The 51,140-nt window shown below is 32.0% G+C and overlaps 2 protein-coding genes across 3 annotated transcripts; one reads left to right on the forward strand and one right to left on the reverse strand.

Moving 5' to 3' along the window:
• Window positions 1-1,380: 1,380 nt before the first annotated feature.
• LOC111409488 (protein SRC2-like) lies at window positions 1,381-1,842 on the forward strand. The gene has a single exon (XM_023039535.1). It carries the CDS (start codon window positions 1,381-1,383, stop codon window positions 1,840-1,842), a length of 462 nt encoding a protein of 153 aa, XP_022895303.1.
• A 20,680-nt stretch (window positions 1,843-22,522) lies between these two features.
• On the reverse strand, window positions 22,523-26,024 carry LOC111409094. 2 transcript variants are annotated; one of them, XM_023039014.1, is made up of 4 exons: window positions 25,830-26,024; window positions 24,676-25,527; window positions 23,160-23,537; window positions 22,523-22,874 (listed from the first exon to the last, which is right to left on the reverse strand). In XM_023039014.1, exons 1-4 carry the CDS (start codon window positions 25,909-25,911, stop codon window positions 22,627-22,629), a joined length of 1,560 nt encoding a protein of 519 aa, XP_022894782.1. In that variant the 5' UTR covers window positions 25,912-26,024; the 3' UTR covers window positions 22,523-22,626. The 2 variants fall into 2 exon arrangements, with proteins under 2 accessions (XP_022894782.1, XP_022894781.1); XM_023039013.1 differs by lacking the exon at window positions 25,830-26,024 and having other exon boundaries at window positions 24,676-25,716.
• Window positions 26,025-51,140: the final 25,116 nt, after the last annotated feature.

Consider the following 51,140-nt stretch of genomic DNA (forward strand, 5'->3'; position numbering starts at 1 on the left):
CCAAGAACATGAAGTAACAATACCAGAAAAAAAAAATCTTTATTTTTTTTAAAAAAAAAAAAAAAAAAAAAAAAAAAGAAAAAAAAAAAAAAAAAAAAAAAATGGCTTCATCAATCAAAGGTTTAGCGACCAATTAAAAATATTTGCTATTAGACACTATTACTGACCCAAAATTGGTTGGTGAAAGTTTTGGTCTTTTAAAATTAGACTAATTTTACTCTTTTGCGATCAAAACTTGGTCGTCGATTCAGAGTATCAGGGACCATGTATTCAGTTGATCACTAAAAGATTATGGTGAAAAAAAAGAGCCACATTTTTTGGCATAAGAGTGAACTACAACGACCTATGTATGGTCGCTGTAAGTATTTTTCAGCAACAAACCTTCAATTGGTTGCTGAAATGCATGGTTTGATAAATTCTGCATATTTCTTCACGTCATTTTGGATGTTTCAGTGACCAAGGGAATTTGTTTCTATATAAGAGGCCTCACCAACGACAATCAACCTTTCAGTTGGTCGCTATATAGGAAGCTCCGACCATCGCGTGGTCATTGTAAGTACTTTTTAGCGATCGCTGTACGTATTTTTCAGCTACCAAACTTTAGTTGGTCACTCAACGACCAATGGAACTTGGTCAATGTATAGAATGCACCACTGTGGAGACCATTGTATGGTGGTTGTAGGCACCAGCAACAACCATTAATGTGTCAGCGACCAAACGAGAACACTTGTCTCGGTGATAAGGATTTCTCATGGAATTTTTTATTCTGGTATATTTTTTTAAGTATTAATGAGTGACCAAGAATTGTTCCTTGATGTTACATTTTAGCAACCAACTTTGACTTGGTTGCTGTCCAATTTGACCCACAAATTAGCATACAAATAGACAAAATTTAATTAGAAAAAGTTGAATACATATTAGGTAAGACTACCCCACATCAACGAAAATGATATTTAGTCACCTGGGTGGCGAACGGGGAGGGAGGAAGATCGCTACTTCTTAGAATTATTCGGACAAAATTCAAACTCCTGAGTCACAAAAAAAAATTATATTTAGTCACTAATTAAATTTCTATCCTTCCATACCCACTAGTAGATAAGTACTCTTCGAGAAGATGTTGACAAATGAATTGTTCATAATTTATGACCAAGTAGGAGTGACGAAAACTTGAAAAAGAATCTTATGTCCTAGATTGGTCATCCCAACTATTCTAGTACACATGTAATTGTCACATTAGTTTTTCTAACGAAATTCCTCTCTTTCTTGTCTCTAACTAGTAAATTACCTAGAACTTAAAAAGTCAAGCTGTGTTTTTCTTCTATAATAAGTTGCTTATTCACTCAACTAAGCTAAATTTGAAGAAACTTCTGCTTGATAAATATGGAGTGCAGAAAGTTTGAAATAACCCTTATCTCAGCTAATAATCTTGAAGATGTCAGGAGAATATGCAAGATGAAAGTTCATGCTAGGGTTTCAATCGGAAGCAAACCGGAAACCGAGAAACGAACTCCAACAGACACACACGGGAAGACGAATCCTGCGTGGAATTTCACATTAAATTACACGATAAGCGAGTCGATGGTGCAAAACTACAATACAATGCTTGTTATAAAATTGTACTGCAAAAGGAAACTGGGAGACAGGTATATTGGTGAATTTCATACTCCCATGAAAGAGCTTTTTGACTGTGCATACTCTAATGGTGGAAGTGCCGTAATGACTTTTCCTGTGCAAAAGGGCTGTGTGAACTCACAAGGAGAAATGAGAATTTCATACAGGTTTGGAGAAAAAGTTATGATTGATAAATTATTGTTGGCAGAGAGTGTTTCAAAATGGATTTAATGGTATTTTCGGGCCTATTTTTTTTTAGTCAGTAAGCAGTATTAGACATCTACCTTTCGATTTCCCCCTTCTTGTTGTATTTATCATGTTTTGATGTGGGAAATTCTATGTTTCTAGTTTTGTAGTATAGTTTCTAATTTGATCTTTTCTAGATGGTGAAGTTTCCATCTTTTGTTTAATTATGTGTTTACGATCAGTTTTCTATTAGAAAATGTAAATTATTTCTCCTAAATGAGGAAATAAATTATAAATACAAATAATGGATTCTCTTTTACTCGAGGGATTGACAAAATTCAAACGAAGTCATTGGCTTTAGAATTTCTATTTCATTTTTGGTAACGATTCAATCATTTCAACTTCTACATAACACACTTTAAAGGACTTCTACTTTTACGTCTACTTCTTATAGAAGAACTTTGTAAATGGTAACTTGTCGTTAAAAGTTCTTGTAATTACACAAAGTACTTTTCGAAAATCTTCTAAACATATTTAAAAGCAATTTCTTAATCTCGGAAACTACTTTTAACTTTTAAAAGTCCTAACAAACAGGTCATTTACATGGTTTAGAAGCGCACATGCCTCGAGTCAAGTTTCTTCGTCGCTCATAGACTTTTCTAGAATTGCATGCATAACACACGTTTGATGAAACAATTAATCCAGTTTGTGCTTGTGAGATCTGGTTCCTAGTAAAATTATAATGATAATAATTTAAACTTATAAATGAAATTATTCAATCTGAATATACATAAACAATGTGATTACAAGTTTTATTGACCCCAACTACCCATTTTTTGCACACTTTACTACTCGATTGACACAACTACCTATTTTATACACCAAGCAAGTATTAAATGTTCACATGAAAAGATAGTATTTAATTTTTTTATTTTATTTTATGAAAATTTGAATCCATTCACATTCATGTTACGTGGCTTATGCTGAAAGGAACTTAGGGCCTGTTTGAACCACATTATTTCAAAAAAATGTATTTTTAAACAGTGATTTAACATCATTTCAACCACATATTTTTCAATAAAATAATATTACATGCAAATCAAAAACTTCTCCTTATTTTTTAACCACACATTTTCCATCAATACACTATTCAAGAGTACATTATTACCTAAATAATGTGGCTCAAACACCCCCTTAATCCTATTTTCAGCTAACATGTTTGAAATTGCAGTTTTTAATTAATTGTTGACATTGTTATTCAAGGTCATCTTTCTTAAAATAATTTATTTGGACTATATTTTATGAAATTGTAGTTTTCAATTAATTGTTGACATTACTGTTCATTGTCATCTTTTTTCCTTTTTTGTAAATAAATTGTGTGGACTATATTTTATTGTCATGTAATATGATAAATATAATAATTAAACGAAAATTCTTTGGTGTCTTAAGCTTGCAAAATTTCTTCATTTTCCCGATTAATACGTAATTTGACTATTCTCAAGTAGAAATATCAAAGCAAGTTCGGTGATGAAAAATGTCCAATAAATAACAAATTTAACTCAAACTAAGACTTGTCGTAATTAATCATGAGGTTCATTCATTTTTTATGAAGTTTTTGTACTAATCATCTTGACGAATATATACAAGATATTTTTAAGGGATATTTGCAGAGTGGCCCCAAACTTTTTACCTTTTAGCATATTTTACTTGAACCTTCACTTCGTGTCACTCACGATCCCTAACTTTCTAAAAATTAGCACCCGAAGTCCAAATAGATTATTTTTATTAGTTTGACTGTTAGTTAACCCAATAAATTGAATTTGACCAATTTTAAAGGGGTAAAATAGTAACTTTGATCTTTCCTTATTAAATAATTAAACAAAAAAGATGGAAAAAGTCTAATACAAAAATAACTAAAAACAAAAAATCAATTCCCTGTTCATCTCCTCCTTCCCATACCCCACCTCCCCCTGAACCAAACCAAGAAACCCACCACTACAGTCCCATCGTTGCTGTCGTCGGCATCCATCAACCGCCACCCATTCCACCCTGGTACCGACGATCGCCACCCACCACATCCAAATTAGTGTGTCGCGTCGACCATCATCACCTACGACACCCAACCAAAATCCAACCCATCTACAACTCCACGACGCTGGAAACTATCACTCACCTACTCACACATCAAGCCAGTCATTACTACCAATGCCATCGAGTGTCCATTCTGTCTATCACCACTCCGTCATTTTCCTATTGCATTCATTGTTTCAAACAAATCCACCCCACCCTTACACAATGCTGTGAATTTGGTTGTTCAAAACCAACAACAATAAATAAATAAATAAATAAATAAATGAGATTGGCCATGCGATCGCATGGTTATATGCCGAGACCAAATGGTCTCGTCATGTTTGAACCATGCGACCACATGGCTTGTATGGTACAAATTTTTTATCGTTTTTGGTCGTTGCAAATTTGAAATTGGTAGTGTTTCACTTGATTTTTTAGCACCATTCCAAATGTCTAGTCTAAAGCTATATATAGATGAGTCATGTTCAAGGGAAATATGTAAAGAAAAAATCTTGCAATCCATACTTTGTTCCAAAAACATCAATTTACATTCATATTCATTTTATCTTCATATTCTTCAAGTTTTGGAGGATTTCACTTTGGTGAAATTCTTTACAATGGTTGTTACAGTCCTTCAAATCATTTGTTGAAATACCTTTAAGCATCTCATAAACACCGGAGAGGGGGCAAATAACGTTTGAGGACAGCGATTCCGTGTTCGAGCCTTCACATTTGTTGTTACAATTTTCTGATTTTGTTTATCTTGTTGCCATATTTCTCGTGATTTTCTTTTTGTTTCTTCTTTATCCTTCTAATATTTCCAACAATCTCAAATGTTAGTTCCTGTGGTGGAGAGCGAAACAACAATGGCAACCATAAAAGTCATGAACCAAGATTTGGTACGGTTAGATCGGTTCAGTGGCACTAACTTCACGAAATGGCAAGACAAGTTGAAATTTCTCTTACTACGTTTAAGATCTTCTATATTTTGGATCCAGATTTGACATCGTTACCGTAACCCACAAGTGGAGAGACCGAAGCAATCAAGGCTGAAAGGCAGAAACGCCAAGAAGATGAATTAATATGCCGCAATCACATACTCAACATGTTGTTAGATCGTTTTTATGATTTATACATAAACACAACACCAGCAAAGGAGATTTGCAATGCATTGGAGAGTAAATACAAAGCAGAAGAGGAAGGTACCAAGAAATTTTTGATTTCTAAATGCTTTGACTTTAAATTTCTTGATAATATCCCTTTACTTCCCCAAGTGCATGAATTACAAGTAATTGTCAACAAACTAAAGTTAGTGAAGATTGAAATTCCAGAGGCCTTTCAAGTGGGGGCTATAATTGTTAAACTCCTGTGGGCTTGGAAAGGACACCGTAAGAAAATAATGCATAGTTCTAAAGACTATTCTTCAGAATAATTGCAAAAAAATCTTCGAATTGAGGAGGAATCCAGATTGCATAATAGAAGTGAAAACTCTTTGGAAGGAACTTCTAAGGCCAATACCGTTCAAAAATCTGAACTGCCTGTAAATCCAACAATAAAAAACCTTCAAGGAATTTTAATAAGTCCAAGAAGAATACCAAAGGAGGGTGTTTTGTAAGCGAAAAATCTGGGCACTATCCAAAGGATTGTAGACACTGAAAACGAAACAACTCCGAAGGTAAAGTAAATTACATCCAAGAGGACAAAATTGTGGTCACGGTAAGTGAAATAAATGCGATCAAGGAAAAGGTTCTTGGATGATGGTATGATACTTGTGTTACCATACATATATCATATGATAAATCTTTATTCAAAACATATCATGAAGTGGATGGAGACCAAGAAATTCAAATGGGCAACGAAGTTCGATCCAAGGTTATTGAAAAGGGAAATGTCGATATCATCTTCACTTCTGGGAAAATCGTTACCCTTACAAATGTACTACATGTTCCGGATATGAATAGGAACTTAGTGAGTGGTTATCTGTTAGGAAAATCGGATATCAAATGTGTGTACGAATCCGATAAACTTGTATTATCTCTTAAAGGGAAATTTGATGGAGAAGACTATTATTGTGAAGAAATAGTCAAATTATGTACGGTAGACAATGTAATAAATAAAGTTGATTTTGCTTATTCCCTTGATTTATTTTCATTATGACATGCTAGATTATGTCATAGAGGTAGAAGTACTATGAAACGATTGAAAAATATAACTTGATTTCATATATTGAAAATAATGAATACAAATGCAAAACATGTGTGGAATCTAAGATAGTTAAAAGACCCTATCAAAATGTGAAAAGAACGCTAGCATCTTAGAATTTATTCATACTGATATATGTAAAATAAATGGCATGTTAATTAGAGGAAAAAATAGGTATTTTATTACTTTCATTGACGAATTTTTTAGATATACATATGTGTACTTGATGAAACATAAAAACAAGGCGTTTAATATGTTTAAAATATATAAAAATGAAATTGAAAACCATCTAGGAAAGAAAATAAAGACCTTAAGAAGTGATAAAGGTGATGAATACTTTTCTAGTGATTTTAACTTGTTTTGTGAATAACATGGCATAATTCACCAATGTTCTGACCTAGGACACACAAAATGGTTTGGCTGAAAGAAAAAATAGAACCTTAGTAGAAATGATTAATGTCATGCTTATATATGCTAAATTACCGTTTAATTTATGGGGTGAAGTTTTATTAATTGCATGTAGGATACTCAATAGTATTCCTTCAAAACATACAAAGGTTCTTCCTTACTAATTGTAGAAAAGAAGAAAATTGAACATTGGATACTTCAAAGTATAGGGGTGTCTTGCTAACACGAGAACACGAACCCTAATATGACCAAATTAGGTCCAAAAGGCATTAAATATGCCTTCGTTGGATATGCTAACAATAGCAAATCTTAAAGATTGCTAAACTTGGAGACCAATGTGATTATCGAATCAAGTGATGTAGAGTTTTTTAAAGATTCGTTATCTTCGGATAATGAATTGAGGGATAATCTTGAAAATATCCCTAATTCAAGTGGAGCACGTGATGAAATGTCTTCCAAAGATACTGATGAGTCTTGTGAACCACAAAGAAACAAGAGGCCTTGAGTTGAGAAGTCTTTAGAATTGGATAAAATTGATTCTCAACTTATCTCATTTTACTTAGTAGAAGGAAATGAGTTGAGTGTTGTAAGAACAATTCCTTTTGTTTTACAAGTGGAAGCCGACCCTAAAACGTATAAAGAAGATATGGCTTCTCGTGATAGAATTTTCTAGAAAGATGCAATTAAAGATAAAATGGATTTGATAATGTCTAACAATACTTAGAAACTTGTCAATTTGCCACAGGATCCAAACCTATTGGATATAAAGAGATATTTAGGAGGAAATATAATATTGATGGCTCTCTAAATACTTTCGAGGCTAGATTAGTGGCCAAAGGATATCGACAAAAGGAAGGAATCGACTATTTTGACACTTATGTACCGGTAGCTAGAATAACATCAATTAGGATATTATTCACATTGGCTTCAATATATAACTTGTATGTTCATAAAATGGATGTCAAGATGGCATTCTTAAATGGGGATTTCGATGAGGAGGTCTATATGGAGCAATCCAAAGGGTTCCTTCTACCTGAAAATGAACATAAGGTATGCAAGTTAGTAAAATCATTATATGATTTGAAGCAGACGCCTAAGTAATGGCATGAGAAATTTGACTTAGCAATAATATCATTCGGGTTTAAACATAATAGTATAGATAGATGTTTATATTTTAAAGTGTGTAATGATTACATGGCATTTATATGCTTGTATCTTAACAACATGTTGACTATAAGTAATCACATGGATGGTATAAAAAAATGAAGAGGTTTTTATCTTCCTCATGCAAGATGAAGGATCTTGGACAGGTGAATACCATTTTAGGTATCAAAGTTACAAAGACTAGTAGGGGTTATCACCTAAGTCAATCACATTATATATAGAATGTGATGAGCAAGTTCAAACACTTGAATGTAAAAGAATATACTACCCAATTGATCCAAGTTCAAAACTCATAAAGAATGATGGGAGGACGATTGCTCAATTGAAATATGCAAGTGCTATTGGAAGTCTTATATATACAGTTCAATGCACAAGACCAGATATAGCATATGCAGTTAGTAAACTTAGTAGATTTACTAGCAATCCAAGTAATGATTATTGGAAGGCCATTGTGAGAGTTCATGGATATTTAAAAAAAATCAAAAACTTAGATCTACTATATACTAAATTCTCGACGGTATTGAAAGGATTTACTGTTACTAGTTGGATATCTAGCACGGGTGAAAGTAAATTCACCTCGGGTTGAGTGTTCACTCTAGGGAGAGGTGCTGTTTCTGGAAAGTCAAAGAAACAAACATGCATGACACATTCGACCATGGAATCAGAATTTGTAGCTCTATCGTATACTAGGAAAGAGGCTGTGTGGCTTAAGGATCACTTCTATGAGATACCTTTAGGATCGAAGAATATTTTTCAATACTTATCATGTGTGGTAGTCAAGCTGTAACTCCTCGACTCACATGGACGGAAACGTCACTCAAACCATTGTACCTTAGCCGTAAAGTTAGTTCAATATATTTTTAGTAGAAGGTATAAAGATTAAATTTTAGAATTTAATTATAGAATTTTATTTTTTTTATTTAAACAATAATCCAATTCTAAAAGAAAACAATTTCAAAAATATTTTTAGAATGGGTTTCATGCATGTAACGACTATTGACGTGAAATTTTGGCAAAACTTAAAAAGTAATGTTGCTGTTCCAGTTTTTGTCTCAAACAATAATTGTAAAAATAAATTTGTTTCCATAGCTATCGTCCTTGAAACTTCATCAAATTTTAATGTAAGGTATTAAACTCCTTATAATATGACATAGTCAAAAACTAGCTTCTTTCGACATCATATGAGGTATTAAAATATTTTTCAAAACTCAGCAGCGATCCGGTTGAAAGGTAAACCGGTGCAGTTCACTTAAAATGGCATATAAAATTCCACCAACGTCAAAACCACATGATTTCAAATTTATCCAATATCTAATCCATGATACTATCAAATCCAATTGGTCTCATCTAAAAATTCTAAGTAACGAGTGAGTTATGAATTTTTGAAAACAAGGGTAGAAGCTGAAATACAGAGACAGCACCCAGCACAGTTTACTTTATGTGACATATAACCTTTTACCGCTATTGGATTGACATGATTCCAATTTTGTTCAGTATCTAACTTATTGGGCTATCCAATCCAATTGGTCTCATATAAAAATACCAAGTAACAAAAGAGTTATGATTTTTTTAAAGATGAGGCAGAAACTGAAATTTCTGAAGAGATATCAAAACTTTAAATCGCTAACTTTTTTTGTATACAGTGATTTGTAAATTTATTCCTATGACGCATATCTACTTTCAAACATAATTTATTCACAATGAGTGTTCATAAAATAGATCCGCACAATATTCATAGGAATCAAATTTAAAGGAAGTGTAAACATCTCAAAATCAACTAAATATGTAAATCACCGGTTTCTCCATGACATGTTGCATCATCCTTTACCATCATCTACGCCCCAAGGAAAATTCATTCAACTTGTAGGAAGGGAATTAACCCATGAGTTTGAAATTCAATAGATATCATCGATGCAATTCGTTATCAAATTAGAAATTCCGAACTATAGATTCATATCGTCGCACATAGATGGATTTCTGACAAAATCCAATTACTATAGCATTATCATAACATGTAGAGCCGAAAAATGATCATTCAAACTGTTGTAGTGTCGAAGCACTGTACCCGAAGGTACCATTTCATTTAAGCATTTATCGAAAAATCAGATTTGAAAACAAATAAACACTTGCATCTCTACCTACCTTGAATTTTCTTGGATAAAAGAACAAAATGTATAGAAAGTCTTCATTCTTCTCACCCTTGTTAGTTCTTAAGGGGAGTGTAGTGAAAAGTTACCTTCAACTTCTATAACGTTTCTTTTTAATGAAAAATTAAGTGGGAGTTGTATTATCATTAAATTTATTAAATTTAGTCTTTACCTAAGAATTTGAAGAGTCTCTAAGCCATAAAAAAATTCATATAAAAGTTTTATAAAAAACATCTACATGTTGATTCGAATCTGGATTGCCTATATGAAATATCATGTAGATGACCATTGGGACAATCCAGTTATTCATTAAATCTTTGTAATCAATTTTACTTAAACTAAATCTCTTAAATTGCTGGACTTTTAATTAACTTATGACTTGGGCTTTCGTAATCTTACATGGGTTGAGCTTCTATAGGTTGTTTCTAAAATGAGTTAGGCTCGTGGTGCTAGATCATCACAAAATAATAGCATAATTCCATTTTATTTTTCTCGGTTACTACAACCCTTACACCTTAAATAAAATTTCGCCCTCGAAATTTACCTTATGGTTGGACAAAGAGTGTTGGGTATTTGTCTTTAACTTCTTCTTCTCTTTTCCAAGTAGCTTCTTCTACTCCATGATTATTCCATTGCACTTTGACTAGTTAAATCTCCTTGTTCCGTAATTTATGTACCTTTCGATCCAGTATTTTGATTGGTAATTCCTCATAAGATAAGTCTTTTTGTACTTCCAAGGATTGGTAGTTGACCACATGATCAGGATCATGCATATACTTTCTGATCATCGATACAAGAAACACATTGTAAACTGTCGATAGTTCAGGTGGCAACGCCAATCGATAAGCCACATTTCCAACCCTATCAAGTATTTTAAAAGGTCCGATATAACGAGGTCGTAGTTTGCATTTCTTGCCGAACCTAAGTACACCCTTTATTGGTTCCACCTTTAGAAAGATTTTCTCTCCAACTTCAAATTTCAAGTCTTTTCCCTTGGTATCTGCATAGCTCTTTTGTCTATCTTGCACGGCCTTTATCTTGGTACGGATCTTATCAATGGCTTCAACTGTTCTTTCAATGATCTCTGGTCCCAAAACTCTCTTTTCTCCAACTTTGTCCCAATGAACAGGTGATCTGTATTTTCTACCATAAAGAGCTTCATACAGTGCCATTCCAATAGTTGTTTGGAAACTGTTATTATATGAAAATTCTACCAGAGGTATATACGATTCCCAACTGCCTCCTAGATCCAAAACACAAGCCCTTAGCATATCTTCTAAAGTTTGAATGGTCCTTTCAGACTAACCATCAAATTGAGGGTGATATGCTGTACTGAAATTCAATTTCGTTCCCATAGCTCCTTGTAAGCTCTTCCAAAACTTTAACGTAAATCTTGGATCTCTATCAGATACAATAGACACGGGGACACCATGCAATCTTACAATCTCTCTAATGTACAACTGCACCAGCTGATCTAGACTGAATGTCATTTTTATTGGAAGAAAATAAGCGGACTTTGTTAGACGATCCATTATTACCCATATAGCATTTTGTCCTCTTGCTGACCTTGGAAATCCTACCGCAAAGTCCATTGCGATATTCTCTCATTTCCATTCAGGTATGTCTAATGGATTTAATAACCCTGCCGGGCTTTGATGTTCCGCTTTAACTTGTTGGCATACTATGCATTTTGCCACAAATGAACATATACTTCTTTTCATATTCCTCCACCAAAATGTATTTCGAAGGTCTCGATACATTTTTATACCACCAAGATGTGCGGCGTACGGGGTGGAATGAGCCTCCTCCAATATCTCCTTCCTCAAAACTTCATCATTTGGTACACAAATTCTTCCTTTGAACATTAGTGCCTGTTCCGAAGCTATTCCAAAATCCTTTCTCTTATCAGTACCAATCTCGTTCTTGATCTTCTGCAAGAATGGGTCTTTATCCTGTGCTTCTATGATCCGATCTCTAAGAGTAGGTCGAACCACCAAAGTTGCTAAATGAGCAATGACTTGTTCTGGTGTGGTAATCACTTCAATCTGCAACTTTTTCAAGTCTTTGATCAACTCCATCGAAATAGTAGGTAATGATGCCAACTGTCCCATTGACTTTCTACTTAGAGCATCAGCAACAACATTAGCCTTACCCGGATGATAATGAATAGTGCAATCATAATCTTTCACTAACTCCAACCATCATCTCTGTCTCATATTCAATTCCTTCTATGTGAAGAAATATTTGAGACTCTTATGATCTATCTAAATATCACACTTCCCTCCATATAAGTAATGGCGTCATATCTTTAATGCATGAACCACTGCCGCAAGTTCTAGATCATGCGTCGGGTAGTTCTGCTCATGTTGCTTCAATTGCCTTGAAGCATAGGCAATTACTTTTCCATACTACATCAGTACACATCCCAAACCTTGCTTGGATGCATCACTATTTATAACAAACCCTTCTGAACTTTCAGGTATGGTTGATACAGGTGCTGTGATCAATCATTGTTTTAGCTCCTGAAAGCTCTGCTCACACTTATCTATCCATTGAAACTTTATTCCTTTCCTTGTCAATTGTGTCATTGGTCCAGCTATTTTGGAGAATCCCTCTATAAATCTTCGATAGTACCCAGCCAATCCTAGAAAACTTCAAACTTCACCAGCATTAGTCAGTGTCTTCCAATTAGTTACTGCTTCCACCTTTACTGGGTCCACTTCAATTCCTTGGGCAATAACTACATGACCGAGAAATCCAACTTGTTCAAGCCAAAATTCGCACTTTTGAAGTTGGCGTATAACTTTTCCTTGCGTAGTATCTCTAACGCTATTCTAAAATGTTCCTCATGTTGATCTTTACTCTTGGAGTATATCAAAATGTCATCAATGAAGACTATAACAAATTGATCCAAATACTGATGAACTACTCGATTCATCAGATCCATGAACACTGCCGGAGCATTTGTCAATCCGAATGGCATAACTATGAACTGGTAATGTCCATAACAAATTCTGAAAGTTGTCTTAGGTATATCATCTGCCTTAACCTTCAATTGATGATATCCAGATCGTAAATCGATCTTAGAAAATGCCTTAGTCCCTTTCAATTGATCAAACAAATCCTTAATTCTAGGGAGAGGATACCTATTCTTGATTGTCAAATGGTTCAACTCCCGGTAGTCGATACACATCCTCATACTTCCATCTTTCTTCTTTACAAACAATACTGGTGCGCCCCATGGTGATACACTTGGTTGAATAAAACCAAGGTCTAACAATTCTTGTAACTGAATTTTTCAACTCTTGAAGTTCCTTTGGGGCCATTCTGTATGGGGTTTTAGATACTGGCGCCGCTCCGGGAACCAGATCTATTGTGAATTCCACTTGTCTACCTGGTGGAATACTAGGTAGATCTTCTAGAAACACATCTATAAATTCTTGTACCACTGGTACATCCTCAATCTTTGTCATTGTCAGTTTTTTTCCAAAGATATTAACTAGAAACCCTTGAGATGTTTCTTTTCTCAACATTTTCTCGGCTTGTAAGGCCAAAACCAGTTGGAGATGGGGTTTGGTCTTTATTCCGGGGAAAGAAAATTGTTCTTCTCCTGGTTTTTGAAAAGACACTTCCCTTTCTCCACAACGAATGGTCACATAATTACATCCTAACCAATCCATGCCTAAAATAACATCAATGTCCTTCATATCTATCGTATACAAATTAGCTTCTAAGGTTTTTCCCTCAATATCGAATTTCACTGACTTAGCTAACTTGTCTGTGTTCAATGTCCTGCCTGAGGGGAGGCTAACTTCTAGTGTACTCTTTGACTTATTAAAAGTAATACTAGATTTAGCAATGAAAGACGTTGATACAAAAGAGTGAGTAGCTCCTGAATCAAACAGTATATAAGCAGGTGTATTGGCTACCGGTAAAATACCTGTTATTACGTTTGAGTTCCCCTCTGCATCTTTTTTAGTCAATATAAAAACTCGTGCTTTTCCCTTCTTGTTCTGATCATTGTTATCATCCTTTTTCTGAACAAATGTGGGACAATCCCTAGCAATATGTCCTGATTTGTCACACCGAAAAAATAGGCATTCTTCCCATACAAGCATTCACCACGATGAGGCTTACCTGCAGCTACCATGGCCTTACTGGCGCTAGATCCGATATTAACTTTCTTATTTTGCCATTTGCCCTTTCCTTTGTCTTGAACATTCCACTTTCTCTTTCCAATTTGCCCTTTATCCTTCTGGTTGTACAATTGACGATGTTGCTCTGTATTAGCCTTTTGATACCAGATAGCGTGAGCTCGTTCCAACATCTCACGGTTCGACGTGAAGCGATCTAACATAAGGATCATACTTAGGTCTGGGTTTAACCCTTGCTCGAACCTTCGAGTTTTCTTAATTTCCGTGTCAACCAGATGTGGAGTATACCTTGAGAGTTGATCAAACTTCTGTTCGTAATCCGTTAGGGACATATTACCCTGCTTGAGTTGAAGGAATTCGTTCTCATTGAAATCCCTTAGAGATTGAGGAAAACATTTGTCCATCACTTCCTCCTTGAATTGTTCCCAAGTTATTGCCAATTGCTGCTCCGGAGTCCTAGTTCGGGACATCGAATCCCACCAGTGACTTACATCACCGGTAAACATAAACTCTGCACATTGAACCCTTTGGGCATCAGTGCAGTCTATGAGCCGAAAAATTCGTTCTAGCTTACGAAGTCATTCTTCAACTACTAGTGGACCAGATGCTCCATCGAAGGTAGAGGGCTTATGCCTTAGAAATAACTCAACTACCGAGGTGTGAGTCGGAAGAGTAATAGGAGCTGGTGGTGTAGGTGGAGCGGGATTTTGATTCAGCCTGCCAAGATCTTAAATCGCTTGCAGGAGATCCCTTGTTCTGGTTTACTCGAAACATTTTCCTAGAGATAAGATATAATATCTCACATTAACTTCGTTTGCCAAAACCAGAATACTTAAAAAAAATAATGTAGTCCTCAAATTGATCATTATTTTCCTTTATTGATAGTACTCATTGCAATCAGGACATACAATTGGTCGAAAAAAAAAATTTTCAAAAACATAAAGGAAAAGATATCACAAGAAAATGGAAATCTAAATTTCTAATCCCTATGAATCTTGTGAATCTTCTTCGGTGGAGCCTCATCTTCGGAGGAGTCTTCTATCTCACGCCCTGACTCTAGGTCCATCTCAACCTGTGGCTCAGGTTCATGCTCATGATCATTCTCTAAGTTCAACCCAAAGTCATCTTCATGCTCCCATTCGGGATCTTCCTCTGGGTCTAATTCAAACTGAGGTTCGGGCTCGAGCTCATTATTAGGCTCAATTACTATCTCCGGTTGGGGTTCTAAACTCTCACTCCATCTGTCTAGAAAGGTCTGACAATATATACCAAATTCAATCATATTTGGGTTCTCTGGATGGTTACCCTCTAGCATCTCATCCCTAACAATGACTCCCATGTTTCCCCACTGAGGTGAAGTGAATGTATAAGGTTATTCACAGCCTCGATATGCGTGATCTCCAGTCCTGCATCTACAGCTGCCATACATCTCTCGTAGATGTCATGTACGTGTTCAACAAGTGGATGAGACGGGTCAGTCAGATAGTTCTCATAGGACTGAATGATGGCCCTACGGTTCAACACTACTATACAAACTGTGGCCTTTCTAGCGGTCTGATAAATTCTAGCCATGTCTGTCACATAAGTGTCCAATTATGTGTTATCTTCATTAGTAATATCAACTTATACACTATGCTCTTGAGGTTCTAATAGGATGGCCAATCATCATTTCTTCACGTATATTTAAACAAAATATAATGTACATGGCATATTTTATTCAAAACATCATAAGCATTTTTTCATAGATTCAAGCTTAAATGATAAAAAGAAAATCAAAATCATGCTCGAAAAAATAATGTGGAACATAATATTTTTATTTCATACCTTGGGTTCGTCGGATGAGGTCCACTGATAGACGCAGGATGCCATGAAGTGCCTTAAATGTTTCATTTTTTTCATCTCACAAATAAAATACATTAAGTCTACAGAATCGACTAAACTCGTGCTCTGATACCACGCTGTAACATCCCGACCCGCATGGACCGAAATTTCACTCAAACCATTGTACCTTAACCGTAAAGTTAGTTCAATATATTTTTAATAGAAGGTATAAAGATTAAATTTTAGAATTTAATTAAAGAATTTTATTTTTTTTATTTAAACAATAATCCAATTCTAAAAGAAAACAATTTCAAAAATGTTTTTAGAATAGGTTCCATGCATGTAACGACTATTGACGTGAAATTTTGGCAAAACTTAAAAAATAATGTTGCTATTCCAGTTTTTGTTTCAAACAGTAATTGTAAAAATAAATTTGTTTTCATAGCTATCAACCTTGAAATTTCATAAAATTTTAATATAAGATAGTAAACTCCTTATAATATGACATATTCAAAAACTAGCTTTCGTCGACATCATATGGGGCATTAAAATATTTTTCAAAACTCAGTAGCGACCCGGTTGAAAGGTAAACCGGTACAGTTCACTTAAAATGGCATATAAAATTCCACCAACGTCAAAACGACATGATTTCAAATTTATACAGTAGCTAATCCATGAGACTATCAAATCCAATTGGTTCCATCCAAAAATTCCCAAGTAACAAGTGAGTTATGAATTTTTGAAAACAAAGGTAGAAGCTGAAAAATAGAAACAGCACCCAGCACAGTTTACTTTATGTGACAAATAACCTTTTACCGATATTGGATTGACATGATTCCAATTTTATTCAGTATGTAACTTATTGGGCTATCCAATCCAATTGATTTCGTATAAAAATACCAAGTAATAAAAGAGTTATGATTTTTTTAAAGATGAGGCAGAAACTGAAATTTTTGAAGAGATATCAAAACTTTAGGTCGCTAACTTTTTTTGTATATGGTGATTTGAAAATTTATTCCTATGACGCATATCTACTTTCAAACATAATTTATTCACAACGAGTGTTCGTAAAATAGATCCGCACAATATTCATAGGAATCAATTTTAAAGGAAGTGTAAACATCTCAAAATCAACTAAAAATATAAATTACCGGCTTCTCTATGACATGTTACATAATCATTTACCATCATCTACGCCCCAAGGAAAATCCATTCAACCTGTAGGAAGGAAATTAATCCATGAGTTTGAAACTCAATAGATATCATCAGTATAATTCGTTATCAAATTAGAAATTCCGAACTATAGATTTATACCGTCGCACGTAGATGGATTTTCAGCAAAATCCAATTACTATAGCATTATCATAACACGTAGAATCGGAGAATGATCATTCAAACTGTTGTAGTGCCAAAGCACCGTACCCGAAGGTACCATTTCATTTAAACATTTATCGAAAAACAGATTTGAAAACGAATGAACACTTGCACCTCTACCTACCTTGAATTTTCTTGGATAAAAGAACAAAATGTATAGAAAGTCTTCCTTCTTCTCACCCTTGTTATTCCTTAAACTTAACTTGATATGAAATATATTTTTTGAGAGAAAATGAGATAAAATTCGGATTTGAAGAGGAGTGTAGTGAAAAAGTGACATTCCACTTCTATAACGTTTCTTTTTAATGAAAAAATAAGTGGGGAAGTTGTATTATCATTAAATTTATTAAATTTAGTCTTTAACTAAGAATTTGAAGAGTCTCTAAGCCATAAAAAAACTCATATAAAAGTTTTATAAAAAGCATCTACATGATGATTCGAACCTGAGTTGCCTATATGAAATACCATGTAGATGACCATCGGGACAATCCAGTTATTGATTAAATCTTTGTAATCAATTTTATTTAAATTAAATCTCTTAAATTGCTGGGCTTTTAATTAGCTTATGACTTGGGCTTTCATAATCTTACATGGGTTGAGCTTCCATAGGTCGTTTCTAAAATGGGTTAGGCTGGTGGTGTTAGATCATCACAAAATAATAGCATAATTCCATTTTATTTTTCTCAGCTACTACACAAGCCACATTAGCAAAACATACAATAAGGTATACAACAAAAAGTATAGACACATGAATCTTAGACATGACTATATAAGAAAATTAATCAAAAATAGAATAATTTCCTTAAATTATATGAGGTCAATTGAGAAGTTAGCGGATCCTTTAACTAAACCTCTAAATAGAGATTTAGTAGTATCTACTTGGAATAAGATAGGGTTGAAACTCCTTAACTGAAAAAGTTCACCAATTATGGCAACCCTACATGTAATTACTCAAAAGATAATCTACGGGTTCAAAGGATAACAACAAGTCGTTCGGTATGTGGATAGTTGTAGCATTATTAAAATCCGATATAATTCTATCCTAATTAAAATAATGCTGGTTGTTATTGAAACAAGGGTTGAGTTTTAAGCTCTTAATGAAGTTCAGTGCTAAAACGCAAATACCTCTAAAAGTAACAAATGTATTGGAAGAACTTCGCCTAAACAATCTTCAAGATGGCGCCGCCTTAATAGAGAGTTGGAGTTTCTTTTTTAAAAGTTAAGCACGAGTCCTTATTAGCGCGAAGCGAGTTATGAGAAATTTGAGAACACGTGGTAGTCGTGTGTGTATTCTTACCGATATTGTCACATAAAATAACTAGTTCAATGCTTCACGCTACCTTTAATTTCGACTTTACTTTGTTTGAATTACACTATGGTTAGATTCAAATTAAAGATATCTAATTTTTACGCATGAGCATCGTTTACTTTGAATATGAGACCTTGTTAATTTTGAACAAGTGGGGGATTGCTGTGAATTTGGTTGTTCAAAAACAACAATGAAAAAAATGAATGAATAAATTGGCCATGCGGTTGCATGATACAAATTTTTTACCGTTTCTGACTATTGCAAACTTGAAATTGGTGGCGTTTCACTTGATTTTTTAGAACCATTTCATACTTTTGTCGAAGGCTATATATAGATAAGTCATGTTCAAGGGAAAGATGTAAGAAAAATATCTTGCAATCCATACTTTGTTCAAAAAACAATCAATTCCCGATTTACATTCATATTCATTCTATCTTCGTGTTCTTCAAGTTTTAGAGAATTTCACTTTGTGTTTTGGTGAAATTCTTTACAAGGCTTGTTACAATCCTTCAAACTATTTGCTGAAATACCCTAAAACATCTCATAAACACCGAAAAGGGGGCAAATAATATTTGAAGACAACAATCCCGCGTTTGAGTCTTCACATTTATTGTTACAATTTTCTGATTTTGTTCATCTTGTTGCTATATTTATTGTGATTTTCTTTTTGTTTCTTCTTCATCCCTCCAATATTTCCAACACACAAACAAAGCCATATATGCACAAACAAATCACTAAAATTTAAGAATTCTTGAAAATGAGTAGCCAATTTAACAGCAGAACTAAACAAAATGCCAGCCTTCGAAACCCATCACCATCGGATCCACCAGATTGAACGACCCAAAATGCAGACCACACAGCTCGATGGTGTGAATGGGTCGAATTTGGCAAGCACAGTGTGAATGGGATGGTGAGTATTGGTCATCGGTGTAATAGAGGTGGTTTTAGACTTGTAATTGATTTGGTTGGGGTTAGGTGAACTTCGAGCGTGGGAGGGAGTGGGGTGGGAATAAGATGACGTAATTTTGTTTCTTTTCCACCTTTTTTGTTTTTTGGTTTTTTGTTTTAATTAGTTGATAAGGAAAGTTAAAAGTTCGCATTTTACCCATTTAAAATTGGTCAAAGTCAATTTATTGGGTCAAACTAACAAAAATAATTCATTAGGACCCCAAAAGTTAATTTTTAAAAGGTTTGAGACCGTGGGTGGCACAAAGTAAAGTTTAAGATAAAGTCTGCAAAAATATAAAAGGTTTGGGATTGCTGCTACAATTTTCCCTATTTTTAATGAAAGTTTATGAAAATCTTTGAAAATGAAAGTGTACAAAAGTTATGAAAGTTTGTAAAAGTCTAAATTAAATCCACATTTGCTAGCATTTTTCGTGGTGAATCTCAATAACATGTTCTATACTTTCATGGTTTCATCGACTTCAATTTTTTATTCGGACCTAAATCTTTTTCTTTATTGTTAGATAACTTTGTACATCATGGATATTGTTGTAAACACATAATGTTTCCCAATCATTCTTCAAATATAATTGCACAGATGGAGGTCCACCAAATTTGGCTAATTGACATGATTACACCTCCATTGACCATTGTATATATAGTTTCAACATTCAAGGTCCCCCCTCATAATGTTGCCTTGACAGTTTCAATGAGATCAAACTACTTTCTCCTCATGCTTTATTGCTTTAATTTCTTATGCAATCATTTATATTCCCATAATTTTCCTTTTATTTAATATTTTTTATTTTATTTTATTTTACTTTATTTTTTGACTTGCATATGCATACTAACTCGTTTCCAAAGACGGGTCATTATATGTCAGTGACTTCATGAAATAATTTTAATCTTCTTCAAGTCATGTCACCAATGACGAGTAATACCCGTAAGGGCATCTGCTCATATTAGTTGACTCACATTCAAAATCGACTTGTAAAAAAAGATGCAATTACAGTTATTACAAGAAATGGTATTGACATTCGGATTCAAGAGTTTAAATAGTATACTGGACCATGGGATGACTTAAATTAACAAAGGTTCTGACAAATTACCGTTTGATTAACAGTCGAATGCGAGTTTGAACCTCTTTTTATCGAGCAGGTGCATCTTTCGGGGCTTTCTATGTACAACTTTTACTTTTTGTTATTTACTTTTTTAAGTTAGCACTTCTAGAAAATTACTTATGCCGTCTATAATTATTCCTTATATGTTATTGTAATCTAATATATTGTCAAGAAGATGTAAAGGGAAAAGAAAAAGAAAAGAAAATAGATTATTGCAGTCTATTTCTCTCGATTAAGAAAAAGAGTACACTTAAGTGTTGTAGAGCTGAATTATTGTTGTTATGCTGAGTTCGCACTTGAATCGACACTAAGGACGTAGTCTCGTATTGAAGCGAACATCTATAAATCTTACGTATTTTTATGTGTCTATTTCCTTACATCGATTTTATTGCTCTTGGTGATATAGAATAGAATTTTTAATTCTCAACATTTAGTATCATTTACATAGAAAATTTTAGGATGAAAAAAGTTAGCAGTATATACATCAGATATTTATCAGCATCATTGCCTTGTTTTTACTTCAAATACTAACAAATAAATTATTGTAAATTAATTAGTACGTAATGGTTTCGGTCTTATAATTTGTATAGATTGTTTTCTTTTGTAATTATAATTTGTAACTCGTCTTTTATCATTATCATCTCGGAAGTCTTATACTCCCTTGTCCTATATGCTTGGTCTTTGCAGAAAATTCAAAAAGTTTCTCCCCCAAGAGCATAGTAGTCATATTTGATTTTTGCTTATTCATTAAGTTTCCTCTAAATCTCTAGTATCATTGCGTCCAATGACTAGAGTAAAGACTAATAAGCCCTTTCCAGGTTCCACTCTGCTCAATATTTTGCCGCCTAGAATTTCTCAAATCATTGGTGTCATATGCCTAATGTAAGGACTACCATGCCATTTCTATTCTGCCTGATCCCTATTATAAATTTTATTATTTATTATTTTTAAGTTAAAGACTTAGTCTTTGTTTATTCTTACACGAGAATAAAGGCCTTGCTAATCTCTATGTTGTTAGCTAATTTTATCGTCTATACGATAGTCCTACTTTCTAGGAATAATGGCAGATTTTTATGTAATTTGGTTTATTCTCATGGTTATAAATAGCCAATTTCTCAATTCAATTTATGCATCAGATATTCATTCTTGTGTAGTTGGTTTTTTCATCTTTTTGGGTCAATTATAGAAAGATAAAAGCAATACCTTTTCTTACCCATTTAAGAGTATGTACTGCTATTTACATTTTCTATCAAAAATATCGGAGCCAGTTTAATACTAAAACAATTGTGCTACAAAAACAGGGATTCCAGGCAATAAGTGTCAACCTAAATTTTGTTTTTTTAAAAAAAAAAAAAGAGGGGGGGGGGGGGGGGGAGAGAGAGATGCTAGAGAAGATAATATGTACAATTTTCTCTTGTAAATATTTTCTCATCATAGTAAAATATTACAATGGCAAAAGATGACATAGTCCCACGTTAAGTCGAACATCTATAAATCTTGCATCTTCTTGCATATGTTTTCCTTTTGCCATTTTATTGCTTTTGATGGTAGAATTGGAATTTCTAATTCTCAATCACAATAAAAAGCATATTTTGAATTGCTCCTCTTAACATTAAGGTTGACATTTTAAGATAAAAATCTGAGTTTTGATGTGATTTCAAAGTTCATTAATTTCTGACAAGCAATTTAATCCCACTAAAATTTAAAGATGAATATATGGATTTTAAAGATTGATATTCTCAAACGAGTCACCATCTTACAAGTCATTTTAAGAGTAAATTGCACGTTGATTAAATATCAAATAATTCCACTATGTGTACGCTAAAGTTTTACACTCTAGTGTACAGCCCCTTTCATATGAGGGGCCCACAAATTTTTTATTCATTGCGGGCCCTCATATGAGGGGGCTATAACAGTTTAATGTACAAATGGATTTATTCAATATCGAAACTTTGCAATTTTCTAATTTCTTGGAAAATTTCTTTTATCCTTGATAAAAGTTGACATGTCTGAAATTCAACAACTTAGACAAATTCATTGATGAAGTACTTAATAATTTGACAACAATCTGGCTTGTCATTTTGGCCAACCATCTGCAAATGATTGAGCACACTCTAAAACCCAGTATAGATTACAACAAAACATGGCAATATAGCCTTAGGATTAAAAACATACAACTCATCCAAATTTGGGTAAGTTCCAGCAACTCCAGCTAAAGAGTCATATTCTTCCATGCTCCCCTCCACATTCTTCTTCACTCGCCCTGCAATCACCCTGCAAACCAGCATTGCTCTCTTTTCATCGTCCGACCCCACCCGTGCTCGGTCGTGCGCTTTTCCGCTAGAAGCCGTCGTCAATATACCTGTCGAAAGACATAAATATATAAATGCATATTTCCTCTGACTGATTAATGTTTAATAGAGTCCGTAACAAATTAGGGTCGGACTTGGCCTGCATGGCCCCACATGAAAATCGAGCTTGTTCTACCCTTAATCAGCCTGGTTTGGCCCGTTGAGATACCTATATGAGACAGACAGGTAAAGCTTGATCGGGCCTACCACAAGTGTGATCAGACTCTATACAATCGGCACAATCAAATTGACACCACTAGAAAAGACATTAAGTGGTAATATGTCAAGTAACATACCTTTTTGAAAAAATCCAGTCACAGCTTCGGCGTTGACCTTGAACCCATTCTTGATAATGCTACATACATTACAACTCGGAATCGAATTGCACAAATTCGATGACCCGTTTAGGCCGAGTGAGCACATGAAAGTGGTGCAATGGAACCTAAGGAGTTCATTGCCATCGGCTATGCACCTGGGGTGCTTTTTGTGGAGCCTGGTGGCTTTAGCCTTGATGCTGTCTCTGTATTCCTCGAACCTTGATATTGTCTTGGGAGTGTTTTGGACCTTCAAAATTCTGTCAATTTTGCACACTGGGGTCTGTTTCTTTAGCCAGCTTGACTGAAATATGATCTCCACTATGTTCTTGCTTGTGTCCTCTGGTCCCAATTCAGAAACTATAGGCCCGATCCCCAAAAAAATGGAAAACGAGAATATTTATTATATAGTTATTTGTAACTCTATAAATAAAGTCAATGTATGCTCGATGTGACATTGACTTATGTTTAAAATCTTAAGTCAACTAGGCTCATTCGTAATTAACATTTGATGGTATTATTTGTTATAAATGTTGTTTTGTATGGTTGTGTTTGTGATTTTCCTCATGGGGATATTTATTATGTGTTGGAAAGAGTGCTTGGAGTAAGGAAAATGTGGAACAATTCAGTATCTAAATTAGGAGTAGATGACAACCAGGAGTATAGATTTGAGGAAAGTTAATTAATGGGGTACTGTTTTGTTCATTGATTATGCAAAACTAGGCATTGAAATCATCAATAAAAGCAAAAAGTTTGACTACATAATTAAGAATAATAATAAAAAAAAATCATTTTCACACAAATTTAAATTGTTGAACATTTCGCAACTCTGTTAATTTATTCTATCGAGAAATCTAAAATAAAAATTTAACAATTTCATGTCCCTCTTATTAATGGAAATTTCTATATCTATAAAAAGAGAAATACTTCAATGAGAATGTCGGATGAGAATGCATGGATAATTCACTTAAATTACGATATTTCAAACCACATACCATTTAAATCAGGAAGCATCCAACCGATTGAGTGAGAGAGAGAAACGGTGTGTGTGGATGGATTCACTCGACGTCCAAGTTATCGTGATTTAAATGATTCTGATCCAAGATTTAGTAATTTAAATGAACAATTTAACCACACGATACATATGTTTGTCCCACTGAAATACTTCAGTTACTTAAGTCATCCTACTAATGTTTCCAGTATTATTGTCACGTTTTCTTTTATATTCGTATTAGGGTAAACAAAGTCATGCTAACTATTTTTACTTATCCCACAAAAAAAAACAAAAAAGGGATTAAGTTGATAGGAGTGATTACTCCAACAAAGAAAAAATGCTTTTAGGTAATATGTGAATGATAATGAGTGAGTAAAAGTAAGTAAAATTGTGAGTCATACTAAATGTGTGACAAAAATAATTTAAATAGAGTTTAATGAGCTTATAAGCAATTATAGACTTTGCCAAACATGCACGGAAGAGAGGAAATTAATGGAGAATTACCTGCATGTCTAACAGCTTGATGAAGCTCCAAATTTTCAGCTTTTGTGAATATTTCACCACACTCAGGGCATGAAGAAATCGTCGCTCTTAAAGAGGGATCTCTAGTCATTCCAAGAACAGGATCCACTACCATTCTACATTCATAACAACCAGAAAGTTTCCTAAAAGGCATTCCTCTGAAGGATCCAGAAATTGAAGGTGAAGCACATGAAACTGAAAGTGAAGAAGATGAAGATGAAAACCCAGTCCCATTTAGTTCACTTAACGTAGTTCTGGTGGATCTATTTGAACCGTCAATTTCTGAAGAAGAAGAAGCCATTAATGATCTTTTTTTCTGGGTTTCTGTGGGTGATGAAATTTCAGGTCTTTGCATTATTTTTGTGTTGCTGCAAAGTGAACCTGAACACTTCATTTTCTTGCTTTTTTTGTTCATTTCCTCCAGGGTTTGTTCGTTCTTTGCTTGTTTGAGTTTCTTGCATTTCTGGTTGCTTTCCTCCGGCGGCGGCTCTTTTATTGGTTCTTTCATTTTCTTGTATTTCTGGTTGCTTTCCTCCGCCGCTGGTGGCTCTTGCTTTGGCTTCATTTTGTTGGGTGGGGGTGGCTGATTTTCTTTTGGTTGTTTTGTATTCTTGCATTTCTGGTGGCTTTCCTCCGGAGGTATCGGCGGCGGCAGTGGCTGTTCTTGTGGCTTTTGCTTTAGCTTTAGCTTTTGCTTTTGCTTTTGCTTTTGTTCTTGTCTTTTCTCTTTATGGCCATCTTGATGCTCCTGATTCTGTTGTTCCTTCTGCTCCTGCTGTTGTACTTGCACATATTTGCAGGTGAAGAGATTTCTTACAACCACCCATGAATGTTGTTTTTCTTGTTTCTGAGAATACATATTCTGATTAAATTGATGTTTCTTTGTGAGTTTTCTCGGATTTTTACTTTTGGCCATTGGAGAATAGATCCAGAAGTGGATAAATCAGAATGTCTCAGAAAAATTGGACTCAAATAGGTAGATGGAGTGGGGATGATGATGGGGTGTGCGCGGTTGCGAGGGGCGTGCGTGGGCAGGGGGTCGCCCTCTCTATACATTGATCCTGGATTTGGGTGCTGTGGGGCCTCTCCCATAAATGCATGCATTTTATTTGAATAATACTATTTATTATTATGATGTTTTTCTTGTTTCTGAGAATACATATTCTGATTAAATTGATGTTTCTTTGTGAGTTTTCTCGGATTTTTACTTTTGGCCATTGGAGAATAGATCCAGAAGTGGATAAATCAGAATGTCTCAGAAAAATTGGACTCAAATAGGTAGATGGAGTGGGGATGATGATGGGGTGTGCGGGGTTGCGAGGGGCGTGCGTGGGCAGGGGGTCGCCCTCTCTATACATTGATCCTGGATTTGGGTGCTGTGGGGCCTCTCCCATAAATGCATGCATTTTATTTGAATAATACTATTTATTATTATGATAATAGAATTATCGATAATGTGATAGTCTATATAGACTAATAGGATTGGGCATATAAATTTTAGGGGGAGGAGGCTTGGTATCAAGGGAGAGTGAGAAATGTGAGAATAACAGATTGTCACATCACCGATGTTTCATCACCTTGATGATGAATAACATTACTCATTTTATTTTCTAAAATTGGAGGTGGGCAAGGAGGTCCTCAAAATTGCTCGACATGTCTAAAATTATCTGAACTTAAAACGACCAATGTTGGGTCTATGGTTTAATAACCACGAATAAGCCTATTTGGTAGAGATTAAAATTAAAATTTCAATATAAGTCAAAATTAATAATTATTTAATCACATATTTATAGACTCACAACTTTTTTGCCCCACATTTCATCAATTTTTATCAAAATTTATTAAAAATCTGATTTTAATCTCACCAAACAAGAGCTAAATAAGTTCCGATCAAAAGAGTGTCATCATAAGAGTTATATCCAGTCCCAAACTCGAATTCAGTAGTTACTAGAAGTTAGCAATGCAGATTCTCGCAAAATGACCTTACGTAGCTACTTCAGTTATCGTATCAATGTGAGTAAGTTTATTGAGTCTTTTCCCTACTTTGAGAAATACTTCAATGGCCAACAATGAGTTCGATCTACTGAGTTATTCGATTTGTTAAAAAACGAAAAAGAGAGAAAACACTATTCTTATTAATATAGCAAATTCGTGCAAAAGTCTTCTCTTTTCACGAGATTATATAGAAGTCTTGGAAGAAAATGTAGGACCATATGATCTAGTCTATATGTGTAACAAAACCTTATATTCGGCAAAAATGATCTCATATCCATAGTGGGTAGGAGCTATATTGCCCTATGTTAAGCGTATTTTATACTCTTATGACTTATTAGACGTTAATTTTATTTATTAGATAAAACTCGAGGTAAAATGATGGAATTGGAAGAAATTAATGAAAAGGGGCAAAAATGAAAGATATCCAAAGTTCGAGGATCAAAGTGTGAACATTAAATAGTTGATTCGGACTATAAAATGATGATTGAAAATCACATATGATCAATTGGATGCAATTTGAAATCAAAGGAGTAAAATATAGTCGGAGTATTCTTACAAATTAATTTTCAGCCGAAAAAGTCATGTTCCGATTTTTTAACCTCGATTTTAGACCCATTTTTTGGATAGCAAAAGTTCGAATTGGAAAAATATTACTACTAGAAGAATTATAGCCTTTGGAGTTATCTTTCCAACATCTTTTGAATCACCTCAATTGGATATCAAAAAAGAAAGTTACGACGAAAATACCGAAAGCTGCTCGAGGACGACGCGAAGTGATGAGTTTGTTTCACTCATGGATTTTGCACAAGTTTAACTTGATTAAATGCTAGATCTTGTGAGTATAGAACTTTTTATGTGTTTGTTAGTGTTGTTTTGAAGATTAGGAGAGGCGGTGCGAAAAGAGGTATTAAAGTGGACAAAGAGGCCAAAAACGCGGAATTGGGGCAGAAAGACGACGCCTAGGCGCTACATTGGCACTATGAAACTGATAAAAAAAAAGGATAAAATTTGAACCCGAGAGGCAGCGCCTAGGCGCCGCAATCATAGCGCCCAGGCGCTATCATCAGCACCTAGGCGCTGAAGATGTAGCGCCCAGGTGCTATCATCAGAGCTTAGGCGCTGTCTTGTAGCGCCTAAGCGCTGCGACTAAATATCTAGGACGCGTTTTTTTGGGCTGTTCTAAAATCTATAAAAACCCTACTTCTACACAAAACGGAGGGGCACCTATAAATACATATTTCTCATACTTTTGAGGGGTTCTTGATATATTGGAGACAAGACAACAAGAAAAGAGATTCAAAAGAGAAATTCAAGAAGATTAACACCAAGAAATTGAATATTAGAAGCATTCATTGGAAGGGGAAGGAGATTATGGTGCAAGAATTCTACTTTTTCTTCTACATCTTTATTACAAATTCGGTGATGTATTGTAAGATAATTTCCAATTTTTTTCTTGTATTATGAGTAGCTAAATTCATTATTAGGGGGAATGATGTAATCAATTGGGATCTTTTACATTCTTTTATTAAGATTTTCAGTTTTTAATTTTTTCATGTGTTGATTTTGCTATGAGTTGAATGCATTAAATTATTTGATCAATAATTTGATGATTTTTGTGAATTCTTTACAAATAGAGATATGAGTTTAGGATTTAGACCATGTAGTAAAATTCAGTACATTGGTATAACGAGTAGAGATATCTATACCATTTATTGCTGTCATAATTGAATTCCTAGGATATAGAACTCGTTTAACTAAGTTGAATTTGCGTAAAGATATGAAATTTAATTAGTTGAATAAGCTCAATGAGAACTCAAGAGGGGTAAATTGAATACAATAGGAGAATTCGACCGAGCACTACATTAGATTTGAGTTTTAATTTGAAATGTAAAGATGATCAATTGGTGAATTTATTCTGCCCTAACATCCATTCACTATTTGATTCTCCAACCAATCGTGTGAACATCCATTTATTTTCTAAAATTTAGATTAAAACTCAGATTTTACAACTTTTAATTTATTTTAGTCAAATAGTAGTTAAAGAAAAATTGAATTAAGTGTTAGAAAATAGTCCTTGTGGGATCGACAATCTAGACTCTTAGGTCCACTATTACTTTTTACGGGTCGTACACTTGCGAAACAAAATTTTACAACACGACGCAAACCAAAGCACAAGCTGACTATTTTGGTGGGCGTGTAAGACATAAATTTCATAACTCGAAGCAAGTCAACATGCCCACGTGTTCGGTAGCTATTCTTGTGCAGGTGCTCAGGCCAAATTTTCTGCTTGTGGGTCAATTTCCTTTTTTGATTCAAACTCTTATTGGTAACAACTTTGGGACGATTTCTTGACATAAATTCAATCCTTATAAATAAAGTACTTGGGAGAAACATTGAAAAACTTTCTCTTGCCTCTTTATAAACAATAATATCATCAAGAACAAGACGTCAATTCATTACTTTTGGAAGAGAATTACATCAATAAATTAAAGGCCAATTACATCAAGAAGTTGAAGAATTCAACTTTAAATTTGAAGATCAACATCTTTTGTATTCTTTCATGATTTGGGTAGTATTTTTTGTTGGGAATCTACTTAAACATGCGTAGCGAAAATTAAAATAAATTTCGATTCCCACCAAGGATCCCACTGTGTTTATATAAAAATTGTGATAGAAAATCGTACCTTTAAAAGTTCTGCAAACCTTTTGCCATTTTTTTCATTCCAACAATTTTGATCTGTCACCCACAGCTGTCCAATTGTCCAACCTCCAACGGTGATCCACACAGAGAACAAGATTGCATGATTAGGGTATTCTTCTTATGCTAGCGAGAATAATGAAAATCTCTACAAATTGTAAATCCTAATCACTTATTTATATAAGTTCAAACGGGTTTGGCCTGATCCGGTCCAATATTTAATTAATCCAATTAATTAATTCGAGCCTATAAATGAGCAACCAATTAATTAATTTATCCAACGCTTGTTAAATTAATTAATTGATAAATCACAATCTTCCAATTTTTTTTGTGTGCAACCCATCAGGTTCCCAATTACGATACCTAACGACGTGAAATATTATTTTGATCTAATCAAAATTGGTAAATTAAAACACTCTTTTAATTTATCACCAATTTACACTCGCTGTCCTAGATTGATATCTAGCAATGTGTCAGGATAATATATGTAACAGAAAATATCACATGGTATGACAAAATCAAACTCGTTCATTTACCATGAAACTATAATCTATTCATCAATATGATCCAATCAATTAAGAGATATGGAAGTCGTCAATCTCGGTTATCGATCATATCATTCACTCCACTATTAAGTCAATATAAATTGAAAACTCATTTTCAACTTATAAGTACATCTTGGCCAAGGGTTTCGTTATTGACTTAATTGAATGAAATGCATATCATAATCTCTTACTATTTAAGAGTGGGGAATCTTCTATTGGTCATTCACAACCTTCATACAATTCTTAACATATCCGAACGACACTGTATTAACGGCCCTTGGCAGAGCAACATCCAACACCGTCAAAGCATGACTGAACTCATATAAGGTACTATGACGACCTCAAGTCAAAGGACCAATCCCACTATTGAACATTAGAGATTAACTACTGACACTCAGATAGTTATTCATGTGGAATCTTTAGACGGGTCTCCAATATTTTGTTTTATAACAAAACATCTACATGTTCATTCAAATGTCACTACACTTTAACTTGTGTAATCAGCTACTTACTTCACAAGTAAGAAATGATACACGTGATGGTCTATCCATATTAACGATATCTGTATCTCATTATTACTTACGACCACAGACGATTTAAGATTCAATCATACGTAATTTGTATCTCACAATCACAACTCCTTGTGATTAACAAATTACGAAGATTTGAATATATGGACTTTATTATTTAATTTAATTATCTATTAATTAAATAATAGATCTGCTATTAAATTGTATTAATTATATATTAAAAGTATTTATGTCTAAGGTTAATTGGATTTAGGGCATAACACTTACATTTTTTCATTATTCTTTTTGTAATTTATTTAAAACCATGCTAGGCTAAATCATTTTTTTGCATTGGATAAAATGAACCCTATTGTTTATTTGTTTTAAATTCAATACTAGTAATTTAGTTTAATTCTTGCGTTTCTTGATTAATCTTGCATGCCCATTGTATTATTTAATTGATTAGCCATCAATTAGATAATTAGTTGCTTATTGTAATGTTGGAAAACTCACAATATGTTTAGAAAGCCGCAAAATTAACATATTTGAAATAAATGTTAGGAATAACATTATAAATCACTTGTACAATTATATATATATACTGCATGTTCGGTAGTGATTTTAAGAATTTATTTTTTGACCGTTAGAAGAAAAGCGATGACCACCTGTTAGAGAAGAAGTTAAAAATTACGATTGAAATAGTGAAATAACGGTCAAAAAATTAATTTTTTGGATGAAAAATCACTCCTAAACGGGGCCATAATCTAAAATTTAGTGTGTTCTAACAATTTGAATTCAGTCTAGAAATAAATTTAGATCGTGATCAAGATAGAATTAATTTGTCTTGAAAAAAAAAGCTAAATACATTAGTTTTATCGATTATTAATGACACATGAATGGAACTGGATTACAAATCAAGAATTGAAATAAATAACAATAGGTGGAATCGAAATCCAATACAATCATCCATAATTTGATAAAAACCAAACTTTTATTGGTTACATAAATTAATTTAGCAAAAATCAAATCCAAATCTCTCTTTTGTCTTCTATAATTCAAATTCTATACATAACTAGTAAACTTGAATTGAAATTTATTCCATATGGGACGATACTCTCAACTCACTAAATCTATTATTTGTCAACGATATCGTATACTTGCAGGTTTCGCACTAACACTTTCCACTAACATGGACCTACAATTTTGACAATTTAACGATGAATTGTCAAAAATTATGGGCTTAATTATTGACGTGGCAGGCTTTATCCTATCTACCATGGGTAAGAGATCATTTATGTTATATTCGGAACTTGCACGATCCCGAGCACGGAAATAATGAAATACGAGGGGAGGGGACAAGGAGGAGACATCACACACTAACTAAGAAAGAACATATAAAATATGATGGTGCAGTAAGGAATCTAAGTATCTCTAAATAATTTATTATTTGAATTAAACCTAATCGTTAGAACATAAATTATTAATTCCAATCTAATTGCAATGCCTTTTTTTTTTTTTGGTGGTCCAGTGTAGGAAATTGGGGAAAATAGGAAAAAGTATTGTGTTCTGTTTATCAGTTGGCAGGTTATTCGCTAATTTATTCCTGTGTTCTTTCTTTTTCCCCACCTTTTAATGATCCACAAGTCCACTTTACTTCTCTCCCAATTGATTTTAAGAAAATAATATTATTAATATTCAAAATCATCTGGCAAGTCATGCTTTTAAAGATGAGGCCATTTAATAAATAATTTTTTTGATAATATTGATGATAGATAAAAATATATCTATACATGTTTGTTCGATAATAGGTCTGATTGAAAAAATGAGTGAAGGAATAAAAAATTAATATATTTTCAAATTCGATAGCACATTCATGCGAAATAAAATCTAGTCAATACTAAACTCAGAATTTTTTATTTTATTTTTAGTATATTTTTCATTTTAAAAAACATGCACTAGAGGTTATTTTTGTATAAGCCAGTATAGTTTTTATGATAACATAGGTGATTGATCATTGTATTTAACACACTTATTTAAATTCATAAATCTATGTAATATTTAATTATTTGGATGGATTTTTATTTATATTAGAGCCTGTTTGAGAGTGATTTTGAGAATTGATTTTTTGATCGTTAAGAGAAAAGTAGGGTCCACCTGTGAGAGAAGAAGTCAAATATGATGGCTGGAATAGTAAAATAACGGTCAAAAAATCAATTTTTTTAGTGTAAAAATCGCTCCCAAACAACCCTTTAGTGTGTGTATTGTGTTTATAGATTTGTGAGCATCGTGTCAGCGCACCTCAAGCGTCATCAATGTCCATATTAGACAGTGTAAGGAACAGTATAAAAACTTATTCGATACTCAAAACTTCGATTTCACGAGCTCAGAATATGAAGAAAAGCATTCACATTTATGAAAGCAACCATCGACAATGGTAATAAAGAATTGAAATTCTACGTTCATTCAAACTTTAATTTTTTCTCTTTTCATCGCTTCTGACTCTTTTACCTCTTTTTCGTGACTTAAAATAACAAAAAGTTCACACTAAAACGTTGTTCAATTCATTTTGTGGCAAGTTTCCATGAGTGCATACTCACTTTGGAATATTATCAACTTATATTAAGAATCTAAAAAATGTTATCGATTATGCTATATGTACGTAATAAATTTACATAATGATTTACATACACATGATGTAGTGACATATGATTAGGTAAGAATTTATTCAATCAAATTTTAAAAAAAATATAAAAAAATCTCACTCTTTTTGACACATTATCTATATATCTTGTTATATGTACATCAAGATATATAAATGATTATATAATGTCACATGACACTCTATCATTTACCAGATTAAAATATAATCAATTTTTTCATCAAATCTTTTTCCTGTATATCATTTTTAGTGACCACTTATATATATTTTTAATGTACAAGTAGCAAAATCATTATCTATACGTAAATTATAATATTATAAAGTAAATACTTATCTATAAGAAACATTATTCAAAACCTTATGGGTGTACTTAGCATTACATTTGAAAATAGAGTGTACAATTAGGATTCCAAGAACTATGGGCATTGCTAAGAACAAGGCTTTCACTAATTACACTATAATGGTCCCTCGAATGAAAAAGCTGATTTGATTCCTTTTGCCTCAAAATCAAACGAAAATGTGCTATGGAATAAAGTTTCACTTTAATTAGCTTTAAATTCATACACACCCCCACTTAAATGCTTAATTATGAATTATTATATTTTCAAAGAATGTGCACGTACTTCCAAAATTTGTTTGAAAAAAAGTTGGAGTTTAGGTAGCCGTTAGTAGGGTAAAAAGGGATATTAGAAGAATCGAATTGGTTTAATTAAGTCTTGAATTAAAGGGGGTAAAAAAAGCCTTATGCAATACTCAACTACTTCTAATACTTTAGAACATAAGTTATAGTTTACTATTGTACCCGCCCATCTGCAGATGCGAGCCCTACAACCTTAGGATGCTCCTTTACCAAATCTCAGAGGTTAACAGTTGATTCTATAGCAATATTTTATCAAAGAGAAACCCAACCTAAACAGAGTGATTTTGTCTCGCCCTAAATGGAATGATCTCTTAATTACGTCTTTATATATGGCAACCTCTATAATCTTATTTGCGTGGTTTGAGTTGTTTATTTCACTCGAAAATCACTCCTTTAAAGCGCTTGAAAATGGAGAAAATGCTCTCTGTATAGTGGTCCATCTTATACAACCTATATAGACGCAACTTTTCATTTCTCAACTGCCTTATTATCAACCTTGTTTGTTTCGACAAAGATACTTAGGTATTTCTAAAATCATACGAGGAGGCAGGGAATGATTTGATTACACTTTTGTAGAGAGAGAGGGAGATATATCTACATTATCATAAAAGAGAGAATGAGAGTTTACTGTTCATTTTTGTCACACTCGTTTTCACATTTAACTGATTTGGCAACAGGAAAAATGCTATTCAAAAATACTGTAGGAATTTTGTCACACGCTATTGTCCACTGTAATATTTCTCCCTTGCTTTGAATCAGACACTCCATGCTCTTTTTCCTAATTCTCACGCTATTAACTATCAATCATATCTTATATATTTAAATTTTGAAAATTATATTAATAAACAAAAATATTGTAAATAAAATGTAAAAAAAAAACATATTTATTTCATGTGTGAAGAAAAAAAATTACATCATTCCACATAATTTTTCTTGAGCAAAATGATGTATTGAGAAAATTGTTGCTAAAAAATAATAAATAGTAATAAAATAATTATTTTTTGAAGAAAAAACGATTTATACGCATTTTTTAACACATAAGTTTAATGTTCGTTTAACTATTTTCGATATTAATTTACATCATTCGATGTGTCTATGATATATTTCTCTAAATGAGTTTCGAGAGAATGTAAAACATTTATCGATTCGACTATCGTATAATGGTCGATGAATTTTTAGAGTTAGCTTGTTATCGAAAATTTCAAAATATAGTTTGAAAATGTATATTTTGACGTCCCGTAACATTTGTTACGATTAGCCGTTTCACGCACCGTTAACGACGTGCAATACTATGTCGCGAGTATTTCAATATGATATTAAAAATGTAATATTTTGACTGTGTTTGATATCCCGTAATGAACCTGAAAATGAACACAAAAACATAAATTTAAAAAAAAAAAAGACGAAACATGTAGTAAACTTCCGTACACGGAGGATTGGAAGGTCCGTGCACAGAGCTTCTTTGCCTCCGTGCACGGATCAATGTTCGAACTAATGCATGTTTTTTTTTTTTTTTTGTCGTAAATTCTTTTATTAATATTTAATTTTAAACAATTAAATATATTTAAATATTTACTTACAAATGTTAAAGTTAATATTTTTTACCTATAAATAACATTTACCATTACAATTTCTTTATTACTTTTAAATAACTTTAGCTGATTTTTTTACTTATAGTGTAATCTTTTATTAATATTTAATTTAATAAACTAAATATATCTAAATATTTATACTTAACAAATTTTAAGTTAACATTTTTTTCATATATATATTAGTAGTTTTTGCAATTATATATACGAGATTTAGAATCTAAAATGTAAAGAGTCACCTACTATTATAGTAGTAGGTAAAAAAAATGGTAAAAGTTATTTCAGATCAGAGTTAAAAAAGATTGTAATTGTAATTTCGATTTTTTTAAAAATGTAATTTTAAAAGCTATTTATAAGTGAAAAATATGAACTTCGATTTTTAAGTATATATTTGTAAAATGTAAATAGTTACTAACGAGTAGAAAATTTGCTCCAAGTTACTTACGAGTATAAATTTTTTCATTTTTTTTTCTTCTTGATTAAAATGATTTCAATTTTAATTATTTGTATTTATTATTTTTATTACTTCTTTTTCGGTGGATCGGTGGAAATTGTATAGTTTCTTGTTAAAAAAAAAAAACTCAAAATTGTATTTTTGTCACGTACGTTTTCACATTGAACTGGTTTAAAATGTTTGGTTCAAATGGTTTGTCTTTTTCATTTAATATAACATAATAAATAAAAGAAGATATGAAAAATATATAAAGTAATGTACTATATATCACTTTCTCAAGTTATATAATCTCTTTCCTTCCTTCAATTGGATTGATTTGTCTCCAAAAAATTCAAGCTTCCATCTACGAAAGAACTTTCTATATTTAAAACTTTCAATATTCTTCTTTCTTTCTGTACGAAAAAAATTCGTGTAGTCATCATCTCGATTTTGGAAAAGAAAATCATGAAATTTGTAACGATTCTGTTTGAGTATGTCCTTGGAAATTTTAGTTTTTGTTTGTGTTTTTTATTTTTTTATTTACTTAAAAATATGTTGTTTTTTATTCTGTCTACAGATGAAAATTTAGCTTCGCTCATATTTTTTTACGTAATATGAGGTATGTTATTCTTTCTGTATATACATGAAAATCTAAGTAAATTTTTCTTTATTTGTTGGATATAGCTATGAAGGTTTTATTTTTTTCTTTTTTTTCCTTTCATATGTATTTATTTCTTACTATTTTTTTCAGGTTTAAGTAATGTAACATAATTTTTCATGGAATTTGTAACGATTTTGTTTGGGTATATCCTTGAAAATTTTGGTTTTTGTTTGTGTTTTTTACTTTTTAATTAATTAATTTATTTAACATATGTTGTTTTTTATTTTGTCTATTTTTTCAGGTTTAAGTAATGTAACATAATTTTTCATGGAATTTGTAACGATTTTGTTTGGGTATATCCTTGAAAATTTTGGTTTTTGTTTGTGTTTTTTATTTTTTAGTTTTTTTTATTTATTTAACATATGTTGTTTTTTATGCTGTCTACAGATGAAAATTTAGCTTCGCTCATATTTTTCTACGTAATGTGAGGTATGTTATTCTTTCTGTATATACATGAAAATTTAAGTAATTTTTTCTTTATTTGTTGGATATAGCTATGAATGTTTTATTTTTTCTTTGATATGTATTTATTTCTTACTTTTTTTTTCAAGTTTAAGTAATATAACATAATTTTTTTGTTCTGTGTATACAACTTGGCTACGTCTTTCTTTCTTTACCGTTATCTACATGAGAAGTTTAAGTTTTTCGATCATTGTTGTTTATGTTTAATGAAGATTACAACAGTTTGGTATAAGAATGTTTGATTGTTATCGTTCAATTAGTACGGTTTATAGTTCTTTTTTTACGTGTATTTTCGAAGAGGATTGTTGATTTGCGGAATGTTTCCTAATACGTGTCTGAGTTCAGTTAATTTAGTTTATACTGTGTTTAATGTAATATTATCATTATTTGTTGGTTTTTAATTAAATTCATAATTTCTTCTATTATTGAAATCAGAGGTCAGTTTATTGTTTTCATGGACTCTTTCGAAAAATATATGAATGAAGAGTCTGGTCGTTTTGATTTTCAAACTTTGTCCCAAAGCACAAGTCAATCATATAATGTTTTCATTCGACAACAACAAAATCAAAGGCAGACGGATGGGAGATATCGAAATGAAACTGTAAGTATTGATCGTCATGAAAGAATAAATGATCGTATGTTATCTACAAATAATACTTTTGAAGTTGATTATGTGCATGAATGTATAATACATTCTAAGGCATCTACTTCGAATAAAGAAATGATAAATATTTTTTATTCTGAATTACATGATAGCTCTAATTTGTAAAGTGTACCAGCAATTGTATATGTATTACCAACTTGTGCTTATTGTAAGCATTGTGGTGCACGCAAATTTTATAAAGAGACTAAAGGTTTTTGTTGTTCTGATGAAAATGTGAAACTTTTTATGCCTGATTGACCAGATGAATTGTATACTTTATTTACGTCTAAAGAGCATGTATCTATGGAATTTAAAAAATATGCACATTCATATAATAATCACTTTGCGTTCACTTCATTTGGTGTAAAGTACGATAAAGAATTGTTTAAAGCATATAAATGTATCTACACATTTAAAATTCAGGGACAAGTATATCATTATATAAATCAACTTATGTCGGATAATAATACGCCTTGTTATATTCAATTATATTTTTATGATACAGCTAATGAACTAGAAAATCGTATGAAAACTTCAGAACACCTGGTAGAATCTATTTTATTTCTTCTAATCGAAATCTTGAAGGTAAATTCGTATAGTAAATTTTTTAGGTCTTTAAACAATATAACTGATCTGCATAAGCATAAAATTCAAATAAGAAGCCACCCAGGACTCAATCAGAGAGTCTTTAATACTCCGTCGGCATCTCAAGTAGCTGCTATATGGGTTGAGGATGATGAAAATGCAAATATTCGCGTTCGTGATATTACTATATATGGTCATTCTGGTGATTCGCATAGGGTTCATTATTATTATGGTTGTTATGATCCTCTACAATATCCTTTGCTCTTTCCATTTGGTGAATGTGGTTGGCATGAAGGCATTCTAAAATACGAACAAACATCTTCTCAAATTGCACAGTTTGTGGACTATGTTGCTGATCCTAATGTAATAAATTCTGAGGCTCAAATTATTGAAAAAGATGCTGCAAGTTTGCTTATATACTTTCTTGTGTTGATTATAGTTCTACAAATGTGATATTGAAAGTAAATATAAAATTTTATTCATTCTCGCTTATGTAGTGCTGAAGGATACGAAGAAGAAACGGTGCCAGGTATCATGTCGTGAGTACTATTCGTATAAGTTACAAATTAGGCCTTCTGATAAGTCTATGTTGCTTCACTCTAGTAGACTTTTTCAACAATATGTTGTTGATATGTATGTTAAAATAGAGACATCCAGATCAGATTATTTTCGTAGTAATCAGAAACAAATTCGTGATAAACTTTATCAAGGTATTGTAGACAGTATACATAATAGAGAAATAAGAGGGTACAAAATTGGAAAGAAAATTGTTTTACCACAATCATTTACGTGTGGACTTAGAGATATGCTAAGGAGGTACTTAGATGCTATGACTCTTGTCCAACATTATGAAAAATCAAATTTATTTATAACTATAATATGTAATCCAAATTGGCTAGAACTTAAGCAAGAATTAAAACATAATGATGAGGTTCAAAATCGACCGGATCTTATTGTACGTGTATTTAGAGCAAAATTAGAAGAACTTAAAAATGATTTATACAAGAGAAATATTTTTGGTCATGTTATAGCTCATATATACATGATTGAATTTCAAAAAAGAAGTCTTCCTCATGCACATCTGTTGTTGATTTTTAACTGTGGTCATAAAATTTCTTCCATTAAACAAGTTGACAAAATAGTATCTTGTGAAATTCTTGATAAAAATATACATCCTTATCTTCATTCAGTTATTGTAAAGCACAATATGCATGGTCCTTGTGGAAATCTAAATTCTAAAAACACATGTATGGAGAAAAATAATAGTTGTAAAAATAAATATCCAAAGGATTATTGTAATAGCACTATGTTTAGAGATAATTCATATCCACTGTATAGGCGGTGTAATAATGGTATTTATGTTAAAGTGAGAGGTAAAATGTTAGACAATCAATGGGTTGTGCCATATAATCTTTATTTAAGTGCAAAATTCGACTATCATATCAATGTTGAAGTATGTTCTTTTATTAAAGCTGTTAAATATTTATACAAATATGTATACAAAGGACATGATCGTATTAATTTTTTGGTCGGCAAAAATAACATAGACAAAGACATTGATGAAATTTCTACTTACCAATCTGTTAAATGGATATCTCCACCTGAAACTATGTGGAGGATTTTTGCTTTCAATTTATCAAAAATATATCCAATTTTTTGTGCTTTACAAATTCATATTGAAGATTATCAATGTGTAACTTACAAAAATACGGACAATTTATCTTCTGTTATTGAGAATGAAAATACGAGAAAAACTATGTTAACTGAGTTTTTCCGAGTAAATAAAATAAATGAATTTGCTTGAACGCTTTTGTATCGAGATTTTCCAACGCATTTTTTTTGGAATGCATCTATCAAAACATGGACACTTAGAAAGAAGCAAATTGTTGTAGGACGAATTGTCTCGGTAAATCCATCTGAAGGAGAACAATATTTTCTTCGTCTTCTTTTTAATCACATTAGAGGTCCAACATCGTTTGATAATTTAAAGAATTTCAATGGGGTAAAAGTTGGTACATTTTGTGAGGCTGCGCTTCTCTATGATTTATTAAATGAAGATACTCGTTGTGAAAAATGTTTATATAAAGTTATTATTTACGAAATGCCTTATTCTTTAAGACTTCTTTTTGCTACGCTTCTTACAATGTGCAATCCAAATAATCCTAAGTTACTGTGGGATAAATTTAAGCTTTATATGACAGATGATTATGTAAATGAAAATATGCCCACTGAAGTTGTCGAAGTACGAGCTTTAGAGGATATAAGTTTTATTTTAAAATCACCTGGTAAAAATATAAACGATTATGAAATTGTGTCATTTAACGTAAATATAGACGACGATGAAAGATTGATGAGAATGGTTGCAGAGGAAACAACCAAATTGAATATTGAAAGAAACTTTAGTTGTGCAGCGTATATATGGTCATTCTGGTGATTCGCATAGGGTTCATTATTATTATGGTTGTTATGATCCTCTACAATATCCTTTGCTCTTTCCATTTGGTGAATGTGGTTGGCATGAAGGCATTCTAAAATACGAACAAACATCTTCTCAAATTGCACAGTTTGTGGACTATGTTGCTGATCCTAATGTAATAAATTCTGAGGCTCAAATTATTGAAAAAGATGCTGCAAGTTTGCTTATATACTTTCTTGTGTTGATTATAGTTCTACAAATGTGATATTGAAAGTAAATATAAAATTTTATTCATTCTCGCTTATGTAGTGCTGAAGGATACGAAGAAGAAACGGTGCCAGGTATCATGTCGTGAGTACTATTCGTATAAGTTACAAATTAGGCCTTCTGATAAGTCTATGTTGCTTCACTCTAGTAGACTTTTTCAACAATATGTTGTTGATATGTATGTTAAAATAGAGACATCCAGATCAGATTATTTTCGTAGTAATCAGAAACAAATTCGTGATAAACTTTATCAAGGTATTGTAGACAGTATACATAATAGAGAAATAAGAGGGTACAAAATTGGAAAGAAAATTGTTTTACCACAATCATTTACGTGTGGACTTAGAGATATGCTAAGGAGGTACTTAGATGCTATGACTCTTGTCCAACATTATGAAAAATCAAATTTATTTATAACTATAATATGTAATCCAAATTGGCTAGAACTTAAGCAAGAATTAAAACATAATGATGAGGTTCAAAATCGACCGGATCTTATTGTACGTGTATTTAGAGCAAAATTAGAAGAACTTAAAAATGATTTATACAAGAGAAATATTTTTGGTCATGTTATAGCTCATATATACATGATTGAATTTCAAAAAAGAAGTCTTCCTCATGCACATCTGTTGTTGATTTTTAACTGTGGTCATAAAATTTCTTCCATTAAACAAGTTGACAAAATAGTATCTTGTGAAATTCTTGATAAAAATATACATCCTTATCTTCATTCAGTTATTGTAAAGCACAATATGCATGGTCCTTGTGGAAATCTAAATTCTAAAAACACATGTATGGAGAAAAATAATAGTTGTAAAAATAAATATCCAAAGGATTATTGTAATAGCACTATGTTTAGAGATAATTCATACCCACTGTATAGGCGGTGTAATAATGGTATTTATGTTAAAGTGAGAGGTAAAATGTTAGACAATCAATGGGTTGTGCCATATAATCTTTATTTAAGTGCAAAATTCGACTATCATATCAATGGCTTCTTACAATGTGCAATCCAAATAATCCTAAGTTACTGTGGGATAAATTTAAGCTTTATATGACAGATGATTATGTAAATGAAAATATGCCCACTGAAGTTGTCGAAGTACGAGCTTTAGAGGATATAAGTTTTATTTTAAAATCACCTGGTAAAAATATAAACGATTATGAAATTGTGTCATTTAACGTAAATATAGACGACGATGAAAGATTGATGAGAATGGTTGCAGAGGAAACAACCAAATTGAATATTGAAAGAAACTTTAGTTGTGCAGCAATATTAAATAAAGAACAACAATTTGCATATAATACAATTATGCAAAAAGTACAAGATGAATCAAGTGAAATTTTTTTTACCGATGGTCCGGGTAGGACAGGAAAGACTTTTTTATATAGAGCACTATTGGCTGGTGTCAGATGTCGACATTTCATAGCTTTAGCAACTGCATCGTCCGGAGTGGCTGCATCTTTATTACCCGGAGGTCGAACTGCTCATTCAAGATTTAAAATCCCTCTAGAAACGGTAGGTAAAGTCAACTGCTTTATTAGCAAGCAATCGGCATTAGGAACTTTATTGAAAATGTGTAGGCTAATAATTTGGGATGAGGCACCTATGGTAAATCCTTGTGCTGTAGAATCTGTAGACAAAATGCTTAGAGACATCACTGATTGTAAGTTGCCTTTTGGTGGAAAAGTAATAGTTTTAGGAGGAGATTTTAGACAGATTCTACCAATTGTACCTAAGAGAAACAAAGAAGACATAATAAAGGCTAGCATGATTTACTCGTATTTGTGGCTTTCTTTTGTATATTTAGCACTGGTTGAAAATATGAGAGCGAAATCTGATCCTATTTTTTGTGAATACTTACTTCGAATTGGAGGTGGAACAGAACAAGAACATACTTACAACTGTATTAAGCTACCAAATAGTATAGTTCTACTATTCGAAGATGAAATTGCGTCTTTAAAAAAATTAATACTATGTGTGTTTCCCAATACAGACACATATGCCGATCATTTATATACGATGGTCAATCGTGTTATTCTTACGCCTACAAAAGAATGTGTTGACTACATTAATGGACTTTTGCTTGAAAAAATTCCTGGTCAAAGTTTCACGTACTATAATTTTGATGAAGCAATTGAGAAATTAGAACAGAGCCTACAGGAAGACTTCTTGAATACTTTGACACCAAATTGTATTCCACCTCATGAGTTGAAACTGAAGATAAATTGTCCTGTAATGTTATTACGAAATATCAATCCTTCTGAGGGGTTATGCAATGGAACACGCCTTACCTGTCGAAAATTTGAGAGAAATGTCATTCTTGCTGAAATCACAACTGGTGAATATCGTGAAAAACAAGTTTTCTTACCTAGGATCCCTTTCATACCTCTTAAAACTGATCGAACTACAATTTCATTTAAAAGGATTCAATTCCCAATTAGACCATGCTTTGCAATGACAATAAATAAAGTACAGAATCAGACACTTGATTTCGTGGATTTGTACCTACCAGAACTAGTTTTCTGCCATGGTCAATTATATGTAGCACTGTCAAGAGTAAAAACAAGAAGATCTATTAAAGTTCTACTTAAACCGTCCAATGAAAATCATACACACAACTTATATACTAAAAATGTTGTGTGCAAGGAGGTTCTTTCGTTCATACATTCATACAACTGCACCTCTTTATAGGTATATGCTCGATTTATTGGAATTTCTTTCTTTATCCGTGATTTCTCTGTCGACTATGCTAAATGAAATGTTTTTTTTCAACTACAATGCAAATATTAGATTATTTTAACTAAGTTGTATCCACTATCGTTTTATGAAATTTCATAGTTTAATAAGTTTCAATACAATATTACGATTGTACAATTGTTTTTTAATGACTCATAGTTTGTATATTGCAATGAGCATCAGTGAGACTTCAGGTGAGACGACATAATATATATTTAGTTGTGATGTGATTCAGGATGCCCTACAAACGACGGAAGCATTAATGGTTGATGAAGGGAGATTGAGGTCAATTTTTTAGCATAATTGGAGGCTAAAAAGGTCGTTAAAGCTAACCATTATTTGTTCCAATATTCATAAGGAACCGAATCTAAGAATTGAGCGAAGTCCGAGGCTTCGAAAAGTTAATAAAGTCGGCTACTTTTATACTCCAACCAAAGAGTCCAGCATGTTAAAAATCACGAGCCAAGAATCAAGTTATAGGTTGAAGAGTAGAAGCCAAAATTTGAAAATTGATATTTGGGTTGAAGACCAATTGAACTTACTGCAACCAGCTAGGAAACAAAGGCAAACGAGGTGGAGGAACTTGGTTGCAGGAAATGGAATGAAGTCAATAAATGAAGACTGAAGTGAGCCAGATCAACCTAAGGCAAACTAAAAAATCTGGGCAACTTGGGACAAGTTTAAGGGCCAAGTTAAAAGTTGGAAATGGAAGCTATAGCAAGTTGGAACAATGTGGATCAACATGGAACGGAGTATAGCACCTTGGCTTGAACAAGAAATGGGATGGTTGTAGCTTGCATGCATGCAACTGCAATGCATAACCACTCATGTAGTCGCACAGACGATCACAGGGAACTCAGCGGCTGTAATACACACAACCATGTGACCGCATTAACATGTACCATGTGATCGCAATGTATCCAGAGCAGAATTTTTTCCAAAATTTCGGCCACTCACCAAAGTGAATAGGAGTCTATTTGGCTGACAGTTTGTTGGGATCCCTTAACATTTGTCCCTTTATTCAATTAAGTTTTTTTTAATATTTCTTTCCATATTTCATAATGGTTTTGGACGTATTTACTAGGTTTATAGTGTTTTATAATTTTAATTCCTTTTAAATTAGCTTTTATAATTTTAATACATTTTAAATTAGTTTCCTAATTATTAATATAACTAGGACTCTCTTCATTATTGTAAAATTAAAAGTTATTTAAATATTTAAAATATATAAGTACATAAATAAAGTAAATCTAATAAGATTAGATGGTAATAAATTAGATGAACATAAAATTTGTAGTAAAACATTATGATTGCATACAAAAATAGCCAAAACGAAAAACAAGTTAAAATGAAAAAATCTCATAGTCTTGTCAAACTTTCATCACTGTGATTTTTTTTGTACACTAAAAATTTCGGAGGTTCGTTGTTCAGTAGTTCAAATACGTAGGTGTCATCCATTTCTAATTCCTTCATGGAGAGAAAATGTGACCATCCTATAGTGAGACATTGTACACACCATTTGGCCTTAAATTTGTGGTGATATCCCAATTTTGATGTGAAAAGTCGTGAATTTGAACACTACGCACGAATTTTAGCAAATGCTAGCTGGCAAATCTTCCCGATATATACTGCAATGCCATGAATGAATTATTAGTCTTGAGGTTATAATTATAGACTTAGTACAACAATAGAATGAAAATATTTATTCAAAAGAAAAATTACAATTTTTCGATGGCCATATTTACGGGGTGTTAACTTCACTTCAAATACAGGATTATTCATATTCGAATTGTTGCTTTCTTCACCTTCTTCGGAGACGTCCGACTCATATTTCACTTCTAACCCAGAATCATCCATTATGATCACGTTAAATATGGAATTTCCTGTATATTCAAATATTAGGCAATAACCATTGTGTCCATTGTGATGATTGAAAAAGTGCTCACATCCATCAGTTAAATAAATTTTCCCGTTAACCGTTTCTAATTGTATTGTCGCAATTATACCATCGTACGCAATTACATGTACTATATCGTCGAATTCATGTCTCCAGTCTTTTGCAAACGCTCTAGGAATTATCTATAAACAAATATATACGAACGAAAACTATAAGTAAAATATGAGAAAAATTCATTCCAACTAAAAAATAATAATATTGTATGACTAACCAGATTGATGCCGTGGTTGAGGGAATTACTGATAGTCATGTAAAAACGACGTGGAACATCCATTTTGAAGCACTGTAGTGGTACAATTTTTACAGCGATAATATGTACATATTTTTTTCATATGAATGATTGAATAAGTTTTTATAACATTATAATGAAAGGAATAAGAGATTGTGTGCATCTATAGATTTTTTCGTACAAATTAGTCGATCTTCGAATAAGTTATAACTTAAAACTATAGAATTAAAATATAAGACGTAAAATATAAGAGGGTAAATAGATAAAGACCTGTTTCAGTGAAGCACCAACAAGTCTAGAGTAAGATATGCAAATTTAAAAGGCTAAAGATTCTTGTAAGTAAATATTGAAAACACATAATTATATAGGCTAGAAAAAATGTACTTTTCGTTCTTATTCATTTAACCCCCTGTGAAAACATTATTTGCTATTATTTGCCTCATTTTGAAAGAGGGCAATTTATTTGCCATTTTTTGAAAGAGGACAGGGCCCCATGTGCCATACCTGCACTCCTATTGTTACATAGAATAACCCAGTGCACTATTTTTTCACATGCATTTACATTATTCAACCTTCTTTCTTTATTTCGTGGGGTCCATTTCCTTTTTCCAAAGCCAACTTTTGGCCGAAAAGAACAAAGAAATCTCTTAATTTTCACTACATGGGACAAAGAAGGGGCTAAGATCATAATTCTATGTTGTATTAATGACTGCACTCTCCACTGACACGGTAACAATGTCTGAATTACATGACTCAAATGCTGTAGATGTCATTGAATTTCACAAAAAACGTGTTATAATGCCAAAATATATGTTCAGAAATCAAACAAAGATGAGGCAATCTTGATCAATAAAGAGGGTTGAAAAATTGATGAAATAATAAAATACTTTCGTGGGGCCAAACACACGATTTGACAAGAGGTACTAAAAATAAACAAATTCTTATTAAAACAGGTTCACAGGTTACAAAAGTAGATGAATTATATTATTGAAAATAACTATTCTCGTTGTTTAAAAAAAAATACAAGAAAAAAAATTTATTGAGATTTTTTCTTTTTTTTACATAATATAAGTTCTTTTTACGATTATACATTTTCGTTTTTACTTTATTTACTTCCAAATTATTTTTGACACTCTAGATATATTAATCTGTTTATTAAAATATAGTTTCAATAACAATATATATTTTAATATTTATACCGAAAGAAGTCTAGAGATAAAATTAAATAGCGAAAATTTAGGGTAATTGGCACAAAACATCCCTATCGTTTGCATTCATTGTGAAATCATCCCTATCGTTTTAAATTTGGCATTTACAACCCTATTTCAACTTTTTTTTTGCGAAGTTAGTCCTTTCCATTCATTTCGTTTGTTCCTTCTGTTAAATATACACGTGGATTGCATTTAAATCAAATGAAAATGGTATAAAAGTCAAAGCACCATTTTTTAATTTAGTGCATGTTTGAGCCATATTATTCCAAAAAAATGTATTTTTAAACAGTGATTTGACATCATTTAAACCATACATTTTTAATAAAATAATATTATACGCAAATAAAAAACTTTTCCTTATTTTTTAACCACACATTTCCCATCAACACTATTCAAGAATGCATTATTACCAAAATAATGTGGTTTAAACACCCCCTTAATGAGTGGATGTGGAGGCTGGAAAGAGAGAGAATAGAAAAGAAAAAATTACCTGGATAAAGAATATATTAATTTCAAGAGACACAAAGCGTAAAAATAAAAATAGAAAAAAAATATTTACCTGAATTTTATTTTGTATACGTAACTGTGTTTGTGCAAAGTATGTGAAAACAAACAATAAATTCTATATTATCTAAAGTTATTGTATGAAAATAAATAGTTGTGGAAATTATGTGTTTAATTCTTCTTTTTTATTCAATTTTTTTTATATTATCTAAAGTCATTGAAGTGATGTATCTTCTTTTTTATTCATTTTTTTGTTATTAATACTTAATTCAAAATATTCTATTTGGAAAAATGAAATATATTTGAATATTCACTTACAAATATTTATATTCAATTTTTTACTGTAAGTATCTTTTACAATTATAAGTTTTTTCTTTTACTTTTAAATAAACTGAAATAATTTCTTTCTTATAAGTCACTCTTTACATTCGAGATAGTGTAATTTTTTTATCACTATTTAATTTGAAAAATAAAATATATTTAAATATTTATACTTCAGAAATATAACGTTCGATTTTTTTTATAAGTAGTTTTTTATAAGTATAAGCCAAAAACAATTATCAGAATTTATACCATTTTAAAAATCTTATTTCAAAAAAAGAAGAATACGTAAAATTTATATTTAATTAAATAAATAAAATATATTCGAATATTTAACCTGTACATAGCCTTTTACAAAAAAAAAATCATTTTTTCTTCAAAATAACTTTATGTGAATTTTATACTTATAAGTACTTTTTACGTTTTATAAACAAATTTAATTTCGTTATTAGTATTTTTTGTTTTTCATAATCTTGTTTGAAAAACGAAATTATTTTTTTAGTTATAAGAAATTTTTTATATTTTAAAAATAAAGAATCGCTTTCCTATAAAAAAGTTTTTTACAAAAATATTATTACTAATTTTATATAATCTAATTCAAAGTTGATAATGTGAAAAATGGAGAAAAAGTACACGTTCAACTGTTTTCAAGTTGAGCTTGCCAATAGCCAATTAATCATACGTCATTTCAGTGTATTGTCATTTCCACTACCCATTACTTTGAATTCAATGTACTGTCATCTCCGACCTGCATTTTTCTTATCCATTAGTTTAAATCTGACACACAATCTTTCTTCTCTACTTTTTCACGCTATCAACTACCAAACATTTATTTCAGTAGAAAAAATATGTATTTAAATCATTTCTCTTTTTACATAGTAATTAATTCTCTATTTCTATCTAAAATATTAAAAGTTACGTGTAACTAAAAAAATCACGGCTAATAATAAGATTAATTTAATTTATAAAATGTACAAAAATAGCCTATAGACCGATTTTTTTTCTTTATTTCCTTAAGATTAAAAAAAATTAAAATTCTCAAAGCAACATATAGGTCAAAAAGTAATTTAGTGTGACGTCATTTTGATTTTTTTGTTATTTTAACAGTTTATTTTCATTTCCTTTCATAATTTCAACATGAATATTAGGGATTCTGAAAATATCCAATAGTGGCTAAAAAAATTACATAACACTTGAATAAAATACATTCTTCACAGTGATTACAGAAAAAATATGTATTTAAATTATTTCTCTTTTTACAAAGTAATTAATTCTCTATTTCTATCTAAAATATTAAAAGTTACGTGTAACTAAAAAAATTATGACTAATAATAAGATTAATTTAATTTATAAAATGTACAAAAATAACCTATAGACAGATTTTTTTTCCTTTATTTCCTTAAGATTAAAAAAAATTAAAATTCTCAAAGCAACATATAGGTCAAAAAATAATTTAGTGTGATGTCATTTTGATTTTTATGTTATTTTAACAGTTTATTTTCATTTCCTTTCATAATTTCAACATGAATATTAGGGATTTTGAAAATATCCAATAGTGGCTAAAAAAATTACATAACACTTGAATAAAATGCATTCTTTACAGTGATTAAATGACTACATTCAGTTACTCCATTACAATTAGGCAAATTACATTACTCCATTACAATTATGAAGACAGACGTGGATGAAGGAAATATTCATTATTTAAAATATCAACGACAATTTTTCGTCTATATATAACCATCCTGTCTGGTGAAACCGATTCTATTGGAAATCCTAGAACAAAGTATTCTATATATTTAAGCACGAAAACTCCACAATTTGGCATGTAAGATTTTTTTTTTTTTTTTTTGTAATTAGTACTTATGAATAAATATCTATTATATTAAATAAGAATTATTTTCGATGCTTACCCGTTGTTTGAACAGGGTAGATATGGTATAATCTCTAACTTCATTTCTTTATTTCTGTGTTTGCTTTTATCCCGTCTCCCTGCAAAATCTTTGTCGAACAGTAAAGAATTAATCATGTTAATTGTCGCATTCGCATGTGCCTTTACTTGATCCGGTGTATGCTCGTTGTGGCTGCAATCGTATATCTGGAATTTTCACTCCGAAATATTGACCAAAAAAAGGTACCAAGTATTTTCGGGAAATGAACATGGAATTAATAAGTACTTACACTCTTCCCATGGACAACTCTCTACAGGCATTTTGCCGTTCACATATTTGTTCAGAAGAGTTCCATCTAGTTCACCTTTATTATTTCCCGCATTCGCATGTGCCTTTACTTGATCCGGTGTATGCTCGTTGTGGCTGCAATCGTATATCTGAAATTTTCACTCCGAAATATTGACCAAAAAAAGGTACCAAGTATTTTTGGGAAATGAACATGGAATTAATAAGTACTTACACTCTTCCCATGGACAACTCTCTACAGGCATTTTGCCGTTCACATATTTGTTCAGAAGAGTTCCATCTAGTTCACCTTTATTATTTCCCGCCTAAAAATCCCTTTGCTAAATCATCATATTGGCACACTCATTTTCAAATTGAAAGTCCATGATTGCATATTCTTTAGACACACGGGTGCAACCAGTAATAATTAATCGTCTCAACAACTTCAACTCCAATTCAATTGCCTGGTGGAATAAATTGATAAAAATCAAATATGTTAAATATGAAATAAAATTAATTTTTATGAATAAACAGTACTGACCATAATATTTATATCTTTTGTTCTATCCAATAAAGTTTTCAACCAATCTCTTCCATAGACGTTTCCAATGGCAACTTCCAAATATGCACTGCATAGCATAATTAAAATTAGATTTGAATAAATCAAAATAAAATTGTAGTATTTAAACCAATAATAAAAAATCATCTTTCTAACCTTGATTCGTTCTCCGCTATCCAGCTTCTAAGAGTCGAGTATTTTTGCATAGAATAGTCTTCCAAAGGAAGTCTTCTAGACGACGAATGTTGTATTTGTTTTCCCTTCTTTTTATTCTCTCATTGTGATGTTTCAGAACTTTCGACTTGTTGAGACGTTGATGCATCCTTCGGTTGATCATTGGGAATTGGACATGTACCAATAGGAATGTCTTCTTGCATACAACTAATAATGGCTTCCATGTCTGATTTCTATTCAGATAATTTCTGCAGCGTATTCTTATTTTGTTCATAGACATAATATCTCATGAATCTAAACTGGTATCTACATAAGAGTGCATGGTCTGGTAATGGTCTTCTTGCCATTTTGTTGTTGTTGGAATAATTGTTCCTCTTTCTCCAAATGTGTGTTAAAAAAACTTGATAATGAGTTATCCATGTAGGAACGCATAGTAGATTGCATATAATCCTCCTGCCATTTTTGGTGTTGTT

Source organism: Olea europaea, chromosome 14 (genome assembly GCF_002742605.1).
Source record: "Olea europaea var. sylvestris chromosome 14, O_europaea_v1, whole genome shotgun sequence".
NCBI classification, from domain to species: domain Eukaryota; kingdom Viridiplantae; phylum Streptophyta; class Magnoliopsida; order Lamiales; family Oleaceae; genus Olea; species Olea europaea.

Coding starts and splice junctions, on each gene's coding strand:
- LOC111409488 (XM_023039535.1), top strand. CDS start 1,381: ATGGAGTGCAGAAAGTTTGAAATAACCCTTATCTCAGCTAATAATCTT.
- LOC111409094 (XM_023039014.1), bottom strand. CDS start 25,911: ATGGCCAAAAGTAAAAATCCGAGAAAACTCACAAAGAAACATCAATTT. Junction 25,528..25,829: donor TTCTCAGAAACAAGAAAAAC/ATCATAATAATA, acceptor AACAAGAAAAAC/AACATTCATGGGTGGTTGTA. Junction 22,875..23,159: donor GACTGGATTTTTTCAAAAAG/GTATGTTACTTG, acceptor GTCTTTCGACAG/GTATATTGACGACGGCTTCT.